At 36.4% G+C, this 72089-nt stretch overlaps 2 protein-coding genes across 2 annotated transcripts; one reads left to right on the top strand and one right to left on the bottom strand.

Moving 5' to 3' along the window:
* The first annotated feature begins 61290 nt into the window (after nt 1-61290).
* On the top strand, nt 61291-64418 carry LOC141683805 (uncharacterized). The gene is made up of 2 exons (XM_074488570.1): nt 61291-62486; nt 64052-64418. Exons 1-2 carry the CDS (start codon nt 62077-62079, stop codon nt 64110-64112), a joined length of 471 nt encoding a protein of 156 aa, XP_074344671.1. The 5' UTR covers nt 61291-62076; the 3' UTR covers nt 64113-64418.
* Nucleotides 64419-65130: 712 nt separating this feature from the next.
* LOC141683804 (receptor-like protein 46) lies at nt 65131-67818 on the bottom strand. The gene has a single exon (XM_074488569.1). It carries the CDS (start codon nt 67743-67745, stop codon nt 65277-65279), a length of 2469 nt encoding a protein of 822 aa, XP_074344670.1. The 5' UTR covers nt 67746-67818; the 3' UTR covers nt 65131-65276.
* Nucleotides 67819-72089: the final 4271 nt, after the last annotated feature.

The following is a 72089-nucleotide window of genomic DNA, read 5'->3' as shown; positions in this document are numbered from 1 at the left end:
GATGTTAGTGCTCAAATTTCCAAGGTCCAAGGAATTGAATCATTCTGTGAGACTGCCTGGGATAAAAACAAAAAGAAACTGGAATTAATTGATGGGCTGTCAACGGATGTGGAATCAACGGATGATGAAAGTTATCCGTTGAAGGAAGAAAAGGAGCATCCGTTGAAGGTTCCTCAATTAAAACAGGCAGATGTTTCTAAAAGTGAAAATCTAAAGAAACTCAACAAAAAGTTTGGTTCAACTTCCAAGAACTTTGTCAAAGAAGAAGCAAGCACATCCAAAGATTTCAGTAAGGTGAATATAGGACACATGACCTTAGAACAGTTATAGAATAGGCTCAAAGTGGTTGAGGATAAAAAGGAAACTAAAAGGAAATCTAATAGAAATGGGAAGGTAGGGGTTAACAAACATAACAATTACACACCTGATAAGTATGCTCCTAGAAAAAGCTGTGTGCATTGTAGTAGTGTTAATCATCTATCTGCTAATTGCAAATCTATTAAGAAAACTCCCATACCTGTGCCCTCTTCCATGCCTAATATGTCTGCATCACCTCTGCATGCTATGCCTGTTATGTCTCAACAGAATCCTTATGCACATTTTGCAAACATGCCATATTTTAACAATCCTTATCTTGCTGCATTTAGTATGCCTCAAATGCCATACAATATGCCAATATGGAATAACATGCTTGCACAATCCATGCCTTATCAAATTCCAAATGTGCTAAATGATTCTGTGACTAACCCTACACCTCAACCAACTACATCTAAGATCAAGGTTGACTCAAAGTTACCTAAGTCTAAAGATGCAGGAGGAATGAAGTCTGGGAGAAAGGCTAACAAGAATGGACCCAAGGAAACTTGGGTACCAAAATCAACTTGATTGATTTTATGGTGTGCAGGGAAAAAGAAGAAATCTATGGTACTTGGACAGTGGCTGTTCAAGACACATGATAGGAGATTTCTCCCTGCTCACTGAGTTTAAGGAGAGAGCTGGCCCTAGCATAACCTTTGGAGATGACAGCAAAGGGTTTACTATGGGATATGGCTTGATTTCAACAGGGAATGTCATCATTGATGAAGTTGCATTAGTTGATGGTCTCAAGCACAACTTACTGAGTATCAGTCAACTATGTGATAGAGGGAATACAATTTCCTTCAATTCAGAAGTCTGTGTTGTCACCAGTAAGAAAGACAACAAAGTGATTCTAACTGGAGTTAGAAAAGGAAATGTGTACTTAGCTGACTTCAACTCTACAGATGCAGAATCTATTACTTGTCTCTTCAGCAAAGCAAGTCCAGTTGAAAGTTGGCTATGGCACAAGAAGCTATCCCATTTGAATTTCAAGACAATGAATGATCTAGTCAAAAAGGACTTAGTCAGAGGAATTCCTCTTGTTGAATTCTCAAGAGATGGTTTGTGTGATGCTTGTCAGAAAGGCAAACAAAGGAAAGCATCATTCAAAAAGAAGCTTGAAACAACAATTGATGAACCATTACAGCTGCTACATATGGATTTGTTTGGACCAGTCAATGTATTGTCAATTGCAAGAAAAAGATATTGCTTAGTGATTGTAGATGATTTCTCAAAGTTTTCATGGGTCTATTTTCTTGGATCAAAGGATGAAGCAAGTGAAATCATTATCAATCACATCAGGCAAGTCAATAATCATCCTGACTTGAAGGTTAGGAATATCAGGAGTGACAACGGAACTGAGTTCAAGAATTTGTCAATAAGGCTGTTCTGTGAAGAAAATGGAATCATGCATGAGTTCTCAGCTCCAAGAACACCTCAGCAAAATGGGGTAGTTGAAAGAAAGAACAGATCTTTGATTGAGGCTGCCAGAACAATGCTTGAAGAATCAAAGTTACCAACATATTTCTGGGCTGAAGCTGTTAATTGTGCCTGCTACACTCAGAATATTTCTTTGATCAATCAAACTAAAGGCATGACTCCTTATCAGTTGTTCAAGAGAAGAAAACCAACTCTAAACTTTCTTCATGTCTTTGGATGTAAATGCTTTATACTGAGAAATCAATCTGACCATAAAAGGAAGTTTGATGCAAAGGCTGATGAAGCGATATTTGTTGGTTACTCAGCTGGAAAATCTTATAGGGTCTACAATCTAAGAACCAACATTGTTATGGAATCTGTGCATGTTGTGTTTGATGATAAAAAGATTGATGGACTAACAGATGAGGGACACAATGAGAGACTCAAATTTGACAACATTGAGATATATTGTGATGATAGTGAAGAGGAGATTGATGGAGATGACACTTCAAAAGGGATTCAAAAAAAATGCCCTTGGATAATGCACAAAATTCTGCATCCGTTGATAGAGGCAATGCAGTATCCGTTGAAAGACATAGTGCATCATCCGGTGAAGTACAAAATAAAGCATCCGTTGATCATAGTTCATCAACGGATAATCGATTTACATCATCAGTTGATAGAACTCCAAATTCCCTGCAAAGAACCAACAACTCAGGGGGAGTTTCAACTAATCAACACTCTGTCTCACATCATGAAAATACTGAGGCCACCTCATCTAGAGCACATCTTCTACCTCAAAGGAAATGGACCAAGAATCATCCCTTTGAACTGATCATTGGTGATGCATCATCTAAAGTGCAAACAAGAAAAGCTACTCAAGATGAATGTCTGTATAGTAGTTTTCTATCTCAGGAGGAACCTAAGAAAGTGGAAGAAGCTTTATTGGATCCAGATTGGATATTAGCTATGCAGGAAGAGCTGAACCAATTTGAGAGAAACAAAGTTTGGAAGCTGGTACCCAAACCAAAGAACAAGAATCCTATTGACACAAAATGGGTATTCAGAAACAAGATGGATGAAAATGGCATTGTTATAAGGAATAAAGCCAGATTGGTTGCTAAAGGCTATTCTCAACAAGAGGGAATAGATTTTGATGAAACATATGCTCCTGTTGCAAGATTTGAAGCCATCAGAATTTTTCTAGCCTATGCAGCCCATGCCAATTTCAAAGTCTATCAAATGGATGTCAAGAGTGCATTTCTAAATGGGAAATTGGAGGAAGAAGTCTATGTAAGTCAACCTCCAGGGTTTGAAGATCCAAATTTTCCAAACTATGTGTATTATCTGTTGAAAGCACTCTATGGACTGAAGCAAGCACCTAGAGCCTGGTATGAAACCCTATCAAAATTCCTTTTAGAGAATCACTTCACTAGAGGTACTGTTGATAAAACTCTCTTCTTTAGGAATGTTAATGGCTCTAGTATACTTGTTCAAATTTATGTAGATGACATAATATTTGGTTCTAAAGATAATAAACTTTGCAAAAAGTTTGCTAAGCTAATGCAAAGTAAGTATGAAATGAGCCTGATGGGAGAACTAACCTATTTTCTTGGTTTACAAGTTAAACAAGTTAGTGATGGAATTTTCATTAGTCAAACTAAATATATTCATGATCTTCTAAAAAGGTTTGACTTAATGGAATGTTCATCTGCAAAAACTCTCATGGCCACTGCCACCAAACTTGAATTGAATAAGACTGAAAGGTCTGTGGACATTACAAGTTATAGAGGCATGGTTGGTTCACTTTTATATTTAACTGCCAGTAGACCAGATATAATGTTTGCTATATGTCTGTGTGCTAGATTTCAAGCTGATCCTAGGGAGTCTCACTTAATTGCTATCAAGAGGATTTTCAGATATCTCAAGGGTACACCAAATTTAGGTATTTGGTATCCTAGAGAATCTGGCTTTGATCTAATTGGTTATTCAGATGCAGACTATGCAGGTTGCAAAATAGACAGGAAAAGTACAACAGGCTCCTGCCAAATCCTGGGAAACAAGCTTGTATCATGGTTTAGCAAAAAGCAAAATTCAGTCTCTACTTCTACAGCTGAGGCTGAATACATTGCTGCTGGAAGTTGCTGCTCTCAAGTGTTATGGATGAGGAATCAACTCCTTGATTATGGACTTCATGTTGATAGAATTCCTATCTTTTGTGACAACACAAGTGCCATAGCCATAACAGAGAATCCTGTGCAGCACTCAAGGACCAAGCATATTGATATCAAGTACCACTTCATCAGAGAGCATGTCATGAATGGTACAGTGGAACTACATTTTGTTCCAAGTGAACAACAAATTGCAGACATATTTACCAAGCCACTTGATGAATCAACATTCACAAGATTGGTAAGTGAGCTAGGTATGCTTAATTACTCATAAAATTTATGTCCTAATTGCAATTTGAATTGAAGCCTGAAATGTATTAGTTGCTAAAACAAATTTGACTTTTTAACACAGATTATTCCATCAACGGGTATTTCCTATCCGTTGAAAGTCAAAATTGTTCCATCAACGGATATTCATTATCCGTTGAAAGACATATACATTTCTGGAATTTTTATCCGTCAACGGATAAAACTGTAGTACTTTTCAACGGATGACAATTTACTTTATCCGTTGAAATGTCACATCAGTCGATTCACGTGTCTTACAGCCGTTGATTCTATTTTCTTAACCGTTGATACTCATACATACAGCTGTATGTATTTGTTTTAAAGGTAGTTTTTAGAATACTTACAGTTTATTCTTAAACGGCTGAAACTCACTTACATATATTTATTATTTAATCTTTTATTTATGCTTTTTAATTTGAGAAAGTATAAAAGTCCTTCTGATTTTTCATTTTTACATTACGCTTTCTTGAAACTTCAAAGCTTTTACCATTTACTCTCTGCAAAACCTTCAAGTTATTCTCTGCAATTTCTACTTACAACAATGGCACCAGTAGTAAAAATTATGTCTCAATCTGGGTTCATCTATGAGAAGAACAATTTCATAGCTTTGGTAGCAAAGAATGAAGCCCACTCAGATTATCACAAAATGATGGACTTCATCAAAAACTGTAAACTTAGCTATACAATGCTGGAAGCCCCAACGATTTACTGTGAAGTAGTTGAGGAGATTTGGACAACTGCTGAGTTCAACTCCATAGATATGACCATCTCTTTCACTCTCAAAGGTAAAAATCACTGTGTTAACTGTGATGATTTACTAGCATGTTTTAAATTGCCTGAGAACAATGCCATGACATCACACACTGATAATGATGTATCCAGCATGTTAGATTCCATAGGTTATTCTCTTAACTCTGCTAGTTTAGGGAGTATTAAAAGAAAATGCCTTAGGAAAGAATGGAGTTTTCTTGGGGATGCCTTTATCAAAGTTTTCTCTGGTAAAATTAGTAATTTTGATGCCATAACTTCATCTCTTGTTAATATGCTCTATATGCTTGTTTCTGATAGGTATTTTAACTTTAGCAATTATGTTATGCTAGAATTGGGTACTAGATTAGGTAACAAAGCTAATAGACCTAATAACATCTATTATGCTAGATTCTTTATGTTATTGGCTAACCATGTTGCTGAAGGTTTGGTCATAACCAATGAGAATAACAAACTCAAGTGCTGGGCACAAGAGAAAAGAGTTCTTGCAGATTTATTGAGAATGGATCTCAACAGCAGTGTACCATTGGTATATTTACCAATCATGGATGCACCTCAGGTAAGTGAGGTAATTGTTTCTACAACTCCTACTTCTTCCAACCCCTCTATTTCTTTATCTTCTAGTGTGCCCATGGAATCTGTGACAATGCCCCAACAGATTCCTACCAAGGTCACCAAAACTAAACTTTCAAAATCAAAGACAAAGAAAACCACCTCTGTTGTTTCTCAAAAGACAATAGTTGTAACACCTACCCTTAACCCTGAGGGGAGTGAACAGGGTGTGAGTGGTGAGGGGAGGAGTGAACATCAAAGAAACCCCCAGGATAAGGAAGGAGAGATAAGTGTTTCCCAAGCTAGCCAAACCACAGTTTCTCAAAAAGCTGTGGTGGTTGAAAAGGTTACTAGCACATCCCTAGTTGCATTCTCCCAAAAGGATGTAACTATTGAAAATAGTTCCCAACCAGGAACACATATCAAACGAGGGAGGGACACAGAAGCCAAACACTCACCAACAAAATCTTTTATTAGAAGAAAGAGGGCTAGAACCCAATCTTCTACACAGGGTGCACACACTGCACAGATACATCCATCTGTATCTATGCCTTCTCAAACTCAGTTTGATGTGGCTCCAACAAATGTGGAGTCACAGCCCCATTCTCTCACAATTAACACACATCAATCACCACACACTTCATCACCATCTCTGGATGTGGATATGTTATTCCCATCAATTCCTGATTCTCCCTCTTTACAACTCAGGGAGGAGCCCCACTCAAATACAGGTGATCATCATCTTTTAGATGATTTGTTGGATAACCCGCAAATTCTTTCAGATGTAATTGAAGGATCTGTGTCACCAAAACTCAAATCAATCCACACAGATTCAACAGTTATATCACTTTCAATTTCTACTTCTTTTCCTTCTTCAACGGATATCACTCATCCGTTGACAAGTGGTTGTTCTTCAATGGATAAGCTTAACAGCAGTTATCTGTTGATACCATCAGTGTCACCTTCAACGGCTATTTTATATCCGTTGATAGTCTCTACACACACAACTGAAACAATTCCAAGTGTAGAAAACATGATTACTGTACAATCACTTTTAGGACTGAGGGAAGGGAGTGACAATTTGAGTGAGAGGCTGGGTTACACCCAGGCAAAAGGAGAGATTGAGAGCTCAAATATGCATGCTATTTCTTCCAGCATGGCAAAAGTAAGTGAGAGGAGTACCACCTTAGTAGGTGAAGGTGAGGAAGTGAGGAGTGTGAGCCAGGGGGAGCCCCTGATGCAAGAATATAGAGAAAAAGAGAGAAAGGCAGGTACAGCAGATATAAGGGTGGATCCAGCCATTGCTAATGAGTCAATGATTGTGGATGATGCTGAAAAGGAAAGACAATTTCAGCAACATTACAAAGCTGTAATTGATAACATTTCCTTGGATGCTGACACTTTTACTCATCCTGTGTCAGCCTATCAGTTGTTGGCTGCTCAGGGCAATGAGGAGGCAGAAAAGACACTACATCTAGTACATACAACAGAATCTCTTCAAAGGGATAAAGCTGCTATTAACAAGATGCCTTCTACAGCTGGTGAGTCATCTGAGGAATTTGGAGTAAATTCTGATGATGATGACTCTGTTTCTTTTGATGGAAGCATGAACTTAGGGGGAGATGAAAGCCCTAGTTCTATTCCAAATTTACCTGAATGGGCCTTGACAAAGGAGTCTACAACAGGGCAATTCAATGTCTCCTTAGTCAAACAAATCAGTACTATCCAACAGGCCATTCAGAAAACTTCACATGCTGGTACCAAGGTAATCCTTACAGCTCACCTGGACTCACTGCATCTCATGAAATTGCAGCAAGTAAGACAGAATCTGAGTGTGGATGAACTCAAGAAGGATATTACTGACTTGAAATCCTACAATTCTGAAAAATTGGATTCAGTCATGCCCTATGGTACAATGAAGGACTTATTGTTGAGATTGAAAAAGGATTCAAATACTGAAAAGAAGCTGGCTAAGTTAGAAGACAGAGTCCAAGTTATTGAAAATTCTGTGGCCAGCATTCTTCACAACCAACAATCTCAAACAAGTCTACTTATGCAGCTGGCAAAGGCACAAGGCTTGACCCCTCTCCTTGATGATAACAAAAAGGGGGAGAGAAAAAGGGAAGGAGAGTCATCTACAAAAATCCAGATATCTAAAGTGCTAGTTCCTGCCATCACTACTTCTCCAATTATGCAAATCAAAGGAAAGCCTGATGGAATTGACCTAATCCAGCTAGCAGCAGCTGAAATTCAAGTGAAAGAGCAAAGGAGGAGAATTGATGAAAGGGTGCAACAAGTGTTTGGCTCAACCCAAGATAAATCAATATCTGTGAAATATAGCACAAAGGTTGAACCAATCATTATGGAGCACAAGCCAGAAAGGAGGAATAAGGTTGGAGAGACTTCTTTCAAGAATCTAAAACCTATAGTTCTCAAGCCCAACACTAGATCCAGCAAGGACTCCACAAAGAACCCCCTAGACTTTGCTCAGATGAAAAAAGTAGACTTTCCTCTTCCAAAGCCTGATGAAGACAAAGTTTTGGGTGCTAACATCAAAAAGCACAAGGAGACCAAGGACATAGTTGAAAGAATGAAAATGGCCATTATCTTTAGAGAGGGAAAGAGTATCTGTGTGATGCAAGGACATCCCAAATTTCCAAAGGCCAAGAGGGAAGAAACCAAAAGGTTGAAGAAAGAAGCTGAAAAACTCAAGGCTGACAAAAGAGCACAAGCAAAGCTTGAACAACAGCTAAAGTCAAGTCAAGTTGAAGGAGAGAAAGGAATTGAAGTCAGGGGTGAAGACAAGATTGCAAACCTAGATGAGGTTTTTGGGAGTATATTTGGTGAGAGTATGGAGGAAAGAGAGGAATGGTAGAAGGGAAACAGAAGAAAGGCCAAGGCACATAGAAGGAGTGAAGATAACACTGAAGAAACTAAATCAATATCTAAACCACTACCTTCCATACCTGAACCTTGTGTTACTGATCCCACTATAAACATCCATGGTGAACTAATCATCCCAAAAGAGGAACCTATTGATTGGGACACCATCAAATTGCCTACCTTTTTAACCACTCTTCCACTACCAAAGAAACAGAAAAGAAAATCCAAATCTACACCTCCCCTAACCTCTAAGAAATTCACTCAAAAACAAAAACCTAAGCCTAAGCCACCCATTTCTAAAGATGATTATGTTCACATCTGTGACATAAAAGAAATTTCAGACATTGAACTCTATCTGGATGAGCTGGAGGATGTAAGGGGAATAGCTGCCTACAGACAGCTACCAGAGAGATTGGTGTTCAGATACAAAGGAGATGGGGAAAGAACATGGCCTCTCTACAGGATTCTGAATGAAGGCTACTCTACCTTGATCAGAGTATTTTCAGCCATACAAAAGGATTCTGGCTTTACCAGGACTGCCAAGACTGAAATTCTCAACAAGATTGCCAACATAAGGAAAACTTGGAGGGAGCCCAATGCTTTGCCCATAACTTTACTCATTCAAGAAAGGGGAATTACAATCCACAAATCACCTCATTGGTTGATGGAATTTAGAGATGATAAAGGAGTCAGAAGATTTTTCAGACTTGAAGACCAACTCAAGATTGCCAACAATGAAACTCTCAAGGAAATGCAATCTAAGTTGGATATCAGTGATGAAGATAAAGCTGAATTCTACAGACAACTCCAACTCCAAATTGAGGAAAATGACAAAGGGCTAGGAAAGAAAACAAGGGAACAAAGAAGAAAAAGATGATTTGTTCAGACTAGAGGAGCACCCTTGGAAATTCTGTAAATCTTCAATTACCTTCTAGTACATACACTTTTGCAGCACTTTTAAATTTCTACTTAGTTTCAATTCATATATCTGTTAAGTGTTTTGTTATCATCAAGTTAACCCTGAATTTATGTCTACAATTCTTATAGACATAAATAGGGGGAGATTGTTAGGAATATATGTGCATTAGTTTGATGATATGTTTAACAAAACACTTAAGTAGAAGTTTAGTGTTTGTAGCCTCAACGGATAAGACCACTTTGGCTATCCGTTGATGGTGCAGCTTTACTTAGAAATAAGTCTAGTGTTGTAGCACATTTCAGTCTCTGTATTTAAGATATAATTCTTAGAAGTTGAGAGAAAATATAAGTCATGTTGACTACTAGAAGATATGCAAATAGGAAGGCCAATTGTAAATATTTCATGCCTTGTAATTTTGTATAAATGAAGTGGTATCAACGGATATCTTAAAGACCTTCAACGGATGAGAAACAAAGCTTCAACGGATGTCTCTAAAGCTTCAACGGATAGAGCTTCAACTGCTAACACATCAACGGATAAAGCCATCAACGGATGAAGGCTTCAACGGATGTTCTGTTAAATAGCAGTTGATAAGTGGTAGTTGTAACAGCAGACAGAGGCACATGGGTTGACAGAGATAACTGAAATGTGGAAGCCTAATTTCAGGAACATCAGAAAAAGCAGCCATTCTACTCTAGTACAAAGAGGCAATAGTCAACAAAGTACTTGAGTGATATGGAGAAGAAACAAGTGGAGAACTTATTTTATTATTGTATTTTTATCTTTGTCTTCACTTGTACACTTGGTGATATAAAAACCAAGTAACAACTAGTAATTAGAGAAGAATTTTTCCAGTGCTGTTTAGAAAAATCTTGAGAGAAAAATTATCTAGTTTGTACTAGGACGCAGCTGTGATCAACATCTAGAATCACAGATTTTCTGAAATACCATCTCTGGTGGAACAACAATCCACCAGAAAAGTTTTTAAGGTCTGTTGTGTTCTTTACATTAGTGCTTGAATATATATCTGTCTGTATTAGCTTAAAGCACTTCACACACTTGTTTATCTTGAACACAAAGCCTTTAAAACTGCTCAAAACTTGAAAAAGTTTTGAGATTTACATTCAACCCCCCTTCTGTAAATCTCATTGTTAGTCCACTAGGAATAACACTAAATTATATAGGACTGTGCCAACCGTAAAGAAAAGCAATAAAACAGAAAGTTCAAACAACTACTTGTAGAATCAGGTAGTTGTATGGAATGTATTGTTCTTGAAAACTGTAATCAAGGATGGGTAGTTGTTGCGAAAAATATCTAGATGGGTATATTGTTCAACTTTACACTAAATTATATAGGATTGTGCCAACTGTAAAGAAATGTATTTGCTAGAAGAACTCACACACAATCCAAAGATGAATCAAGATAATGAGAGCAAGAAAGAAGAAAATTTAAAAAATAAAATCAAGTTTGGGAGCTAACGATTTTGAAATCAAATTTGCTGATAATACTAGAAATTAAGAGCGAATTATCGGAGATAATACTAGAAATTGATAAACATAATTTGCTGATAAATATCAGAGACGCGACAACCTTTTGCAGGTTTAGCAGTTACCCTATTGTCCCTTTTATTTTTTTTAATTTTTTAAATATATAAAATGTGACAAGTTTTACTCGATCCAAAGGTACACAAATTTTCAAGTACCTTTCATGCCAAACATGAGCATGGCCTGCCTCAAATGGTGTGTTTGGGTCCATGTTGCACCACTTGTGGGCCCATTTATCTGTTTGTCCAGAGGAACCATAAAATTCAGACCATTTCTCTTGCCATTCATTCCCTTCACCATTATTTCCCCATTTATCTAGCAGTTTTCTCAAGATGAACACATCCATCTTTCTGCAGAAACCACAACAATAATCCGGATAAGCAAAAACTGTGATATAAAATGAATCAGGCCAAAAAAACAAAACAAAGAACTAATGTTTTAGGCCTTTATGAGTTATGCACTTGAAGTCTAGAAGACCAAAGAAAGCTGCTATATTGCTTGCTCAAGTGTAATGCAAATTTACAAAAATTAAATTATTCATTTAAAAATATTGTTGGGAAAGAATTTGAAATTCAAATAACTTATCCTAGCATATTTACTGGTTATGAACAACAATACTCAATGCTTACATAATTCCTCATAATCCAGCAATTGACCAAATACCATTCCCTGTCACTTATATTTCATGTACAAAAGGCTTATTCATATTGACCTTTATGTCCACATAAATCTCAATTTGTACAAGTGAATGTCAATGCCTGAAAAACGTACACTTTAAGCCTTATACTTCAGCTACTTAAAGATTTTGACTTTTTAAGCGTCACTAGTGAGGCACCTTGAGTTGAGTATTTGGTGACACTTGTGATTTAAATTACTAATATCAAAACTCAAGTCTCAGAGGTTTAGAGTGTGTGTATTAAAATATAAATAAACATGAAAACCAGTAAGGTCCAAAATATCATCATCCCTATGAAAAAAGCATACTACCTTGTACATGGTCTCTTTCCATAATTCACACCAAACATTTCCAGAAGAGTCACGCCCTGATTTCTCTAAACCAAGTTCTTTATAGTCAAAATCTTCAGCAGCCAATACATTTACAAATCACGACTAGAGTGTGATACTAAATTTTACCATTACCACATTCCAGATAATGAAGCCCATTTTATGGTGCTTGACATGTATGTAACAACCAGGTGTATACTAAATGTCATGTAATTATAAAATTTTATATTCTAGGTAAGTAGTGTCTATGCATAATTTACCATGCCTAGCAATCAAATATAAGATGTAACGACCGAGAAACTACGCTTGTATTATATTCCAATAAAGATAATTATGTGTATTATTATGTGATTAAGTGTGTTGAGTCGTAAAACCCTAACTGCTATGTGTTACGTGTTGTCTGTTTTGATCAGAATGTGTTTCGGGTATTTATTGAGTGTTTTATTATAAGTTATAGGTTTTATATCAAAATCCGTACAGCTCAAACAGTGTTTTAAAAGCCCGTATTTCAAACAAAATCATTGGACCTATTTTTGCCAAAAATGACCTATGCCATATCGCTATTCTGAACCCCTACACGTTTTACAATTTACCTCTTTCGCGAAAAATGACTTTTCCGGGCCCATTCGGGAGTCAAAAACCCCACAAAAATCTATTTTTATTTTTATATGATCATGAAATTATCAAACATCATTTTTCTTTGTATTTTTGTAATATTCATAATTTTTTTGGAATTTTTTGGCATTTATTTGTATTTATTGGATAATTAAAAATTCATAATTGATACCCAAAAATTATAAAAATTGGGGCCAAATATTTTTATTAGATGTGTATTTAGCCCCTTAATTTTATTGAGCAGTATTATTTTCATTAGTATAAATACTTGTTTTATTATTAATTATTCATTAATTAATTAGTAAAAATCAGAAAATAATCAAAAAAATGAGTTTGTTGGTGAAGAACAGGGCAGGAATTAAATCTCAGATTTCAAGGTAATTATGTTAACCAAATCGATCATGTGAGTAACCAAAATGATCCTCTTGATCTCTACTCTCTATTCATATCATCAATTTTATGTGTTGTTGATTTGATTTTCAATTTGTTTTTTTTAGGGTTCATGTTCGATCTAGGGGTTTTTAATTTAAGAATCGTTTGATTGTTTTGAGGAGTTGTATAGCTTTATATTGAGTTTAAGAATGATTTTACATGCTTAATTTGTTTGTATAACCCCTGAAAGTAGTATTCAAGTTCTTGGTTTTCTTAATATTTTAGCTTCGTTTTTGATAATCTGTAGATGTTTTTGATTGTTGTTGGTTATTGGAATTGATTCTGGAACTTGAGAGCTTTATTTTAAGATATTATTGGTGATTTTTCATGTACGATATTGTTAGTTCGGATATTAGGCGGAAATTAGTATGGATTGGTCGGAGAATGCGTTGCTAGGGTTATTAGATTATGATATTGGTATGGTTGAATTCCTGATGAAATTCTGAATGAAATTGGTACTGGAATCGATCCAAACGGTTCGTGGATCGTCCGTAAAAGCCTCGCCGGAGTTGCGATTGAAGCTCGCCGGCGTTCGTGGTGATTCTAGCCGAAGAAGGCGATCTAAGCGACGGGGATGGAGGAGGATGGTGGAGTTGCATTCCCGGAAGGCTGGGGAATGAAAACCCCCAGTTAATCTTGTCGTTGCATCGCCGTATTAGCCGGATTGATTCGCCGGAAAACCCACCGGCGTCGTTGCCGGTGGGGTTGTTCATCCAGACCCGAAAACCCGAGCTTCAACCCGTTTTTCTGTAATTGTTGACCAGGGTTGGATCCAATAAAACTCAACCTGTTTTCCAGATTTCTGTTTCTGCAATTTTACTATTTAATTATATTTTTATAAAATCAAAATCAGTTTTTAATAATTCCAAAAATTAATTAAAATTATTTTTGAAATCTAAAAAATATTATTAATAATTTCTAAATTATTTTATTAATTTAGAAAATTCGAAATTAATTATTTATTTAAATATTTAATTATTTATCTAATTATTTATTTAATTATCTATTATTTAATTATTAAGTAATTAATTAATAAATAAGATTAAATGTATCGAATAATATGATTAATAATTCGATAGTCGAGTGAATAACGCGAGTAACTCGTATTTATACGAGTAGTAGTTTGATAAGTCAGGTTTATTATTCGAGTGTTGTTTATTTATTCGAGTGAAATTGTAATAATTATTCGTATCGAATAATTATTTGTAAATAGTCGATTTAATCGTATAATTGGTAATAATTTGTAATTAATTGTAATAATTTGTAATTAATTCTAAAAATTAGGGATTAATTATTTTAAAATACAATAATTCTTAAATAATTATTTAAAAATATAATCAAGGTTTATTTAATTATGATTAATTAATTATAATTGATTTATAATTAATTAAATCTTGTTTATTGCGTAGTTTTTAAACCGTTAGTCCGATTTAAGTTAAACGAAGACTCTTACACTCAGAAAAATGACCCGATTCCATTAAAAATAATTATAAATCATAATTTCTTTCAGAAGTGAGTCGGTTTGTGATGATTAATTGTTTATAGGCCTTATTAGGGGTAGAATCGAGTCAAATAAATCCCGAAAAAAATAGTAATCAAACCAGATAGTGTTAGTTAATGCGAGTTCAAGTCTAGTATCGATTCAAAAAATAATTATGAGTCTAAAATCAATTATATACCTTATGTGCTATGTGTTTTACGTGATTATGTGAACTTTATGTGTTATATACTTATATATGCGAGTCAGATAGAATCGTATGGGTAGACAATTAGGGATTCGTGGTATCAATTCGAGATATGCGTATGAGATAAGTTATTTAAACGAATATCTTTCCATGATGGATTACATATCCTCAAGGCGAATCAAGCAAGAGGCAGAAGGCAGTGAATCGCATGAGGTGAAGTGCATACCAGGCAAGTTTTCCCCTATTCTAAATTCAGAATAGTGAAATATACCCCACTTTCCATGTCAATTACACCTTGATAATTCTTGTTCACGTATACTGATACACAATTATTGATTCTTGTTTCTAGTTCATTTCGATTCTTGATTTCTCCCAAATTTTTGAATACGCTATTCATATTCCAATATTGATACCCTTATTACATATACTCTGATATATCCTGGTATTGGAATACATCAAAAGCATATCGATTGTTCCGAATGCTATGCTATGGACTGGATGGTTACGATGCGGGTCGGGTATTAACCGGACCCTTTATTATGAGGCCATAGTTGCCTAGGTACCCCATATGTTGGTTGGGTCTATGCAGTTGGGTATAGATCTGCACTGTATCCTGACTGATCAGCAGGTTATAGTGCATATATTGGTTCTTGTTTCCAGTCTTGTTCATTTGGCCCTCGCCTGTAATGGCAAGTTATTATTCTTTACCGAAATAGATAGTTGTTCAAACCAGCGGATTACGATTCATATATTCTTCTCTCTCTATACTATATACATTGATGCAGGCTTGTTGAGCAATTTTAGCTCACCACTTTTTATTATTGTTCACCTTGTTTTTCAGTTAAGGTAGAGAATGAAACCCATCAGAACCCGAGTAGTCAAGAAGCGAGTCAAGCAGCGGGACCCTCTTATACCAAGGGTGTTTGTCCCTATCCCAGAAGAGAGCTTTGAGTTTCCAGATCAGGAGTAGCAGGAAGAATAATAGTTGTAGTTTGAATAAAAGATGTTTAGTTTAAAATTGTGAATAGAATAAATTTTTGTAATAAAGAAAGTTCTTGAGACAGATTGTTTAAACTGGTTTGTAATAAAGTTGGTTTATCATTCTTGTTTTCAATTCTTAACCTTGAAAAGATCCTGAGCAGTAGTTCGGGGTAATTATTTTATTTATATCTTGCTTGTACAGGTTTAGTGAGTAGATAGTGTTAATAATGCCCCAAATCTATACCCCGAATTTGGAGGGTGTTATATCAGAACATGTCTAGCACAAGGAATAACTATACTTCTATTTATTACCTCCAAAAAGTTATCATGTCTAAGGTATTTGTATGTTATTGCTTTCCCCAACATACAAGCTTTCGTTCCAATGGCACGCTTGACCATCCAATATCCCTGTCAATAAAATACACAATTTGCATAACAGAATACATAATACTTGAGCATAGAAACAAACAGAACTGGTAATCCTCAAAACTAATAATATAATGTCAAACTAATATGATATGTTTAAATAGCATAAGGAGATGAGAAATTTATTTTATTGTTCATTGTTCTTTGGTCAAGAAGTATGATACTTTCATCATGATTTCATAAATATTACAGATTTTGATCCCAAGTTAAACCTTTATGTGTTTCGCAAGCCCAATTGATCATATGTGCAAAAGATTAGTCATGGTTTAAAATGTTCATCCTACCTCTTATATACTTGGAATGAGTTTAAATCTTGAATCACGAAACAAGTCAGTCCCGTCCACAAATTGATTGCAGATGTGTGTGTATCCAAATTTTAATGAAGAAAGCTTATGGAAAAGATTTGTAACTTCAATGTATTGGTCCCTTGTTACACTAACTACAACTGGATACGACTTGTATGCCGAAAACACAGGGGAGATACTATGTGATATCGTCTACATGTATTTAACTTGGGACTGACAACATACCTCATAGGAAACATGACAAACCTTGTTGTTGACTGGACCAGCCGCACTAGAGACTTTGTATGTCCTCCTTCCATATTCTTTTACTGGTTTTTAGCAGTCTCATGATCTGTCCAAGTAAAACAAATGAGATTATTCATTTCAATCAATAAATTTGAGATGGATTAGGCAAAAAATGGTTAAAAAATCAGAAAAGGTATCGGTAAAGTTCCGAAAAATTATTTCTTTAGTAAATAATAATATATGTAAACATACATTTACACACTTATAAAGAGATTTCTCCGCATGTATTTCTCCAACTATAAATTTCAGGTATACACTTGTCATCAAGATTACTTGATCGACTATAGGAATCATATCAGAAGTGATTACACCACCTGAACACATGGGAGAAAACATAGAGATAGCAGCCATTTGACATTTTTCCCTCGGTGTCTGCTGGATAGTTATAGGTCATGGAAAAATCATGTATTTTTTTCGAAGGGTTGCAATGATGTGTATCAGATCATGTATATTAGTCGTACCCTTATTCGGTAAAATATAGACAAACCTTCTTTTCTGTGTGGAGTAAAATAACAGAAATCTTACCTGATATGTCAGGCTTTTCCCCCTCCAATAGGCATTAGAATAAATACATTATGTTTTGACACGAACACCATTCATTGTGTTTGTAAATGTACAATCTCTGAAAAAACTCCCATGATAGGTTGTTCATCATGGTAATTTCCTAATCTTCCTATACTAATGCCATAGCCAGGTCCACATTTCACCTTTTCTATAGTCATTTGCTGACTTCCATCACCCATGGAGATATAATCATCTCCTGTTTTAATGTCGGAATCCGTGATTTTTATCCCGGTCGATCGACCAATATGAATGCCATTAGTGTTAAGGCTCTCTCCTGGCGCATTTATGGTTATATGGCTAAGAGTCAAGTTCTGGCATTGTAGTATGTTCATGTGGAACAAATTGTTGTCCACTGAAATTATGCCATGCACCAATGAATTGGTCACCTTGTTGAACTGTATATTCTAAGAATAACAAATAGACAAAACATGCATATAGTCAATTTTCAAGTATCTAATATGATAGTATCGCGTAAAATCTAACTATAGCATTGAATAAAAATATTAAAGCATTATCCTTTTTCATTTAGGCAGATAAATATGATTTCTGGAAAAGCTCATACATATATATTCGACAAAGTGTTGTATTTACCTCTCTCAGTACAGGAAACTGGAAATTTCTAACAAGCTCCGGACCTTTACAAACTTCGTAAAATTCAGACAGACCAGATGCTTGTTGTGACGGCCTCAACCCCGGGGTCAGGAGTTGACGTCATCAACCACAACCATCAGATAAACAATTCAATAACAGGATATAACTACGACCCCTTTTCCAAGATATTTTTCAGGTTTAAGTATGACTTAGGTTATTCAACTAACACAACCCAAATTACCTTACACAATCCTGACCACTAATTTAATGCAGCAATTCAACAGACCTCATCTGGTCTGAACACAACTACCTCAGAGGAGTCTGAAACGAAAGGAGCTGGAACTCTGCCCTGACTACCCCGCAAGAATCTCTTAGGCATCTGCAATACATATAAAATATTCTGCAAGGGTGAGCAATTGCTTGCTCAGCAGCACCACTATATGAATAACAAATAAAACAGTTTAAAGTAAAACAGTTATAGGAACATAATTCATACTCACCAGAAACATGTGAAACAGATATAAACTGGATATCAAAACTAGCATGCTCTGTAAAACAAGATTAACAGTCGTGTGTTGTGCATAAACAAAACCATAGTTCAATTTTTAGCATGCTATTTCCATTTTCAAACCTTCCGTTCCATTACAGGAACCATAAAAAACCATATGTCCTGTTACGGGGACCCAAAAACATTTGTTCCGTTACGGAAACCATAAAACTGGTCCCATCACAGGACCAGTAAAACTTGTTCCTCTCCGGGAACCTCAAAATCACTTGTTCCATTACTGGAACCACAACATCATTTATCTCAAACACGTTGATTTTTTAAACAATTTCAAAACTGAATCAATTAAATCTATTGGACGTTCAACGGGTGAAGATAACTGATCAGTCTACCCTCACCGGACAGCGACTAGCGGCCATCCAGAAATAGAATGTGTTCCGGAACTTGGGAAAAGACTAGCTAGGTCTTTCCCCCACGCTGGACTAATCGGTTAAACAGAATGCACAACCCAATTAGCCACTTACGCAACCACATGTTGGGCCGTTACCGAATAACGGGCCTCTTACGTAACTCCAATAGATCAACTAAATTCCCTTTTTGTCTCTTTTCAAAGTTCCATGACATAGGTGGATCAAAACCTTCCACGACATAGGTGGATTAAAACTGTCTCTTTATCCAGTTTTCAAAATCACTGTCACATATCTCTTTTTAAAATCATTCTATCACAGCACACTATTCAAAACTCTTTTTATTTAATTCACGTTTCGAGATAGGTATTTTCAGAAGTTACTTTTCCCCCAAAGCATAATTTTAAACAACATTTTCAAATACAGGGGATACGTAACTTAAAACGTTTATGTTCCATTATGAGACTAAAACATTAGATATTCACATATACTGCAATAAAAGAATGGTCAGGGGTACTTGCCTTGCAGAGCTTTACCACTATTACCGATCAACCTTGGACTAACTTGGACACTTGACTATATCGCCTTACTATCAGACTATCCTGGATCCGACTTCAACGTTCAGGTCCTTCACTCGGAACCTCGCTACGCTGGTCGACTGATCACTAGGTCATCCTTAGTTCGACTTCACCTCTCGAGTCCTTCAACTAGAACCTACAGAGCCGAAATACCCTACGTTAGACGTCTAGGTATGCTTGACATATCCTCGATACCAATTCTACCCAACGATATTAAAACCCGACTCGTAATTATATACATTATTACAATACAATAACACATCCAATAGTTAGGGTTCACGTTTTCGAGAAATCGGTTTGATGTTCATTTTCAGAAAATACGTATACTCGTCATTTTACGAAATTAGAGTTACTGGATTTTGACAAAACATTCACCACAACATACAATCAGGTTTTGCACAAGGTATATGTATATACTTATTTATACTTGCTCGACGTTCCGATAATTACAGGGTACGTCCCGCATTTTCAAATTTAATTTCCAAACATTCGGGCAGAACCTCCTCTGTTTATCGGCCTACCCGTCGAACAACTCGACATCCCAACAACCAATAAACCAACAATCCAATCATTACAGTTTCACAATCCACAATTACAACTTACAATCCGAACCAAGTTCATAACCCGAACGCCAATAAAATTTCCAAGATAATTAAATATGTTTCAATTCAAATATTAATATACGAACTAAATTTGTTTATTTTATAAAGATAGGACTCAGTTTAAAATCATCACTGTCCACCGTCGGCTCGCCGAGGCTCATCGCCGACGGCGGCAAAAATTCATCGGTACTCGATAAATTTCGGGTTTCCACACGAAATTTCACCGATTATTCTAAATATTCCCCGCACGAAATATTTTATATCACTAAATTCACTCATTAATTTCCTGCAGAAAATATATAATATAATAAAACCTCAACCAAACAGGCACACGCGCACAACACGCGCACCTAATCAGAAAAAAAAACACAGCCGGAAACAGAAGGCATCAAACAGATGATAACCCAACTGACCCAACTACTATACACACCTATATACTCGTGTATATATATATGCATATATGTTCATCCAACAAAATGAACAGAGATGGACCACCGGAAAAATGAACCGGAAATAACCAAAGGGAACGACGGCGGTAACAGTCGCCGGAAAAAGTAAGACACGGCGAACAGGGGAACACAGCAGCATACACGGAGATATACAACACACACGCGAATACACACCCGCAGACCAGGCCACCACCACCTCGCCGGAAAACCGAGGAAGGGCGGCGTTACCTGGCCCACAACCGGATTACACAATACACGCACACAAGATTGTATATGTATGTATAGATAATTCGAAAAATCAAACAAAACCAGGACAACAATCAGACATGAATGGCCGGAAGAAAAGACAGCGGTGAACTCACCGAAGCAGAGAACAGATCATGGAAAGAAAAGAAAGAGAGGAGGAGTGTTATCGAATGAAAGAGGGAGGATAGGGATGTACATCCTTATCTGATTACTGATATACTACCACACAATATTCCCGTAAAATTAATTCGGACTCGTGATTAATAACTTAGAAAATAATTTACGGGAAAAAAATAACTCGTAAATTTATGAGAATAGCTTTGAAATTCTCGAAATAATTTAAAGTTAATAATATAAGACTTTTGAAATTTTTAAATCATTTTTGGAACGCGACTAATACCCTCATTTAACGATTTAACGAACAAACGTGCGGGTGAAATTAATCCTGGAAATTCCCAAAATAATTTTAAAATTACCGGAATATTTCAAACTTAAATGAATACGAGTTTCATAATTTTTGAAGATTTCCATAATTAAATATGGATTTTACCATTAAACACACTCAGAAAATCATTTAAAAATAAGTAATTAATGAAATATTGATTTCTCAATTTTATAAAGTCCTAAAAATAATTATTGAAATTATAAAGTCATAAAAACAATTTTAGAAACAATCCACAATTACACAAATAAACTTGTATTAAATCCACTTTTACAAGTGAAAATAATTTAATACAAGTTCATAATTAATTACGAGGACAACCCAGTACATCAAAGATCACACATACATAGTAATAAAATAACACATAGCTGACAGAAGCTATACACATATTTTGCTTATTTAATAATTCCATAATTACGTATTTAAATAAAATAGAAATACACGGGTCGTTATATCCTTCCCCCCTTAAAAAGATTCTGTCCCCAGAATCTGATCTAATTATACATGAGGATATTTGTCAAGCAATTCCGACTCTAACTTCCAGGTATACTCTTCGACTCAAGGATTTATTCAAGGTATACTCACCATAGACAGAAATTTATTCCTAGGGATTCGCTTTTTAACGAACTAAAATTCGAATCAATCGTTCCACGCAAAACAAATCCAGATGAGATCCCCTTGACTCTCAATCAGCGACTTAGTTCAAATCAGGTACATATCGCCTTATCATTGACACGCATAATATATTATTTATATATACTGTGACTGCGGCGGTGATACTAACTTATAGACAACTTTACCTATATTATTTATACCTCGAATAGTTCAATACAATTAGGACTTTACATGCCCCTTCTATTCAAACTTAACCAATCTCTTCCAAGGTAAAACTTTTGCCTATACCAGGATCCTCATTCTATATGTTCATTTCTTCTCTTCTATTTAAGACATCGGTCTCTAAATGGATCTTGCTTGGTTGGTAGTTACTCAAATAACCAGGCTCCTGACCAGCACCTCATACCTTTAAGGTTTAATATACAATTTCTATTGTTCAACCCTTCGCGGCATTTCTTTCAGTTTTCAACTTGACCTTCCTTAGCCCTTAGATGGCGAGGATGTTATCAATAAATACGATTATACCATGCAAGCACTCCTGATACACCATATTCCTTATTTCCTTACAGACAATTAATACACTCGTTACTCTGCCTATTATTACCAAAACTTACAGCACTCATAACCCATTCTATGCAGGGTTACTTATTCCTATTCGTCGACTTTTCTAACTTCTGATAATCATCATGTAACTTCATACATCCATCCTTCTTTCCTATAAATCACCTCAGTACACAACACGGAATGCACCTTTTCTCGTTATTCTGTCATCCCACAATTCTGAAGTTTCCTTCTTAATATCCCTTATATGCACTAGTTACGCCTTATCTTCTTACTTATGTCCTTGAATACTTATTCCCATATTAGCTTCCGTAGAGATTATCGTTTGCTTCTTCCGGTAATCAATTATTTCCCTGGTTCCTTATCAGGGTTTTGAGCAGCTAAACTTTCAATCATATTACAAGTCTTAGACTTGGCTGTACTGGACGTCAAACCTTTTGATGCACTACCTCCAATGCTATCTCGGGAGGTACATCTACAATTCTTGGCAACATGCCCTACCTTACCACAGTTATAACAGACGACTCCTGGATTTTCCACCTTACATTCTTACGCATAATGTCCCTTCTGACTACATCTAAAACATTCAGTATTTGCCTTACACCTTCCATCATGCCTCTTACCGTATTGCTTACACTCCAATATAGACGACTTAACCGAATTAGCCTGATTAGAGCTGGCTGAGGCGTTACTAATTCTTTTTAAAGAAATAATTTTCTCTCTAAATTCTTTATTCTTACTCCTTCCGACCTTTTTATGAGACTTCTGACTGGATCCCTCTTGACCTGATGCTTCTTCCATATCATCAATCTTTCGCTTCTTATCTTCTTTTTCTCTAGCAGCTAACTTCTGATCAAATTCAATTACAAAAGCAGCCTGAACTACGGAAGGATACGTCTTGAGTTGCAATGCCACCATTCTACTACGAATTTCAGGCTTCAATCCTTGTTGAAACCTCCTTGCCTTCTGAGCTTCGGAGCACACATAATCTGGTACAAATCTAGCCAACTCTGTAAACTTAGTCTCATACTCAGCTACACTTCTGTCACCTTGCTTCAGTTCTAGAAACTCAATCTCCATTTGATTCCTCACACAGTCAGGAAAATACTTTTCCAAAAATAACTTAGTAAACCTAGCCCATAGAACAGGGCCTTCTCCTTCTAACGCCCTGGTTGACTCCCACCAATAATTCGCTTCATTTTTTAAGAAATAGCTTGCATAATCAGTCTTAAGATTCTCACTTACTTGAACGAGATTGAAAGCTTTCTCCAGCTCTTTTAACCATGCTCCAGCAGCTATTGGATTAGGTTCACCTCTAAACTCAGGAAGGTTAACATTCTGAAAGGATTTGAAACTAGCACTTTGGTTCACTCCTTGTTGTTGTTGCTGCAACAGTAGTTGCTGCTGCTGAACCTGTTGGATTAACTACAACTGTTGTTGCTGCTGCTGGCGCAATAAGTCTAGAATTTCGTTTATAGCTGGACCCTCCGTAAAACTACTACTGTTTCCTTTAGACTGGGTAGCTTTCTTGGGTGGCATCTTCCTGAAATATATAAATGAGTTTATTCAATAACAAAAATATTTGACAAAAGGTATCATCGTTTAAACGGTGCACTTGTATCAGGAAAATGCTGCCCAATCACAGTACCCATGTCTTTAATATCGGGGTCCATTTACAAAAGAAATTTAGATTAGCAGCATTAGCAACAATAGCAACAATGACAGTAGCAGAATCAACAACAGTACAGAAAAATGAAAATATAAACTAATCACCATAGCACGGTTCCTCAATATAACAGCAACTGCCCAACTTCACATCCCTACTCAGGTACAACAACTAAAGTTATCCAACATGCCACAAAAGTTGGCTGAATATATTAGTCACACACTATGTAGAACAAGCCGATAAATCGAGTCAAGCTTAAGGGACACTGACTCTACTAAGCACCATCATTCATGTTTCAACCAACCCTTCTTCTAAGGATGATTTCTTATCACCCGCAAGTAACCCATCAACCATCGATTTACTTTTCCTGAGACTATAATTCCATCCTTAGGTCCTGAACTCTCACGGTTACCATTATTCTTAAATGATATCCTGATATAGGACTCTTGTTCCTCCCAACAGTCGCTCTTACTTGCTTTCCATAATGAGGACCATCTAATCGCAGAAATTTATTACCATAAAAATCCAATAAAATTTCCGGCTCGAGGGAATCGAATAAGAAGAAATAGTGAGGAAGATGTAGTTATGACTGGGAGCAACCATACAAGTACATAAGATGGCCAGTCTTAGTACCATACGGTCACAACACATAACTCGATGGCATCCCACCAGACCCTTTTGCCACACAGACAAATGGACAATTCATATGCATTGTTTTTCCCAATCAACCAATAAAACTTCCGAGAGAAGAAACAAGGTTCGAAAGAAAATTCTCAAATAGGAAGGGGGTGAATCTGATTGGTAATAAGATCAACAAAGCCCTAAGTAGCTTACTTTGGGTTCACAACTTTCTCCCAGGAAAATAAGTAACTTATGGAATAGGAAACAATTATTCTGGAAACAAAATACGTCTCAAGAAAGAAGTATAAGGGTTCAGAGATACAAACCACAGTTCTGATCCACCGAATTCATGAAACTTGGTTATCATAATAGCCACCGGCTATTATCATACTATCCGAACTCACCGAGATCACACACTCGGTCTAGTAACATTCCTTGACATAGGAAATGCGATATTTAGAAATAACGTTGGCGTCTCTTCAGCTGACACATCAAAGGTCTGTTTAGAAGCTGAATTCTCTCAATCAGAATCGAATTCCCGAGAGGGAAACTAGAAATCTCTATCGAACATTTCTAATAATACATATACGAAGGGAACGTACTCTAGGTTAGGGCAGTTCCAGTCAATCCTCAACAAACGTTAGGGTTACGCTTCTGAAACCCTTAACTAAACTCATAGACTTGCTCCTCTGATTGAGTTGCTGACTCACACCTATATACATACCTTTCTACACTCTTTTGACTCCGCTCCTAACCTAAATCAGGGACTCAAACCTGTAGCTCTGATACCAACTGTGACAGCCTAAAGCCCGGGGTCAGGAGTTGACGTCATCAACCACAACCATCAGATAAACAATTCAATAACAGGATATAACTACGACCCCTTTTCCAAGATCTTTTCCATGTTTAAGTATGACTTAGGTTATTCAACTCACAACCCAAATTACCTTACACAATCCTGACCACTAATTTAATGCAGCAACTCAACAGACCTCATCTGGTCTGAACACAACTACCTCAGAGGAGTCTGACACGAAAGGAGCTGGAACTCTGCCCTGACTACCCCGCAAGAATCTCTTAGGCATCTGCAATACATATAAAATATTCTGCAAAGGTGAGCAATTGCTTGCTCAGCAACACCACTATATGAATAACAAATAAAATAGTTTAAAGTAAAACAGTTATAGGAACAGAATTCATACTCGCCAGAAACATGTGAAATAGATATAAACTGGATATCAAAACTAGCATGCTCTGTAAAACAAGATTAACAGTTGTGTGCTGTGCATAAACCAAACCATAGTTCAATTTTTAGCATGCTGTTTCAATTTTCAAACCTTCCGTTCCATTACAGGAACCATAAAAAACCATATGTCCCGTTACGGGGACCCAAAATCATTTGTTCCGTTACGGAAACCATAAAACTGGTCCCATCACAAGACCTATAAAACTTGTTCCTCTCCGGGAACCTCAAAATCACTTGTTCCATTACTGGAACCACAACATCATTTATCTCAAACACGTTGATTTGTTAAACAATTTCAAAACTGAATCAATCAAATCTATTGGACGTTCAACGGGTGAAGATAGCTGATCAGTCTACCCTCACCGGACAGCAACTAGCGGCCATCCAGAAATAGAATGTGTTCCGGAACTTGGGAAAAGACTAGCAAGGTCTTTCCCCCATGCTGGACTAATCGGTTAAACAGAATGCACAACCCAATTAGCCACTTACGCAACCACATGCTGGGCCGTTACCGAATAACGGGCCTCTTACGCAACTCCAATAGATCAACTGAATTCCCTTTTTGTCTCTTTCCAAAGTTCCATGACATAGGTGGATCAAAACCTTCCACGATATAGGTGGATTAAAACTGTCTCTTTATCCAGTTTTCAAAATCACTGTCACCTATCTCTTTTTAAAATCATTCTATCACAGCACACTATTCAAAACTCTTTTTATTTAAATCATGTTTAAAGATAGGTGTTTTCAGAAGTTACTTTTCCCCCAAAGCATAATTTTAAACAACATTTTTAAATACAGGGGATAAGTAACTTAAAACGTTTCTGTTCCATTACGAGATTAAAACATTAGCTATTCACATATATTGAACCATAAAAGAATGGTCAGGGGTACTTGCCTTGCAGAGCTTTACCACTATTACCGATCAACCTTGGACTAACTTGGACACTTGGCTATATCGCCTTACTATCAGACTATCCTGGATCCGACTTCAACATTCAGGTCCTTCGCTCGGAACCTCGCTACGCTGGTCGACTGATCACTAGGTCATTCTTAGTTCGACTTCACCTCTGGAGTCCTTCAACTAGAAGCTACAGAGCCGAAATATCCTACGTTAGACGTCTATTTTATAAAGATAGGACTCAGATTAAAATCTTCACTGTCCACTGTCGGCTCGCTGAGGCTCATCGCCGACGGCGGCAAAAATTCATCGGTACCCAATAAATTTCGGGTTTCCACACGAAATTTCACTGATTATTCTAAATATTCCCTGCACGAAATATTTTATATCACTAAATTCACTCATTAATTTCCTGCAGAATATATATAAAATAATAAAACCTCAACCAAATAGGCACACGCGCACAACACGCGCACCTAATCAGAAAAAAAAACACAGCCGGAAACAGAAGGCATCAAACTGACGATAACCCAACTGACCCAAGTACTATACACACATATATACTCGTGTATATATATATATAAATATATATGTTCATCCAACAAAACGAACAAAGATGGACCACCCAAAAAATGAACCGGAAATAACCAAAGGGAACGACGGCGGTAACAGTCGCCGGAAAAAGCAAGACACGGTGAACAGGGGAACACAGCAGCATACACGGAGATATACAACACACACGCGAATACACACCCGCAGACCAGACCACCACCACCTCGCAGGAAAACCGAGGAAGGGCGGCGTTACCTGGCCCACAACCGGATTACATAATACACACACAAGATTGTATATGTATGTATAGATAATTCGAAAAATCAAACAAAACCAGGACAACAATCAGACATGAATGGCCGGAAGAAAAGACAGCGGTGAACTCACCGAAGCAGAGAACAGATCGGGGCAAGAAAAGAAAGAGAGGAGGAGTGTTATCGAATGAAAGAGGGAGGATAGGGATGTACATCCTTATCTGATTACTGATATACTACCACACAATATTCCCGTAAAATTAATTCGGACTCGTGATTAATAACTTAGAAAATAATTTACGGGAAAAAAATAACTCGTAAATATATGAGAATAGATTTAAAATTCTCAAAATAATTTAAAGTTAATAATATAAGACTTTTGAAATTTTTAAATCATTTTTGGAATGCGACTAATACCCTCATTTAACGATTTAACGAACAAACGCGCGGGTAAAATTAATCCTGGAAATTCCCAAAATAATTTTAAAATTACCGGAATATTTCAAACTTAAATGAATATGAGTTTCATAATTTTTAAAAATTTCCATAATTAAATATGGATTTTACCATTAAACACACTCAGAAATTCATTTAAAAATAAGTAATTAATGAAATATTGATTTCTCAATTTTATAAAGTCCTAAAAATAATTATTGAAATTATAAAGTCATAAAAACAATTTTAGAAACAATCCACAATTACACAAATAAACTTGTATTAAATCCACTTTTACAAGTAAAAATAATTCAATACAAGTTCATAATTAATTACGAGGACAACCCAGTACATCAAAGATCACACATATATAGTAATAAAACAACACATAGCTGACAGAAGCTATACACATATTTTGCCTATTTAATAATTCCATAATTACGTATTTAAAAATACATATTTTGCTAATATCGAAAATGATACAAGAATCACAACAGCAAATACAGATCCAGAGGCTCTTTTCCTCTATATTACTTTCTTATTCGCCATCAACGTCACGAAAACCTTGCAAAATCAACAATATCGAAATCAAATACACTCACGTACAAACATATAAACATTAATATAACATCAAGAGAGAGAGAAATTGTAATTACAAAAGACTAGAGATGGACAATATCGTTGCGATGTCTAATTAGGATACGTCGGCAAGAAAATCCAAATGAACATTGTACTGAAATTCCAGCGAGAGAAATTACGATACAGATTAGGGGAGTGAAACTCGGTAGAGATTGACGAAATTACTGCGGGTGTTCTTCAGGGAGAGGAGAGAGTGAAGAGAGATAGCGTAATCGAGATTCGAGAGAAAAGAGGTGTTGTGGCTGTTCTTCAGAGAGAGGATAGAGTGAAGAGAGATGTTTTTGAGTTTTTTGTTTTTGATTTTGTTTTTTAATGTTTTATGTTTTATTTTTAATTGAAAAGAGAGGGAAATGTGTGTGAAAAAAGGGGGGAGAATTTGGCTAAGATAAAAAATAGAGGGTGGGAAGCATGGAGGGAGTGAAATATTTTCTAAAGGGGGAAACGGGGAAGGCGCGCAGATTAATTTTTTTAAAACAAATATATAACATCGGTTCAGCTAAAATACTGATGTTTATAAAACCAAAAGACATCGGTTGCTCAAAATTGATGTCTAAAACACCTTTTACATCGGCGCAAAAAACAACCGATGTCTTTGAGGCGATGTCTATTCTACTTTTTCTAGTAGCGATATATATGTTAAGTGTTGGGAAAGTCAATAAGAAGTGAAGGCCTAAAAGATGAATGGATAGGATAGTTGAATCTTTATGTTTTGTGCAGAATGGTTGTAATTCTAGACTAAGTAACTTGTCAAAAAGAATCAAGTGTGTCATAGGTTAGTCCTAAGTGTACTTTAGCTTAATTTAAGTTAAAGGAGGTATAATAAGGATAATGTCGCAGTAAAGAACAAGGAATTGAGATATAACTTGTAGTATTATGATAATCAAGTTGGTTAAAGGAGGATGATCATCGTATGAAATACTTATGTGATTACTTGCATTAAAATGGTATATTTCTATAAGAATAACTATGATGAGATATTTCAGAATTATATAAGTAATATATGTCAATCATTATGGATTCTTATAAGATAATCAAGTGTAAAGGTCGCATATATGTTGCATTTAAGTCGAACAGGTGCATAAGTAAGGCTACAAAGTCATTCGAGAGTTTGAGTAAATTACCCTTAGTAATGAGGTTATATTATATATGTAGGTTCAAGTGGACAAGGAGGAAAGAACCTTGCCATCAAAGTCGAGTAGGGAAGCTCCAAGTCACTTTTGTTGTTAGGATCTTGTGAAAGGAAAGTTTACTTGCTTCTAACTTATCCCAACGTTTTACCTTCTAATTGAATATGCTTGTGTCAATAGCCTTATATATATATTGAACCTTGTGAGAATATTTTCAAGCTTTTTTTAGTCAAACTTATCTCCGAATTGTCTATGCCATGCTTTGTTGATTAATTTTCTCAAATACCTTGTACTTGATTCTTAGCATACTTCGATAATTCCCTATATTGACATTTTCTTATAATTCGAATCCCTTGAACTATATTTGTTAGATAAATACCCTTTATTATCATACCCAAACTTTGTAACTGGATATACGTCATGAACTACATTCGATACTAGACACCCTTACCTTAGTTAATTATCGTTATAACTCTTTTTCAATACTTTCTTCCTTGGTTGATGAATCCTTGCTACTCATCGTTAATTATAATTATATTGCTTAGAATCCTTGTAATTTCTCTCTAGCATCAGTTTTATAAAAGATAATTGATTTTCAAACAAAAAAATGTTTTCTTGAGAATTACTGAATTGGACTAAGACGCAAGTCCCTTTCACACTTATAATAGGCTTACAGGTAGCCTCGGATCCATTAAAATTTGTTTTAACCCGGCGAGGTTCGGGATTACTTCGCGGCTGATCATTGGCTGTAATCCGTAGCGTCATAAAATGAGTGTTTGATTGAAAGTTGCTTTTTTAATGTTTTTACAATATAATGATGCAATTCCTATTCCCGTTAAATATGAAATGATATACCTTGATGCTTATTTCTTTTAGTATTGATACTTTCTGAGCATTTGGCTCACTGCTTGCTTTTCTACCCATGATATTACAGCTAGCGAGTATGGTTAAGACGAAGCATACAGTGCGTAAGTCAACCAGTGGACTTTTCGAGAAGTATTTTATGTACCATATGCGAGCTCAAGTAGTTTAGTGACCCCATAGTGGGAGGAACGATGTAATATTTTGTTTTGATTGTAATAGTAAGTAGTTGGGCTGTTCAAACATTAAATCGAAGCGATCTTGGATTTGAGTATAATTTAACTCTATTTAAATTATGCATGTTAATGACAAGTTTTTATTTAAACTAGTTAATTTGGGTCGTGACATTGATGCTCGATTTGACTGCTCTCGTGTTTCGTGACTCAATCTTCCTTTCACAAGATACCTACGTACCTTGTTGCTTGCCAAGGATCAAGTCCAAAAAGTAGTTCTGATTTGTGGGGTGAGACCCCTTGAATGGGATGCCTTTGAATTAAGTTAGGGTTAGGAGACTTGGTGGACAAGTCTCGGATTTAGAGTGGACTTCGGAGTCCTATAATGCAGGAAATTGATTCTTTGTCCCATGGGATTTCTTGGAGGTCAATCTATAAGGAGTTATATCTCCATTTGGATTCTACTTGTCAGCTGATTTTACCCATATTAATTAATTATGAAATTAATTAATATTCAGGGTTTTGAGCCCTTTAAAATGGGCTTTATTGTCATCCCAATCTGGGCATAATTAATGCGATATTAATTGTGCAACCAGGGTTTAATTTCCTCCCTATCATTTTCCCCCCAACTTCTGGAAAATCGTAAAAGATTTCAGAGAAGTTAAGTTCTTTTAATCTCTTACAAGGTATCATTTTCTGCGTAAAGTGTAGAGCCTACACATTTATAACGATTTACCTTGTACGTGGCTTTAGGGTATTTTTAAAAACTCCATATCATTTTTCTTACCTTATTCTTATCTTTTAGGAGTTTTCTGGTATTTTCCAAGAATTTTCCATTAATTTCTAGGAATTTTCCTTATTTTTCTAGAATTTTCCCTTAATTTTTAGGAATTTTTCTTATTTTTCTGGAATTTTCCTTTTTTCCTGGAATTTTCCCTTAATTTTTAGGAATTTTCCTTATTGTTCTGGAATTTTCCCTTAATTTCTGGAATTTTCCTTTTATTTCTGGAATTTTCGACCAAGATTCTAGTTAATTTTTGGCCAACTTTGCCACTCTGATCGATGAGAATTTTGACCAGATTTCTCCCTTAATCGACCAGGAATCCTGGTAGATTTCGACCAGGATTCTAGTCGACTTTTGGCCAATTTTGCTCCTCTGATCAATGAGAATTTCGACCAGGACTCTGGCTTAATCGACCAGGATTTCTGGTCGATTTCAACTAGGATTCTAGTCGATTTTTGACCAACTTTGCCACTCCGATCGATGAGAATTTCGACCAGAGTTCTCCTTTAATCGACCAGGCAGGAATAAAACTTTCATTCCCGGGGGCTATTTTTTCTTTCCCTTTTCGTTTCTGCAATCGACCAGTTTTCTAGTCAACTTTTGGCCTATTTTGCTCCTCTGATCGATGAGAATTTCGACCAGGATTCTAGTCAATTTTTGGCCAACTTTGCCACTCCGATCAATGAGAATTTTGACCAGAGTTCTCCCTTAATCGACCAGGAATCATGGTCGATTTCGACCAGGATTCTGGTCGACTTTTGGCCGATTTTGCTCCTCTGATCGACGAGAATTTCGACCAGGATTCCTCCTCTAATCGATCAGGACTCTGATCGATCTTTGGGTTTTTTCACCATCCACATTGAATGAAAATTCGACCAGGATTCTCCTCTAATCGATTGGGACTCTGATCGATCTTTGGGATTTTTTACCATCCACGTCGAATGAAAATTCGACCAGGATTCTCCTCTAATCGGTTAGACTCTGATTGATATTTGGGATTTTTCACAATCCACGTCGAATGAAAATTTGACTAGGATTCTTCTCTAGTCGATCAGGACTCTGATCGATTTTTCACCATCCATGTCGAATGAAAATTCGACCAGGATTCTCCTCTAGTCGATCAGGACTCTGGTCGATTTTAGTCTCTTCGACTTCCCTCGAACCTTCTAGATTATTCCAGATTCTTCCTTCTCCTGGAATTTCCCTTATTTGGGCCTTATTTTTATGGGCTTCAGTCGATTCGTCTCCCTTTTTTGTGCTATATAAGAGTAGAGTGAGGTGACTTTCTCACTTCACTCTTCACTCAAAAACCCTCTCTCATTTCTCTCTTTTAGAAAGGCGATTTCCGGCAAGCCTCCTCCTAGTTTTCCGATCTTCTCCGGCGTCTTCAAGCCTTTTCAGCATTTTCAAGCCTTCTTCCCAAGTATTTCAATGGTGGATCGCGACATTGCCAGACTTGCAAAGATGAATACTTCCAAACGAGGTGCCCTCATTTAGATTCATTCTCCATACACATCTTTAATTGACATGATTAATACTAGGGGCATGAATATCATTTCCTTGTTGATTTAGATTCTTATAATCACGGTATCATATTCCATGAACTAGATGGTAGAAAAGCTAGTTTTAATATCCTGTACAAACTTCCTCCCTATCTTAGGATTACTCTGACCACCCCAGGAGATAAAACTTGCAATTGGGAAGGGGATACTCTTTTTATTTATCGAGGAGCCTTAGTTGCCGACCATAGGTTCCCCTTCCATGAATTTATTCCCCGCCTCCTTGCGGATGTTCAAATAAACCCCTGCCAATTCCCTCTAAATGCATGAAGGAATATTATGTGTTTTATGGTTTAGTGCCTTTGGAATAACTTTCCCCTTTCAGTTTCCCTTTTTAGGAAAAATTTTCAACTTTATAATAGTCCTTTTACTCAACCGGGCGCGGTTTTTATCGGTCAAAGGCCCAAATGCCCACATATTTTTTATAGTAACTCCATTGTCGAGAACAACCCAAAATGGAGAAATGTGTTCGTTAGCCTAACTTGGGCCGGAGGCGATTGGGACGGTTTATTTCATAGGCTCATTTTCAAGGTAGTTGATGGGAATAGATGGGCTTTCTATAGGACCCATATTAGCCCAACTAGCATTAGGCTAACTGGCGAGGAGGAGGCCGCTTATCAAGCCCTAATTGTGAATAACGGCCAAACAGACACTTGGACCCTCTTAGAGGAGTTTTCTCTCAAGAAAGTTGGCCTTTCTCAGGCCTCTGATAAGGGTAATTTTACTTGCATTTTCATTTATTTTTTATTTATATTCTGTTATGCCGTAATTACTCATGGGCTTCAATGTTCATTTTTCAGCTTGTGAGGCCATTAACAACATCAACAAGCCCAAGGATGGCGAATCGGGTCGCCAAAAGAGGGCTAAGCTCAGCAAGGACCCAGGGAGCAAGCTTAACGGGCCTTCTTTTCTAAATCCTCATGTTTCTGAGGTTTCTCTGGGAGACGACATGGATCTCCCAATTAAGGGGCACGCTTACAGGCCCAATTGGGGCTTTAGAAGAGGCGACACGGTGGTTGGGTCCACCAAACATGTGAAAGATTGGTCTTTCCACTCTATCACTCCCCAGGTCTACACAGAAATTGTTATGGGGAGTGATATTAAGTCAATTGAACACTTGGGTTCCCAAGCCCAAGCTTCTGGAAATATTATTTCCTTTTCTCTTTCCTTTATATTTCCTTTCTTGCTATTGCTCGATATTGAATTTTCCTTCCTCTTTTACAGAGTAATGCCTTCTTCGAAGCAGCAATCCACAAGGCCAAGTCCTAGAAAGATAACTCTGATGAGTTTGAGAGAGAGATGAAGAAATGGAAGGAGAGGGCTGAGACTCTTGATAAGAAACTGAAGAACAAGGGCGAGGAACTGTCCAAGGCCCATGCTGAGCTGGTCAAGCTCCGGAGTGATAAGGAGACTCTCATCGACGATTACATGGACTCTCAGAAGTTTAAAGAATTAATGGAGATACATGATGAGAGTCTCTATCCTATCCACTTCACGCAAGGATGGGATGCTGCGGTGAAGGAAATGATAGAGAAGCATCATGGCTTAATAGAGGCCAAGGATTTTATCAGTCCTAAGTAGCCAGAGCCTGAAGTCAGTTTGGATGCCCTCTTTGACTCTCCCATACAGGATGACCGCATCCTCGATCCCAGCACTACTTCTCCTCCATCTTATCTAGCAAAAAACGATGAGACTTATGTTAATGCAGAGGAGGGACATACTGAAGGGGAGAAGGATAAGGATGATTCTACTAGGGACGAGTAGAGTTTTTATTTTGCTATTTCCAGATTTCTATATTAATTTATTGTACTCTGAACTTATTACCCTTCGGGGTTTGTTTATGTTATTTTCCTTGCTTTTTCATAGCCTTCCCTTTAAGTTTTTAAGCACTTTTGAAGTTCTGCACTTTTAAGGAGGTTGATTATCAACCTGAACCACACAGTTCTAAGAGTTATGCATTGAATAATGAAATAAGACTGAAAAATAGATGGATATGCTAGACTTGCAAATGATACTCATGGCATTCCTATAGTAGAAGAATTCCTGAACTTCCCTTCATTTATTATTATAACTTGGTTTTTCAAAACCTTATAAAAATGGGTTCAACCCTGATAACCACAAACTAGAATGTAAATCCTACTAAAACTGAGATATAAAACCTTAAGCAATCAAAGTTTCATGGTGCTTTTGAACCTTGCTACCACCATAATAAGTACAAACTATATGTAGTAAACCTTCAGGTTTTGAGCCTGCCAAGTCCGGGGTACTTATTCTCCATCCATGGTCTCCAATTTGTAAGATCCTCTTCCTTGAACGCTCTTAACCTTGTATGGCCCTTCCCAATTTGGGGCAAGCTTTCCTTTCTACCCTACTCCAGATGTTTCCACCTTTCTTAGGACCAAATATCCTTGCTTAAAGAATCTCTCTTTTACCCTCATGTTGTAGTAAAAAGAGGCTTTTTTCTGATATTCTACAATCTTTGCGTGCGCCGCATCTCGTACTTCATCTATTAAATCCAGGGATAACATTTTCCCCTCCTCATTTTCCTTAGTGTTGAATGCTTGGATCCTTGGGGATGAATGTGATATTTCTACTGGTACAACTACTTCTGCTCCATATACTAACATGAAGGGCGTTGCTCCAGTTGTGACTCTACATGTAGTTCTGTAAGCCCAAAGTATTGGCAATATTTCGTCCACCCAATTATTTCTGGACCTTTCAATTCTCTTCTTTAACCCATCTAGAATGATCCGATTTGCAACCTCTGCTTGCCCATTAGCTTGAGGGTGAGTAACAGAAGTGAATCTCAAGTCAATTTTGTTCTCTTCACAATACTTCCTGAACGCTTCATTATTGAATTATGTTCTATTATCAGTCACCAAGATTCGGGGAATTCTGTACCTGCACATAATATTCTCCCACAAGAACTGAGAGACTTGCTTAGTCGTAATCTTTGCTAGGGGTTTAGCTTCAATCCACTTGGTAAAGTAATCAATTGCTACAATAAAGAATTTCCATTAAGCAGTGGCCATTGGGAAAGGCCCGAGAATATTCATTCCCCACATAGCAAATGGGATCGGGGAGTTTATAGAAGTGAGCATTTCGGGAGGTTGCCTTACTACTGGGGCATGTTTCTGACAATGATCACATCTCTTCACATATAGTTTGGCGTCAGCCATCATTTATGGCCAATAGAAGCCTAAGCGGGTGATTTTGTGGGCTAAGGCCCTGCCCCCCAAGTGTTGGCCATATATACCTTCATGTACTTCTTCCAAAGCAAGTTCAGCCTCATCTGGCCTGAGACATCTTAAATAAGGAATTATGAAAGAGCTTTTTTAAAGAATCTCATCGATGAAAGACTATCTTAAGGCTCTTACAGACAACTTTCTTGCTTCCACGACATCACTAGGAAGCCATCCAGTTTGTAGATGAGCCTTAATAGGATCTATCCATGAGCCTCCAAGCCCTATAGGGGAAACCAGCTTGACATCTATGCTGTGTGTTTCCAAAACACGAAAATATGCGCTCCCAGAACTTTCTTCTACTTCTGAAGAAGTGAACTTGGACAATGCATCAGCCTTAGCATTTTTTTTCCTTGGAATGTGCTCGACATGGCGTTCATCGAATTGAGTCATCACGGCCCTTACTAGGCGCACATACTTTGCCATGGTTTCATCCCTTGCTTCAAACTCTCCCTTGACCTGGGATACCACCAATTTCGAGTCTCCACAAACTTTCAAAGTTCTTAACTCTCAATGTCTAGTCCAAGGCCAAGGCAAGCTATAAGAGCTTCATATTCAACTTCATTATTTGTGGTTGGAAAGTCTAACTCCATATCATATTCAATCAAGAAACCATCAGGGCTTTACAAAACTAGCCTTACTCCATTTGAGTTTGTTTTTGATGCTCCATTAAAATAGAGAACCCATAATTCATTGTCCTTGTTATCCTATTTTCTTGTATTATCTTATTTTTCCTCCTCTTGAGGTTCGGTATCTCCTTGCCCCCGACTTCTTGGTTGGGGATGGTACATTCAACCACGAAGTCAGCCAAGGCCTGGGCTTTTATCGCCGTTTATGGCTTATACATTATGTCCAACTCTCCCAGCTCAATAGCCCATTAAATCAGCCTTCCACTAGCTTTAGGACTTTGGATGATGTTTCTCAAAGGTTGATTCGTTAGCACCTCAATTTTATGAGCTTAGAAGTAAGGACACAACTTCCTTGAGGCCATCACTAGGGCTAAAGCAAACTTGTCAATAATCGAATAATTTAATTCAGCTCCGTGCAGAATCTTACTGATATAGTATATGGGTTTATGGACTCTAAGTTCATCCTTAATCAATACAACGCTCAAGGCATTTTCTGAAACGGCCAAATACAAGTACAAAATTTCATTCAGGTCTGGTTTGGCCAGTAACGGGGCTTGGACCATGTATTTCTTCAACCCTTCAAATGCTTCTTGACTTTCCTCAGTCCATATGAAGTCTTTTATTTTCTTCAAGGATTTGAAGAATGGCAGGTACTTGTCTCCAGATTTGGAGATAATTCGTCCTAAGGCAGCAACCCTTCCAATGAGCTTTTGAACATCTTTGACAGTCTTTGGAGGCTCCATGTCCAAAATGGCCTTTATATTATCAGGATTTGCCTCGATTCCCCCTTGGAGACCAACAATCCTAAAAACTTTCCTGATCCTACTCCGAAAGCACACTTTGAAGGATTTAACATCATTTTTTGGTATCTCAAGACCTCAAAGGCTTCCCTCAAATGGGTTATGTGGTCAGTCTTCACAAGGCTCTTGACTAACATGTCATCTACATATACTTCCATTGTTTTCCCAATAAGATCTTTAAAAATTTTATTTACCAACCTTTGATAGGTAGATCCTGCATTATTGAGACCAAACGCCATAACAAGATAACAAAAAATACCAAAGTCAGTGATGAATGATACCTTTGGGATGTTATCCTTATGCATCTTAATCTAATTGTATCCACTGAATCTATCCATAAGCTCAGCATCTCGTGACCAGCGGTTGCATCTATCAATGTATATATCCTTAGTATCGGGAAGCAATCCTTTGAGTATGCATCGTTCAGATCAGTGAAATCCTTGCACATTCTCCACTTTCCATTAGCCTTCTTCACCATTACAGGATTCACTAACCATTTCAGAAATTGTATCCATTCAATAAAACCAGCCTCTAAGAGCTTCTCTACTTCTTGCTTGATTGCCTCCTGCCTCTCAGGGGCAAAACTCTTTTTCTTTTGTTTCACGGTCTTTTAGTTTGGGTCTATGTAATAACCCCAAAAATTTTGGACTTTTTGTAACCCTTATGAATAGTGATTTTGCTGATTATGCTGATTAAGAAAACTTTTCATGCCACACTATGTAGCAGTTTTTTTTATTGATATTCTGAGATCTTATTAGTACTCTATATGGTATATAAGTGTATGTAAAGATCATCAGAATCCAAATTCGAACACTTTGATTTTTCCCGAAAATCCACCAGATACCGAAAGAATTAAGTATAAGGTAACATGATTTAAATTCAAGGATTATAAGAGAAGATCATAAAAAGGAATATAAAATATTGAGAAATGTTTAGTAGAAACCGAGCAATAAGATCCCGGATATGATCCCTCAAACAATAAACGAGAATAAAAGTTAGGCGAACCGTATAACAGATAAGCGGTCATTATCCAAGTAATTAAGGGTTAATCAAAGAGGTTAGTGGATGATGATGTCATCACACCAACAAGGAGATGATATGTGTTAACAAGATGACTTAAGCATGGTGACATAAGCATGACAAGTGGAAGGAATGGTTGGTTGATTGTGAGCCATGCATTTTTCACCATGGTAAAAATTAATTAACAACAAAAGAGTATCAACCAAGCCAAGGAAAATCATAACACAAATTGGAAGTTGACTTTTCATTTCAAGAAGAGAAGCTCTCGGCTTCTTCATCTTTTCAAGGAGAAAAAAATCAAAAACCAAGATCCAAGCCTTGTTAATTTGTACGGTAATTATCCAAGGTCCCTTATACTTAGATATGGCTATCCTAGGAATCTAAGCTCCCATTTCCTTCACAATCTCTTTCAATAAATCATTGAAGAAGAGAGTGAATAGTGTTTTCAAGAACTTGAAATTTTTGATCTTGTGTTTTTGTTTAGATATAGCTTTTGTAAGGATTTTCAAAGGTTGTTTCAAACTCCTTAGTTACTTCTACTCACCAAGGAAGGTATAATCTCTTACCCTATCCTTACTTTTGAATATTTAGAGTTTGTTATGATTGGTATAGTTAATGGGAATCATGATTCATGTATATTTAGAGTTTGGTTGGATTTGTAATGAGTTTGAGTTGTAAATCTTGGTTATAGGTTAATGAACTTAAGTATAGCTAGTAGTTCATGTTTCGGGTAGTATAAATTGGAAATCTTGAGATGTTGGGACTGATGTAGTGAGGTTTGGATGGAGTTTGGTTGTAATGTTATTTTTGAGTTGGTTTGTGATTGATTTGAAGTGGTTAAAACTTGGTAATCGCGTAAATATAGTCGTCGTAATGCCCGTTTTTATACAACTGCTTGTTCTTAGTATTCGGGACATAAAGCTAACTGTTGAATCTGTAACATTGCCATGTTTAGCTATATTATGTCGTAAGCTTCATTTTGATATGTGGTTCGCTTGAATCCGATGTACGGTTTAGGAGAAACGACTGTTTTAATTCCAACTTATATGTTGTTTATAGGTTATCAGACTCGTCCCAGGCCTTTTACCACCCCCAGTCGCTCAGGCAAGTTTTCCACCTGTTATACTGTTGTTGTGATGTAATTTATTGATGCATTATCTTGAGATAAGTGCATGGTTATTATTAGCAAAGTCTTGCGATATATTGGAGCATATGATATGATATTTATATGCATGCCTGTTTCGTAATCTTGAGATTCTATTGTCAATTCAAATGCTTATAAGTTGCATAATACCTATGCTAGAGATAAGCAGTAGTTTCGTATACCCTTAGTATAGGGGACCCAAAGGTGAACATCGAAAACTTATTATACTTTGAGCAGTGGTAGTTCAAGTAGTTTTCTAAAATGATATAAGTATAGTGAAGTAATTGGTAACTTCATCTCCCTTTAAGCTTATATCCAGTAAGTAATTATCTTACACTTAATAAGAATTTCCAGTAAGTTATCTAGTTAGATACTTGCATTATTGATTACACTATATATTATCTTGCGAGTTATAATGCTCACTCTTGCTTCATTTCTTCATCACACAATATTGTTAGGAAGGATGGCCAGACTCAAGCAGACCCAGCGCAAGAGCGTGGAAAGCGTCCCGCGTCTTCCCGTTGATATCATAGCTGCAGAGCTAGATCTATCTGTAGATCATGCATTCTACTTTTGGGAATCAATTATGTATGATTATAACTTGTGGCAGATAATGAAAATTAACTGTAAACTTATCAAGTAATCATTTTGGGTTGTAATAACTTTTAAATTGTGGATTGAAGGACTTGTACTTATTTCAATTTCATCTCTGAGACTATAATGTGTTATGGTGTGTGTTAGTGTGGGGTCACAGCATGAGGTTATTTATTATTAATTAAGTTAAGTGATATTTTGGAAAGAAAGACCGTGACGACCCGGATCCCCGACCCCGGATCTAGGGGTGTTATAGTCTACGTTATATTTGTGGGTGATCAGTTCTGGGTCTATGCCAAGCATATCAGCTGCTGACCATGCAAATACATCACTATTTTCTTGTAAAAACCTCACCAACTTCCCTCTAAGGGGCTCTTCCAGTGATGCTCCAATGAAAGTCACTTTCTCAGGATCCTCAGGAGCCAAAGGGATTTGAATCAAGTCTTCTGCTGGCTTCCCTTTTTTCTCGTCATTCTCGCGAATATCTAGGTCTTCAATAGGCAAAAGCTGCCCCCCAACTCCATCAGCCCTAAGGGAGGCTACATAACAACTCCTTGCCATCTTTTGATCTACTCTCTCTTCTCCGATCCCGTTCTGGGTGGGAAACTTCATCACTGAATGGTAAGAAGAGGGGACTGCCTTGAAAGCATATTCCCGTTCTTCCCATGATTGCATTATAAGTTGATCCATCCTTTACTACCATAAAGTTCAACATATGTGTTGCATGACTTGGTTCTTGACCTATAGTCAAAGACAGCTTAATTATCCCTTCCACGGGGCACTCGACTCGAGCGAAACTATTCCCTATTATTAGTGTTATCACTAGGGGATCATCATGCGGAAAGTTGACCCCTTCCAAGTCAAAATCATCAAACATCATTGCTACTCTGGTCCTGGCTCTTTTCAGAGCTTCCCCCACTATGTGCATGACTTCTATGGTATAGGGTTTCCTTGAGTTCTTCAACAATCCAACATCAGTTGGTCCTCCAAAGATTGTGTTTATTACTGGCCCCCGGGGCTAAGGTCCTCCTAAGATTGTGTTTATCACCGGTCCCCGAGGTTGGGGTTTTCTCCCCTGATCATCTTGATCCTTTCTACGATCATCAAAGTTCCTTCTTGCACTGTTATTCCTATCTCCTCCATCTCCAGTACACTTGCTCAACCTTCCTTTTTGAATAAGGAATTCAATTTCATCCTTTAGTTGTCTACACTCATCGGTGTCATGACCAACATCCTTGTGAAATCTACAATACTTGCTCTTATCCAACTTAGTAGGATCAGCCTTCAAGGGTTTGGGCCAACGAACATCCCTATCTCTCTCGATTTCCATTAAGATCTGGCTTCTAGGGGCATTCAACTTAGCATATTCGGTGAACTTTTGTTCAGGTCCTCCTTTCTTTGGGGTTGAATCAACGTCTTTCTCAGTTCTAGGATACTTGTCCTTAGCATTAAATTCCAGATCAGTTATTCGCTTCTTACCACCAGCGGGCTCGTTGTTCACTACTGTCTTCCTCATGCTTTCCTCCACCTTGATATACTCCCCTGCCCTATCTTAGAGCTGTTGTAACGCCCCCAAATCCGGGGTCAGGAATCTGGGTCATCACGCAATCCTTCAATCATGTGCAACCTGCATTAACTCAATAATCCAATAATTTTATATAACAGACCCCCAATCTCACACACTTACAAGTTATAGCCTTAGAAACGATGTACAACAAGTATCATCTGTTATTAACACTCCAATGTACTTTACAGGATCTCAAACAATTATTCATAACCTCTACATAAAGTTACAACAATTACGACTAATATCTTATACCTATTTGATACTCTGGCCCACCCGAGACAAAGCTGCTAGGGATTCTCCCCATGACTGCAAGCGACTATATCCCACACCGGCATACTAGTTATATGTTGTGTTGTGTCATTTAAAAGAAAGAAAGAGTGAGCTATAATGCCCAGCATAATAATGTGCAGTATGAAAATGACTATATGATAAACTCACGTAAAACATCATATATGATAATTACGTTTTATTCAAAAATAGTTTTCATTGGTGATACACACCTTCTTATGAAAACAATCCTTTAGTGGTTTTTATTATCCTGCGAATACCTTAATAATAAACCCAGCCCCTAAGCTTGGGTTAAGGTATTGCATTACAATTCCAATTGGAAGAATAGGACACTCGTTGGAGCCACCGCATACGATGATCAGTCGTATAATGATAATAGTAACCTTTTCTACTAGTAGAAGGACGACACCTTCGTATCCCGGTTATCACCCTTGCCGCATATGGGCTATGTGTACTCATTTCGGGTATACACACACTTCGCAGGTCCTTAGGTATATATAGTATCGTCTCCTATAGTACATGTAGTCTATCCAATACACGAAGTACTTAATCCTACCCCTCCCTTGTCCTTAAGGAATACCTATCATATACTTGGAATCATCAAACTATATCGAAGTTCCCCAAGTGTTTTGCTTGTTGATAGGCGCAACTTTACCTCATATATATATATATATATATTTATATGTACTTCCGAAAGTTCTCGGAGGAAGTACAAAGGATGTGAGTTGACCGTTGTCAACAGATAAGTAAATAAGGGGGAGTTCCTTTTGAAAGTATACTCAAAATATTTAGGATAAGTCGGGATAATATTCCTCGACGATCTGAAATTATTCGAATGATTTTTCGAAAATCAGAAAGTATTTTGAATCAGGTTCTATGATTTTTAAATCATAATTAAACCATTTAAATAAATAATTCTTAATAATCAAATATTAATCGTTGAATAATTAAACCTCGAATAATTATACTTTTAAGAGAATATTTGAAATAATATTTCTCAACTAATTAATGTTTAAGTAATATAATAATCTTTGATATTTAATCGAGTCTGAAATAAATATTCACTGGAGAATACTTCTCCCATATTAAATGAATAGTAAATATATATTTATTATTCGAACGATAAAGTATAGTTGAGGGAATACGATCTTTGGAAATCGTTTTAATAAAAGTTCGAGGTGTTTAGTATTTTGTAAGTGGACGTTGAGTCCTTTAAAAACGTACTACTATGGACTTTTAATCGTCCTATAATATCACCGGGATGATTTTCAGGTTTATATTTTATAAAACAAAACTGACCGACTCTCGGTCTTACGACTTATACATCATGCTCTACTATAACGTTAATATTATTAATTAAAACACCTTCGGAATACTTCCGGGTTTTCATCAATTTGTACCGATCGATCCTTGGTCTAAATTATATACGCACCACGCTACTCGCTAGCGTTAATGTTCTCAATTATAAACTTCTCCGGGATTACTTCCGGGTTTTTATAACTTACTCCGACCGACTCTCGGTCTAAATATAACATTTGAACTCGATATGAACATATACCAAAAATTATCAATAATTGAGCAATGTAATATATCTCAATTTTGTAAAACAGTTTAAAGCAATCTCATACATATATCGCGGTTTGTAAAATATTCACAACACAACAGTTCTCAAAAGGTAGGGTTTGAAAACTTGCCTGGGTACCTTGAGGTGGAGGATGCTCTAGGTTCCGCTCGGAAATCTATAATAATAAACACAAGTCGTTTCGTTAGGTCCCGTTCTAATTTACGGTTACCCGCACTCATGCGCTAATCATTATGCACCCTCTCAACTTATATTACCCTTATTATTTCTTTAGGTCCTTATTCACATTATGGTCGCTTCCTTTTTCAAAGTATCTTAAGTCCATTTTCATTTTCGTCATCGGCTCCGCTTATGGATTCTACGGTTTCTAATCGCGCGGTCTCGGCTCTGATATTTTTATTAATTGAAAAATCATTATTTTTACTTGAAATTTTTATGACAGTTAGGAAACTTAATTTACTACTCTCTGTAAAAATTTCATTTTTTATGAACACTTTTAAGTCGATCCTTTTTATTTTCAAAGTTCGTAATTCGTAGCAGTTTTTGTCGCGTGAATCACTTTTAGTAACACGGTCATAACTTTTGATCCGTAAATCGGAATCAAGCGATTCAAGCGCCTAAAAGATCCTTATAACATTGTCTATTATAATAAAAGGTTATTTATCAAGAAACTACAGTTTACATCTTCGGGACTTTCTGCAAAACCTTAAAGTTATGTTTTGTTCGTTTTAACGAGATTACGATTACGATCGGAGTTTCGTTTATGCCTTAAATCTTTATACTACCACCAACAATAAACATATCATCATCATCACACTAACTCCTCTCAAGAACATCATGTTCTTGAGTCAACAACAATCAACCTTAAATCTACTTAGCTAAACATCAAGATTACAACAATACTCCCACCAAAACTAGGTTTACAACTATATACTAAAAGGATCTTGAACTTAAATATTAAATACGGTTGGGTCAAAGATTTATATGTTAGGTCACACACACACTGTAGAGGGAGTGAATACAGTGTATAGTACAATCAAATCGAACTTTAATAACTCAAGTAACATAAAACAAACTTTATTAAAACAATAAACTCTGTTACAATATGGAACTGTTACCTCTCAGTGATGAACAAATATCACGAGAGCTGCTAGGGTTACAATAAATAATCTTCTCGAATATGATAACACTTATAGTGTAAACCCTATGTCTGTATTTATATACTACACAGTTACAAGATAATCGCTAATTGATATGGAATATAATTCTGCTTCCTAAAATATATCAATCAGATATCTTTTCTTCCAAGTATTCTATTCTTCATAGAATTCCTTCTTCATGCATATCTCTTCTTATGTTTGTCTCAATCTTCTTTCCTTTAATCAGCTGATGTCCTTATCTGAACATCCTTCAGTACTTAAGTTCTGATATCCATCTTTTGATAATTATCTCCTGATAATATAAATATTGATATCCTTAAGTCCTGACTTCCAGTAAGTACTGATTTATCCTATTTAATTAAGATCTGAAAACTAAACATAAATCATATTAGCCATGACATTATCAAATATATCTAACAATCTCACCCAACTTATAAATTAGCATAATATACAAGTTTAACAGATATTTGATGATGTCAAAAACATTAAGTACAAATGCATGAGAATTAGACTAGATAACTACAACTTACAGTCCTTAAAGCTTTACCAACTTTAACTTCTGATAAAAACTTCAGTCTGTATTCATATCAGAATTTAAGCAGTTGTAGATCTTGACTTGGCTTCATCTTCTGATCTCTCTGATGTCAGGAGTTGTTCTGAGATAGTTCTTCAACAAACATCTCTCAGCATATTTGAGTTCATCAATCATCCTCCTTTTAGCATCTTTAAGTTTTGCAGTATCTTCACCAATTTGAAAGATTGCAGCCCTAAGATCATTAATTCTAGCTTTTCTTATATCCTGATCCAGTCTGATCAAATATGTCTTATCAGACTCAAGATTGAATTCCACAGCCCTATAACCCAGAAAGGTAGTTATAATCTTGGCAGTGTTGGGCTTCATTTCAACTATATTTCCCTTGTGATCTCTATACTTTGGAAGATATGTGCTGTCAGACTTAACAGAATAAAGCCTTTTCTATCTCTGAATCTGATTCTTCAAATAGTTTGCAGCACTTTCTGTTATTTTGTAATTCACTTGAAGTAAGAATAATACATGCTCCAGTTCTTCAAAATACTTCAATGGAATGGCATTTTCCCTTATATGATAAACCCTACCATCTGTCATGAAGTACAACAAGATGTGTTCTTTCAAGTAGATATGGTAAACCATTTGTACAGATTCCAGTTGATTCAATCTCTCAGGAGTTGCTCCAATATCTGGTTCACTCAAGGAAGTTGGATCATTGGTAGTATTTTGTATTATTCTTTCATCAGCACTTCCCAGTCCATTTTTATCTCTTGCTTCCTTTCCAGTATCCACTCTTGCTTCAAAACCACTTGCAGCAGTCTTCAAAGGTTGAGTCTGTTTTGCTTTAGTGAATCCTGGTAGGAGTGTCTTTGATTTATCTTCTGATATCAAGTTAACTTGAGCTATGTCAGAGGTTACTTGCTTCTTTGAAATATCAGAACTTACTATCTCTTGACTCTGAACAACTTGAGCCATGTCAGAGGTTGTCTTAAAAACTTTTCTTGAAGTCAGAGCAAGATCATCATCTTCATCAGTAATTTCTTCATTCACAGGAGGCACATAAACCTTGATAGGTTCACCAACTTTCTCTTTGCCCTTGGACCTTGGATCTATCTGCAGTTGTGATTTAACCATGGTTACTTCAGGATTTATCCTTTCTTTTATCACAATGCCTTTAAGTTTTAGAAGTGTCTTTTTACCAGAAGCTTCAGATTTAGATTTGACTTTTCCTGATTTAAGTCTGGCTTCTTCTTCCATTAAACTCTCCAAGTCCATTCCTGGATTTTCTTGAAGAAATAACTGTCTTGACATTTCTTCATCAAGATCTAAAAGTTCATCAGAACTTATCCTTTTACAAGTAGCAGAACTAATTCTTTTGCCAGCATCAGAACTTGTCCTGTGACTTGTGATTTCAGCTTTTCTTGATGAGAAACCTCTACCTTGACTATGACCTTTACCCATTTCAGAGTTTCCATGGTCATCTTTTTCATCATCATTCCCCTTCAGTGTCTTATCAGTTTTGTATTTGGACTTAATTACTTTCTCCCCCTTTTTGGCATCAGCAGGTAAGAGAAGAGAGACAAGTAATTCCACTGAGGCTTGGATTTCATTAAGTTGAGATTGCTGAGAAGCTTGATTTTTCAAAATATCATCAATTTGAGATTGTTGTTTCTCTTGAGTCTTCTCAATATAAGCAACTCTGTCAAAGGTAGGTTGGAAGAATTTTTTCTTATCAATCTTCTGAACTTGTTCTTGCTTCATTAATTCTTCCTGAATTTTATGTATCTCTGCATGAGTAGTTGAATGAAGACCTTGTAAATGTTTAGTACTCAATGCAGTGACTCTAAGCTGTGTTTTGAAATCATCAGTAATTAACATCTCATCAGCTTTTGTCAAGTGCTCAGCAAGATTCTTTCCAGATGGAACACAGGTAACTGAGTTCCATTCCTTAGTCCACTCCTGTCCTGCAGGAGTTTCACTCCAAGGCACTGGTGCTTCTCTGGTAACAAACTTCTTAACGAGTTCAGATTTAAGAATAGTTTGTTGAGGTGCATGTCCTGAAGGACCTGCTTCATCAACATCTGTATTTGGAGCAGCATCACCAGTATCTCCAGCATTTGCAGCATCAGAACTTTCAGAATCAGCATCTTCTGATAAAACAACAGTATGAGAAGCAATTGAGGCTTCAGCATCATCCTCTAAGTGCTGATATGGATCCAAGTTCTGATCAATAGCCATATCCTGATGTTCACCTTTATTCTGATCATCATCTAGATGCAGAGAAGGTGTAGTAGATAACTATGGAGTTTGAGCAGCATCAGTAACAGGTGTTGTTGATGGATTAGTTGCTGTTGGAGCTTCTAAGTAAAGTACCTCAGGCACAACCAGGTTCTGAATATCAAATTCAGCACTTGTGCCTGGATCAACAGGAGATACAGTCTTGTGAATAGGAGACACAGATGGTGTGTTAGCCATTTCAGTAGCTGCTTCATTAGTTGGAGTTAATGGTGAAGCAGGGGCTTGAGCAGATTCCTTTTCTTGTGAGATCAGAGATTCCTGATCTCCTTCCTTAGGTGCTGCTTCCTCATCATCTGAAACTGGCCTTTTTGCTCTCTGTTTCTTGTATCTCTTTGAAGATGGGGATTCCTTGGGAGGTTCAACAGAAGTCATTCTTCTAAGCCTTTTGAGAAGCTTAGATTCCCCAATTCCAGAATCCTTCTGAGAAGAAACTTTCTAAGCTACTTGGACAACAGGTTCTGATGTAGAAACTTGTTCCTCACTATCAGACTCATCTCTCAAAACAATCCTTCTTCTCTTCTGAGGTGTTTGAGGAACAGTCTTTGTCCTCTTGGGCTTGGAAGATAAAGGCTTCACGGTAGGTCCTGAGGATGAAGGTTGGGTTGTATGTGAAGTTGAGAGATATGATTTGAGATATGTTCTGAGGGTAGGTTGAGTAGTATGAGTGGTATGTTCTGATGGTTGCTGTGGTGTTTGGGAGGTGGTGGTTGGTTGGATATCAGAATAAACAGATCAATAGGTTTCAGGATCAGCATTTACCAAGATCTGTTTTACAGACTGGGGAATCTGTAAAGGTCTAACCACCTTTTTCTTAGTGTCAGCATTTACCAGGTCATTAAAGTCTCGTTTTGCAATTTTGAAAGGTGGAGTGAAGGTACTGGCAGGTTGGGGTTCATCAGCACAACAGAAACTATATATAAGCTGACAGAATCTAGCAAAGTAAACTACATTCCTATCATCTGTCATCCTATCCCAAATAAAACCTATCACAACATTTGCAAAATCGAAATGAGTTTGGTTAATGATAGCATACCCGATGTGCTGACTCATTATAGGGATGGCATCAAAGTTAGAACACTTATTCCCAAAACCTTTAGTGATGCAGTCGAAGAAGAAGCTCCATTCCTTTTTGATATGAGCCCGTTTCAACTACCCAAGCTTAGCCAAACTCTGCTCATACCCCAAACTGGCCATTAACTCTTGAAGAGATGATTCCTCCGGGGTTGAAAAAGTACATCCTTCTAGTAAATGTAGGGCCTTGCGAATTGTACCAGGAGTTACCAGATGTGTAGAATCATCCACTTTGAAAATAATACTGGGAGTACCATTTGTACCACCATTATCAAAGTGCCCAGTCCGCCAAAATGTCAGAACTTGTTGGCTCGAAAAGACTGAAGGCTGGGTCAATGCATACCCAATTTCACTGTGTGCAAGAAGATCTTGCATAAAATGCAACTCAGACGGAGCTTCAGCATTATCAAGAATTGCAGCAGAGTTATTTGGAACAAATTTAGCTCCATCAATGATCAAATCCTTAGGTGCCATGAGAATAATTGAGATTTAAGAGTGCCTATTAGGTGTTTGATAAATTGTCTGTATGAACAACCAACGTCAGGAGATGAGAGAGAGTAAAAGCAAAGAAAGAGAGATAAAGTGTAAAAGTAAATAAAAGATTCTATAATCTTCTTTCTCTCTTACTTTTACTTGGTAAAAAAATATAACCGTTGGACACCTGTCAGACATGCAACAATAATGAATAGTTAATGGGCACGGGAAAACAGTAATCATGACTTACCCACTTGCAGTTTTTTAAGGAAAAACCGTTCCACTTACCCAGCAATTCCATTAATCGAGGTAAATCAGTTTTAATTCAAAATTTAAACTGTTCCCACTTATTCAATTATTTTTCACTGCAACACCAATATTCTGAAAAAAAATCGAGTGAGAATGACCAAAATAAATCAAGTAAACAAGTACTGATATTGTAAGATCAGAACTTAATTTAAATCAAAATTGAAATGGTCATCAGAATATGAATATTTATCAGGATTTATCATTGCATTACAAAACATCTCAGAGACAAGAACTTGCAAAAAAAATAGAAATTTCATTAATATATTAAGAGAATACATTCATGAAATTTAAATTGCATCAGAACTTTACAAGATTGTCCTAAGCTGCTAAACCTAACATCAACAGCCTTTGTCCTAGCTCAAGAAGCAGGGCAAGGCTGACGATGAAGAAAAACAGGAAGAAAAAAATAAGTTATTTATTCTTCCTACTCTCGATGAACAGAATAGCGAGTCTGATGATTCGCTCTTGCTGGCGGAGAGCTTCCAGCCTTTCCTCCTCCAATCGCTCCAGATGGCGATGGTAGTCCATGTAGAAGAACAGGAGGTGGGTGAGTACCTCCTAGGGAACTGAGTCCCATATCTCATCAGGAATGGCAGTAACGTGCCATTCCTGCTGCAAGGCTTCACAGCTTAACTCCATGTTGAAGGTCTCATAGTTTAAAAACATATTGTAGTTAACCATGATGTTGTGTATATGAGGGAAAAGAGAGTAAGTGTTTGAGGAAGGAATTGATGTATAGGCTGATGTGAAGTGTTTGTTTATATAGGCAAGAGAATGCCAGGAGACGCAAAGAAATTTAATGCTGACAGGTAGAATTAATTCTACCTCGTCTCCCTAGACTTGGGAAGACGAAAAACTGTCATTGGAAGTGTAAGTCAGGGTTTAATGCGCACAAGTAACAAGTAAAAAAAATTACTGTGCATTACGTGTACCACTATCCCTAATGATATTGACTGTTAATATTCTACCTAAACATATTCTGATTTAAAATGAGACTGTTTTTAAATTTTATCCATAAAGAAGTCAAGTAAAGGATCACAGTTTAATATCAGAACTTAAACTTATATCAGAACTTAACAGTCATCAGAACATAATTTCTTAACTCGAAAAATGAATGTCTGTCTTTGTAATTCCTCACACAAATTCTGATATAGATTCTACAGAACTTAATCATCAGAACGTTCAATCAGAACTTGTCCTCAGAATATATGCAATTTGATACATAAATTGTTCATCTAAAATAACATAGATCACCACAGGAATTTTCATCATTTATATGGAGTGTTTATTATGTGTATTAAGCTAAATATCAGACAAAGAGTAAAGTCTGATTCACTTCAGTACATCATAGAAATAAGGCATAACTAAAACTTTACTAAAAACCTGTCATTATTCTGAGGCCTACTATTGAATGAGTTCATACTTGAGTCCACCTCACTTGTTTTGTGTTAATTTTGTCCATCATTTTAAATTCCATTGTACGGTGGCTTCTCAGTGTAAGTGAGTTACGACTGCTTATCAGAATTTATGCCATTATCATAGTATTTCTCCAGTAATCATAGAGTGTGAAAAGTCACCAAGAAAATATTTTACTTTTCTGATGCATATTTACTTAATACCAACAATGCACTTGGGTCGTCCCTTCCACATTTTTACTCTAGATCTCAAAGGAGTACCTGATCTTAATCCTTGATTCCTTTTCTTTTTCTTTTGATAAGTGAGGTTTATCAGCACTTAGTACATTCAACAGATTTACTAGCATCAGAACTTAACAGATGAGAAGCATTATTATAGTTTGTGACTTAGTAATAAGATAGACAAAGTAAACTCAACTAAGCTCAATATCAGAATTTTCTTGTGTTAATTGATTTCCACATAAATAATTACTTCTAACATGGGATCTTTAGTATATTGAAGATTACTAGGTCAGCATCTAGCACATGTATCCTCATAGGATTGAATAGTTACATAAACAGACATATCGTTATCAGAGTTTAGAGAGTCACATCAAACAACAGTCAGTACTTAAGCAATTTTCATTTAAGCACAGAATACACAAGGAGAGTAATTTCTGTAAATACTGATCATAAAGTCTGATGCATCAGAACAAAACTAAGCAGATTTAGAGAAAGAACCTGAAACCATTCCAAGTTCATTTACCAATCTTGTAAAAGTAGCTTCACACAGTGCCTTTGTAAAGATATCTGCTAGTTGTTGATCTGTTGGAACAAAGTGCAATTCCACTGTACCTTCATCCACATGTTCCCTTATGAAGTGGTACCTAATGCTGATGTGCTTTGTCATTGAGTGTTGAACTGGATTACCTGTCATAGCAATAGCACTTTGATTATCACAGTAAATAGGGATTTTGAAATATGTTAACCCATAATCCAGTAACTGATTCTTCATCCAAAGAATCTGTGAACAACAGCTTCCTGTAGCAATGTACTCTGCTTCTATAGTTGATGTGGAAATTAACTTTTGTTTCTTACTAAACCAAGAAACCAATCTGCCTCCAAGAAATTGGCAGCTTCCACTTGTGCTTTTCCTATCAATTTTGCAACCTGCAAAATCTGCATCTGAGTAACCTATTAGTTTAAAGTCTGATTCTCTGGGATACCACAATCCCAGATCAGCTGTTCCTTTAAGATACTTGAATATTCTTTTCACAGCTGTTAAGTGAGGTTCTCTTGGATCTGCTTGAAATCTTGTACAAAGACAGGTAGCATACATGATATCAAGTCTACTAGGAGTTAGATAGAGTAGAGAGCCAATCATACCTCTGTAATCAGTAATATTTACTGATTTACCAGTATCCTTGTCCAGTTTTGTTGCAGTGGCCATGGGAGTGGATGCACTTGAACAATCTTGCATTCCAAATTTCTTCAGCAAGTTTCTGGTGTACTTAGTTTGACAAATAAAAGTGCCTTCTTCATTCTGCTTGACTTGAAGGCCCAGAAAATAGCTAAGTTCCCCCATCATACTCATTTGATATCTTGACTGCATCAGTTTGGCAAACTTCTTGCAAAGTCTGTAATTTATAGAACCAAAAATGATATCATCAACATAAATCTGGACCAGAAGTAAGTCCTTTCCATGGTTGAGATAGAACAGTGTTTTGTCTATAGTTCCTCTGTTAAATCCACTTTCCAGAAGAAACTGAGCTAAAGTCTCATACCATGCTCTTGGAGCTTGCTTAAGTCCATAAAGTGCTTTATCAAGCCTGTAGACATAATCTGGATATTTTGAATCTACAAAGCCTGGAGGTTGTTCAACATATACTTCTTCCTCTAATTCTCCATTGAGAAAATCACTTTTCACATCCATTTGAAAGACAGTAAACTTTTTGTGAGCAGCATAAGCCAAAAATATCCTTATGGCTTCTAATCTTGCAACTGGTGCAAATGTTTCATCATAATCAATTCCCTCCTGTTGAGAATATCCTTTTGCAACCAGCCTTGCCTTATTCCTTGTAATTATGCCATCACTATCAGTTTTGTTTCTGAATACCCATTTTGTACCAACAACAGATCTGTTCTTTGGTCTTGGTACTAGGGTCCAGACTTTATTTCTTTCAAATTTATTTAACTCTTCCTGCATTACTTGCACCCAATCGGCATCTTGAAGAGCTTCTTCCACTTTCTTTAGCTCAGTCTGAGAAAGAAAAGAATTGTTAAGACAATCATTTGAAGTACCTGTTCTAGTTCTGACACCTGCATCAGGATTTCCAATTATCAAATCAGGTGTATGTGATTTAGTCCACTTCCTTGCAGATGGAAAGTTTTCTCTAGAACTGGATGCTCCCCCATGATCCATGCTGTCTTCATTTTCATTTTTTGATCCTCCCCCTGAAACTATGCTCTCTGAGTTGGATTCTTCAGAATTTAGATTTTCAGACCTATCAGAACTTGGCTTATCAGAACTTGACGAATCAGAACTTGAAGAGCCAGATGTATGTTCTGATGCTTCTTGAGATGTGGTAAGATCTTGAGTATGTTCCCCCTGCATAGGTGCATCTTCCTTTGACGTAGTCACCACAGTTTCAATAACATCAGAGTTTAATCCATCAGAGTTTGCAGTATCAGAACTTAGATTGTCAGGATTATCAGTATCAGAATTTGAGTCTTCATTTTCAAATCTCAGCTGATCATGATCAATAAAATCTTCAAGTCCAGTAATCTATCAAAAGAGACATTGATAGATTCCATGACCACTCTTGTTCTCAAGTTATAGACTCTGAAGGCTTTTGTGGAAAGTAGATATCCAACAAAAATTCCTTCATCAGCTTTTAAATCAAATTTAGATAGCTGTTCAGGATGAGTCTTAAGAACAAAACACTTGCATCCAAATACATGAAAATATTTCAGATTTGGCTTCTTTTTCTTCACCATCTCATATGGTGTCTTTCCTTGCTTGTTAATGAGTGTTGCATTTTGAGTAAAACAAGCAGTCTGCACAGCTTCAGCCCAGAAATAGGTTGGAAGCTTTGCTTCATCAAGCATTGTACGTGCAGCTTCAATGAGAGTTCTATTCTTCCTTTCAACAACTCCATTTTGCTGTGGAGTTCCAGGAGCAGAAAATTCCTGCTTGATTCCATGGTTTGTGCAGAACTCTTCCATTATCAAATTCTTGAACTCAGGACCATTATCACTCCTTATTATCTTTACTGAATCTTTGACCAATTTATCCAGTTGCCTGACATGATCAATCAAGATAGATGCAGTTTCACTTTTTGTGTGCAAGTAATACACCATTGTGTATCTGGTGAACTCATCCACTATGAACAAAGCATATTTCTTCTTTGCAATAGACATGACATTTACTAGACCAAATAGATCAACATGTAGTAGGTGATAAGGCTCAAGAATTGATGATTCAGTCTTGCTCTTGAATGAGGATTTTCTTTGTTTAGCCTTCTGACAAGAATCACAAAGGCCATCAGGAGCAAATACTGACTTTGGCAGTCCTCTCACAAGATCTTTCTTGACTAGTTCATTTATATTGTTGAAATTTAAATGAGAGAGTTTCTTGTGCCAATTCCAGCTTTTTTCAATTGATGCTCTACTCATCAGACAGATTGCAGAACCATCGGTACTTGTTAAAAGCTTAACTTCATAAATGTTACCACGCCTAAATCCTTTCAGAACAACTTTCCTTGTAGATTTACTTACAATTTCACAGTGTTCTTCAAAGAAATCAACATGATAACCTCTATCACAGATTTGACTTATACTTAGCAGATTGTGTTTAAGTCCTGAGACCAGAGCTACTTCCTTAATGATGACATTCCCAAGATTGATATTGCCATATCCCAATGTTTTTCCAATGTTGCCATCTCCATAAGAAACACTTGGGCCAGCTTTCTCCACAAAGTCTGATAGCAGTGCTTTATTTCCAGTCATATGTCCTGAACATCCACTGTCCAGAACTAGGATGTTTTTCCTGTTGCCCTGCAATCACAAAGACCACTAATGATTAGTTTTAAGGACCCAGACTTGCTTGGATCCTTTGGCCTTATTAAGTTTGTTAACATTTGCAGCGGATTTAGCATCAGAATTTATGTTAACATTTTTCTTATCAGAATTTACACTATCAGACTTTGAATCAGAACTTACACTAGAAGGAACAATGGAAACTTTCTTTAAAGAAGGTTTTATTTGATAATAATCATAATAGTACAAACTATGATATTCCTTACAAGTATAAATGGAATGCCATAAACTACCACAATGAAAACAAGGATTTTGTGGCTTATATCTAACAGACTGACTCTTAACTCCTGACTTTGAAGGTAAGGAGTTTATGTTCTTATTCTTCCTGCAAAAAGAAGCCAGATGGTTAGAACTTCCACAGTTATGACATGTTTTCCTAGGAGCTTCAGGAACAGGCTTATAATCATTGCTTTTATTCACTCCTTCCTTTCCATTCCTATTTTTCCTAGGTGATTTTACCTTGTTTGCATTCTTAACATCTTTCAGCTTATGCTTAAGCTGCTTTTTAGTCATTAAGCCTATGTTTACTTCAGCTGTCTTTTCCTGTTTTAGTTTGTCAGAAGTTAATTCCTTTTTAACTTCTGATTTCTTATTAGCAGACTTTACAGCTACAAACTTGACAGGTTTTAACTTTGGCTTTTGTTTAACAACTACAGGCTTAATACCTTCAGTTCCTTTATCATTCTTATCCTCTCCATAACCTAAGCCCTCTTTCCAGTTTTCACTACTTAACAAATTCTGAGTTGTTCTGCCAGAGTTAGTCCAAGTCCTGATAACCTCTCTTTCCTTTTCTAACTCAGTTTTTAGAGATTCATTCATTTTAACCACTTCATCCCTAACATAAAAAGCATCATCTCTATCTTTCTGAGTTTGATGGAACATAACTAACTTCTTTTCTAAGAAATCATTTCTTTTCTTAAAAGCAAGATTTTCAGAAGTTAATCTTTCACATATTAAAGTTTGATCTCTATAACTAACAAACATGGATTTAAGATATCTTCTCAACTCATTTATATCATCAGTATGAAAGGCATAAGTAGTTTGAGGTACCTTTGATTCAGCAGCTTCAGAACTGTTTTCAGCACTTGCCTTATCAGCATTTGCCATCAAGGCATAATTCTCCTCACTTTCAGAATCTGAGGTGTCTGTCCAGCTTTTCTTCTTTGTGACAAGAGCCTTGCCTTTGTCACTCTTCACTTTCTTGCAATCAGGAGATATGTGGCCTTTCTCACCACAGTTGTAGCATTTGACATTTGTATAATCTCCTCTGTCAGACTTTCCTCCTCTGCTCTCAGATCTTCTGAAATTCTTCTGATCAGAACTTGTGCCTTTCCTGGAAAACTTCTTTCCCTTCCTGAACTTCCTGTATGCAATCTTTGTGATCCCTTTCCCCATAAGAGCACACAGCTTCATCATCTCCTCATCAGCATCCGTCTCAGGCAAACTTTCAGATTCTGAGTCATCATCACTTTCAGAACTTGATGACTCAGTATCAGACTTTGTGAAGAGAGCTTTACCCTTGTCTTTCCTTGAGGTAGCTGCCTTGGGGGATTCTTCTTCAACCTTAAGAGCAACTGTCCTTGACTTTCCACCTTTCCTCTTGCTTCTTTGTTCCATCTCAAGTTCATGAGTCTTGAGCATTCCATAAATTTCATCAAGAGTGGTTTCATCAAGATTGTAGTTGTCTCTTATTGTTGTTGCCTTCAAATCCCAGCATTCAGGAAGAGCTAACAGGAATTTAAGGTTTGAATCTTCAAGATCATACTCCTTATCAACCAGTGACAAATCATTCAAGAGTTTAACAAATCTATCATATAAATCAGTCAATGACTCATTAGTCTTTGAGTCAAAGTGTTCATACTCTTGAGTGAGTATTGTCTTCCTGTTCTTCTTAATCGTATCAGTTCCCTGACACCTTATTTCCAGAGCATCCCATATCTCCTTTGCAGTCTTGCAGTTTATTACCCTGTTTGACATTACATTATCAATGGCACTATGCAGTAAGTGTCGTACCTTAGCATCCTTAGCAATTGATGCGATATCTTCAGCAGTGTAATCACTCTTCTCCTTTGGTACAGTCTTTGCTGCTTCACCTGCAACTGTAAAAGCGAGCTTGGTTGGTTTGTGAGGCCCTTCCTTGATTCTATCAAGATATTCTGGATCTGTAGCTTCCAGAAACATGGTCATCCTCACCTTCCATATGGCATATTCAGATGGTCTCAATATAGGAACTCTGATAGTCTCATATCGGCTTTGAATTTGTGTCTTTGGAGGTTCTTCAGTTTGGTGGGCTTAGTTGGAGTTTTTGTTTCAGACATGATTGTGTTTGGATCTTAAACTGTTTGTGCGTTAACAGATAGGCTCTGATACAACTTGTTAGGTGACACACACACTGTAGAGGGGGTGAATACAGTGTATAGTACAATCAAATCGAACTTTATAACTCAAGTAACAGAAAACAAACTTTATTGAAACAATAAACTCTGTTACAATATGGAATTGTTACCTCTTAGTGATGAACAAATATCACGAGAGCTGCTAGGGTTACAATGAATAATCTTCTCGAATATGATAACACTTATAGTGTAAACCCTATGTCTGTGTTTATATACTACACAGTTACAAGATAATCGCTAGTTGATATGGAATATAATTCTGCTTCCTAAAATATATCAATCAGATATCTTTTCTTCCAAGTATTCTATTCTTCATAAAATTCCTTCTTCATGCATATCTCTTCTTATGTTTGTCTCGATCTTCTTTCCTTTAATCATCTGTTGTCCTTATCTGAACGTCCTTCAGTACTTAAGTTCTGATATCCATCTTCTGATGATTATCTCCTGATAATATAAGTACTGATATTCTTAAGTCCTGACTTCCAGTAAGTACTAATTTATCCTGTTTAAGTAAGATCTGAAAACTAAACATAAATCATATTAGCCATGACATTATCAAATATATCTAACATTATACCTTTTTTGAGAGCTTGAGATGTGTTTTTGATGATGGTGAAGTCTTGGGAGAACTTAGTATAGTTTTTGGAACCTAAAATAACCATTAAAATCAAGAAACCAAAGAAGAGTTACTATTCATACTATTCATTATCAACTTTCTTGATTTTATTTCACCCATCAAACATTGATAAAAAGAGCTCAAAAATTTATCTTACCTTAGTTTGGTTGGTAGGAATCTTGAGAATTAATGGGAGGATTTATCCATGGCTAGAGCTTGAAGGTTTAAATTTGATTTCTTGGTTTCTTGAAAATGGACGAATGGAAGAAGGTTGGGAGAGAAAGAGAGAGTTTTGTGGTGCTTCCTTGGTTGATTCTTGGAAATGAGGCTTGTGATATATTTTATTTGATTGTTATTCCTTAGTATCTATCCTAGGATTTGATCTTGGTTGTCAAATCTTGAGACAAAACTAGCTAGCATTGGTAGATTACAAGCTAAGCCACTTGGTTAGCTCTTTAGCTTACTATTTGATAGCCTTGGTTGATCATCCTACACCTTAGCTCGCTATTTGATAAAATAACCATGGTTACTTTTCTACCATGGTTAGTTAGTGCGTTACGTTTATTTAATCGTTTACGCGTTCGCTCGGTCGCTTAAATGTTTTCGCAATACTTTCTCGTAAATGGTTCGCGACGTAAATCTTTTCGTATTTATTCCTTGTGTTTTGAATTATCATGCTTGAATATAAATCCCTAGGGTTTTAAATTTGTAATTATATTGTGATTCCCGTAATTCTCGATGATTCGTAAATATGGTCGTTTTTCAAAGTTCATTTTCTTCGAAAACTAATAGCGTTTATATACACTCATTTGGTACGTATAATCATAATATCAACTCTGAAACTCATTTTCTCATACACTGCATAGTGTGGGCTAAAAAGTTTTCCCCGTCCATCAGGATTACTATTCATTAAATGTTTTTACAAAGTCTAATCGAGTTATCACAGCTGTAGCATAGTTTCAGGGGGACGCTTATCTAAGGACATCTTAAAGAACTCATCTATAGTTCCCTGCTGCAGTGCTATTATAGCCACCTTGTTGTCAAGGTACGGGACCTTTAAGGATTCCTTTGTGAAACAATTCAAATAATCCCTCAGAGTCTCCTTTGCTCCTTGTACAATGCTCATGAGAGATGCCGAACTTTTCTCATGGACTCTTCCACTGATGAGTTGCTTAATGAAAGCTTGACTTAAGTCTCTAAAGGACCCAATTGAATTTGAAGGCAAATGGCTTTACCACATTTGTGCCATTCCCGACAGGGTTTGAGGAAAGGTCAGACACTTAATAGCATCGTTCGCGGGCTGCAACAACAATGCGTTAGAGAACGTTCTGACATGATTAACGGGATCTCCAGTACCATCATATGCTTTGATGGTGGGCATCTTAAACTTCCTTGAGGTGCGGGCATTCATTATTTCTTCAGTGAATGGTGGAGTTGGATCATCATGATCTCCTAGAGGCATAAGATCGCTTGGGTCAGCCCTTGGGCAGCCATTCTTGGTATTGGACCGTCCAGGTCTATGATTGGAGGAGGATCTCTTCGCCTCGGAGGAGGTGGGGGTCTTGGGGTCAGGTGCGCCTTCAGGTCGCGCTTCAATCTTTGGATCTCAGCTTCATGATCCCTGATCCTCTTCTGTACTTCTTGGGGATTCGTCCCTCGGGTGCTCCTGGGACGCTGATTAGCATCAGGCATCGATTTTTTACCAGCACGCCTCCTTCTTGGAGCCACATCATCATCCAAAAATTCGGAGTCTCTCTCAATATAAGGTCCAGAGAATTTTTGATCCTCCAGAATATGAGCCAAACCACATATGTAATGGGGCGTCTAGCCTTGTGCTTTATTCCGATTGGAGTGCCCACTCCCTCCAACCTATAGGTATAGGGGCATCCTGTAAGGGGGTTAATGGTCACAATTGTTGAATACTCATACCCAACGGGTTGAGGATTCACAGGTGCTTGTAGCTGCTGAAATTGAGGATTCGTCCCTTGAGGTTGTGCCTCGGTTGTTCCTACCAGAGTTCCTCCTTGGGTGGAGGCGTAGGTTGAATCCGGGGGTATCTCCACCACCGACGAAATTGGTTGAGTTGTCCCAGCCGGTGTTCCTTCATGGGCATTTATGCTTTCCTACAGACGGCGCCAAATGTTTTGGATTAAAAACTAGGACATATTTATTTCTAGGGTTCGTGAGCTTCGAGACTCGATTTGACTGCTCTCGTGTTTCGTGACTCAATCTGTCTTTCAGAAGATGCCTACGTACCTTGCTACTTGCCAATAATCAAGTAAAAAAACGTAGTTTTGATTTGTGGGGTGAGACCCCTTGCATGGGATGCCTTTGAATTAGGTTAGGGTTAGGAGAATTGGTGGACAAGTCTCAGATTTAGAGTGGACTTTGGACTCCTATAATGCAGGAAATTGATTCCTTGTCCCATGGGGTTTCTTGGAGGTCAATCTATAAGGAGTTATATCTCCATTTGGATTCCACTTGTCAGCTGATTTTACCCATATTATTAATTACGAAATTAATTAATATTTAGGGTTTTGGTTCCTTTAAAATGGGCTTTATTGTCATCCCAATCCGAGAATAATTAATGCGATATTAATTGCACAACCAGAGTTTATTTTCCTCCCTATCAGTGTTAAATTAATATTAGTCACCACAAAAAATTTAAATGAATCTGGAGGTCCGATCCGATAATCTGAAATTCCAATAGATTTGGATATGGATTATGTTATTAAAAATCCAAAAACGATCTGATCCGACTCCGATCGACTACATTCAATTGAATATGGATATGGACTTAGTCAAATCCGACCCAAATCCGACCCGTGGACAAGTCTAATCCATATCATGTCCTGCAATTAAAGAATAGCTTTACAATTTTTTTTTAAAGCAATTTTTTTTAGAATATGTTGGTTGGTGGAAAAGCAACTTTGTATATGAAAAAAAGGTGAATGAACGATAGGACAATAGGCCAATAAGGTATACATACATACGGTACCAAATTACCAATGATACCATACGAATACGATACATATAATATAAAGGGATGGTAGTTACTATTACAAGAACACCTGTAGAACTACAAGTACAAGGTGTTAGCAGTTAGCATGTTATAGAATGTTGGGTTTGTAGTATTTATTTATCAGATCTCCTCTCTTTATTCTTCTCTCTACCTCCACTTTACAGCTAGCTTCTTCCTCCTTCCTCCCCTTTTTCTTCTTTCTAATCTCATAACTATTTATTTACTTCATTTCTTGTCTACTTAGAATTTTAGTTTGATCATCCCTTGATATTTTGATATAGGGTATATTGGTCATTTCCCCTCTCTCCCTCTCTCTCTCTTTAGAAGATTACAAAATGTGTCTTGTCTGGTGTCTTGAATAAAACACTAGTATAATTCAGCAGGCTAGAGTTTCCTTGATTACATATATCATATATGTATATGTATATGTATTTCAGATTTCTTTGGGTTTGAGAGATTCCCATTTCTCTTTAGATTTGGAATTCATCAAAAACACAGTACAATCCAAGAACTTGAGTTTTTTTGTTGCTGTTGCTGTATTCCATTTTTTATCTGAGATATATATACACACACTTATAAATATTCTTGATTTTGGTTCTGTTTCTATATATAAATATATTTGTATGTATGTAATTTTCACAACATAGGTTCTCTATCAATCCTTGAATCCATCTGGGTTAATTAGTTTCTCACTTGTTGAGACAATCTTGAACAGTTATAGTGTTGAAATCAGGCACACATTCTTTAAAACTCAAGTCAAAGTTGAGATTTTTATTATTGTTAATTGGTGAATGGAATGAATTAAGGGTTGGAAATGAAGTAGTGTTTGTTAATGAGAAGCATTTTCATGAGGGTTTTATTTTGCAAGATCCATTGTCCTTCATTCATTTGCTTCTGCAAGCCTTCTGCTGCTGCTCATCTTTACACTTCTGGACCTTTAAAATTGGATAATTCCCCACATGTCCTTCCTTTAGGAGCTGTGCCTGTTAATACTGCTACTGATAATCATAGTATTATTATTAATAATTGCACTGATCAGCTGACTGGCGAGACAATTGAGGTGAAGGATGCGAGTTGTTTAGATGATGCCAAGTTGGAACAAGCATCACAAGTTCATGCTCTCAGGAGCTGTATTAGAAAAAAGGAGGCTGCTTCCGTTCCCGGTGAAGTCGAAAAGAAGAAAGTGCAATGGCTGGATAATGTAGGCAAAGAACTTGCCGATATCAAAGAGTTTGAATCCAGGTGTGTACTCCCTTTAATGTTTTTTCTTATGATTCCTTGTTATATAGGTTTAGTTTCTGTGGCTTTGTATTTGCATTTGCAGCTTAGATTTTAAGATGTGGTTGAACTTTATGACTAAAAATTAGTATTGAAAAGGAAATGCAGTATTGGAAAAAATATGTATTAATTTATGGGAAGAATTCGTTTGAGAAAAAGGTTAATGTAAGGGATTCACAAGTTAATATAGTTGCATATTAAGATAAGAAGAACATCCATTGAAATGGGTGCTAATCTGTAAACGTACTAATAGAGTATAGAAAAGCAGGAGTGATAAAAAGGGGGGTGCATAGAAACGCTTATTGCTCTTACAATTTAATGCAAAAATTCGGGACGATAAGTCCATTGAAAAGGAACAAGGCTATGTTTCTTGTGGAAGGTGCAATGAGATACTTCCTAGATGTAATTTTCGATCTCTTTTTAATGAAGTCATTGTAAATTCAAAATAAGTACGTATTTTTACTTCTCGTTCATCAACTTATAAGTCACTTTGTTGATGCAAACGGCAAGTTAAAAGATGAATTACAAGTTTGTTTTTCTTGTCATGTTTGCTGTAAAGATTTGAGGAAGGTCACTTTTCATGATTAAACTTCTGAAAAACTTGGATCATAGCCTATAGATCTAGACGTTTTTTAAGCTATGACTTAATGTTGTGTTGAGCTACCTAATATGTCTAACTATATGAATGTGAACAAGGACGAGCTTTGAATAAGCATATTATTGTACAAATCAAGGAAATTACCAAAGACCTTCATTTTGAATAAATAATTAACGGAATGAGGTATAAAAATTCATAGTTTTTACTAAATTTTGAAAAATACTAGAGAAAGCTAGAAAAGAGTTAAAACAGCTGATTCTCCCTTTTATGTCGTAGCACGAAATTATCATATATTGGAGTTGCAGCTGCTATGAAACACATTAACGTACATGTTCTAACACCAATTGTCAACTCACAAGATGAAAAACTTAGGAGAAGTGTGAATAAACATAGAAGAGTTAAGAATACTTTTTTCCATATGAACTTGCAACAAATATTAAACTTTAGATTAGAGTCATTAATCACACTTTGATGGGCTCAGAAAATTTGGTGGAGCAGAACACAAGTTCTGCGTAAACTGTACAATTAAAGTTGTGAATCTTTCAGGCTGATATTTTGGTTCGATGATGAAATTAAGTAGCAAGGAAAACAAGTGTTATGGTACCCGTTTATTTATCTGGAAGATATTAGATGTGCCCGGGGAGAAACTGCTTTCTTGATAGTATGTGACCTGGGAGCTTGTGTCCAATGTCGTCAAAAATCAAGATTAATGATAATTGTTAAAAGTTTCAGAGGAAATGAGAATGACTAATATCCCAGTTGACTCATAATACTGATGTAGTTTCTGACGTTATGGTTAACATAAAAATTGTAGCAAAATGCAATAAATATTAGCTCTCTTGCTATTGTTTAGAACTCTTAAGAATTGTCGTTTTTTTCTCTCTCTTTTTCATAAGCTAATTTTGATCATTTACCGTGTATTTGCAAACAGTGAAATATGGGATATTGATTATGATGAAGACAGCAGAGGTTGTGTTTGTGTCATTCTTTGATGCTGCTTCATCAGCCTATTCTTCTATTTTTTCTATTACAATTACAATATGCCTGGAGATGCAAATCGTAACGAAAGGAGACCTGTCAGTTACACGGAATATAACTGGGGGTGCATCAAAGCTGAAATCTGTCATTACATTATCCTTTAATTTATTGCTTTGCTGCTGCTGGCTGGCATATATAATAATTTCTGGGGAGAATAGGCTTTAGGTACTCCTTTGCCTTCATAAGCATATGGACATATTGTATCCTGCTAGTCTCGTGTTTTATTCTTTCACGTATAATGAATCACAGTTAAGCTGATCCTCTCCCTTGTTTCGGGCCTTTGGGCACAATGTTTTACAGTTCTCATGAAACAACCACTCTGAAGCTTGATTTAGTTTAGCTTTGTTGTAGCTCATACTCAGTTGTCAGATCATCTCATTCCTTGCAACATAAACCATGAAAATATCCAAATATTCTGTATGCTAAAGAGCTCAGACTCATTTTTGGGATTGTATAACTAAAATAATCTCGATCTTCAACCTTAGATAACTTTACATACATATCTTGCAACATAGCCGTTAAAATTCCAGTGTACATTTGTAGCAATTTTTTTTTTTTGCCAAGTCACATTTGTAGCAATTAAAATCGAACATGTAAAAACTGGTGTTTACTTCTCTTGGGATATGCTTGAGTGTCCACAATGAACCCTTCCTCCCTTCACATTCTTTTTCCTGTAACCTCTAATACTCATATATTCGACTTCATGTGGCTACAGAAAATTAAAGAAAATCATCACCATCAGCTGCTTCTGGATTTTCTGGAGTTTTGGAGTTATTGGAAGTAAGTAAAATTGTGTGTTGGTTTATCTCTGTCCTCTGAAAGTAATATTAGTATGTTATGTAGTGGTTTTTGTTCACATGAGCTAAACAAAAAAGTGGGGGAAAGAATAGTCCGGAAATGAGCAAAGTCTAATGGTACAGGAGGTTTAAATGGCCAGGATCTCAAATGAAAGAGTGATTGTTTAAAGGAGGCTGCAACCTTTAATTGTGGCCATTGTACATTTTATTTGATATTGATTTTAGTTACAACTTAAGTAGTGCTAAAGATCTATTAAGCCCTAATGATCTAAGGGCTCTGACGGCTAAACACACTGGTTCCTCAACTGATAACACTCTTCTTTAGTTTATCCTATACCGAATTGAGTGGTACTTTGGTCTTGATGGTGGTGGCAAAACAAAGTAGCCACTAACGAATGCTATCAAAACTGATAACACCAAGCCAAGTGGAAATCCGATCAACGCTCCTACCCACAAGAACCACGGCTCTTGGTCAGCATTATCGCCCTCTGCTTCTGGATCGGGTGTTGGCTGATCATCCGGACATTTTACTCCAATTTGCAACCCACATAATCCACTATTATTAGCAAAATAAGTCATTGTGTCCATTTGTCCACCCTGTGGGATTCTCCCACTTAGCTTGTTGTTGCTCACATCCAATACAGACAGTTGTTTCAGCCTTGTAAATGATCGTGGAATCGAACCAGAGATATTGTTGTTTGATAGGTCCAACGTCTCGACATTCTCCAAGTCGCCAAAGCTTTGCGGTATATTTCCCGAGAGTCTATTGTTGGAGATGCTAAGTAGCTTTAGTCCCTTAAGATTTCCTAACGAAGCTGGAATTTCACCCACAAACTTGTTATGTGACAAGTCCAGCAAAGAGTAGATATCAAGGCGATGACTTGAGAGACCTTGTACAGCCTTCTTCCAATTCACTAACAAGTCATTAAACTCAATTGAGAAGGTGAACATATCAGTTGCTAATGAAGATGTACTGGGGGTTGTAATCATTCCCATTAGGTTTCCTAACTCTGAAGGAAGACTCTCACCAAGATTATTGTTTGAGAGATCAAGAATTCGAAGTTTACTCTGGTTGGAGAATAAATTGAATGGTAATGGGCCATGTAAACAGTTGTTCCGTAGATTCAGAACTTGAAGAGTGGATATTTGGGAAAGGAACTCCGGGATTTCGCCAGAAATGTTGTTGTCATGGAGATCAAGGTGTTCAAGCTGATTCATATTTGTGAGGTTCCTCGGCAAATTCCCTGAGAAGTTATTATCTCCCAGTGCAAGAATTTTAGTTTCTGTACAAAATGAAACAGGAATGTTACCCGATAGTTCATTAGAGGAGAGATCAACATAAGCAAGTAAGCCCTCTGGATCGAAAACTGGGAATGTGTCGCCAGAAAATCTGTTTCTTGACAAGTCCAGTAGCAAGAGTCGGTAAATATCTCCAATGGATTTCGGAATGGGTCCTGAAAAATTGTTTCCAGAAAGCATAAGTAGCATGATTCCATTTGCATCACCTATATTTACAGGCAACTCTCCTGAGAAGTTGTTTCTTGACAGAGCCAGAATTGATAGACTCAAAGATTGAAAAAGGCGAGAAGGTATTGGACCGGAAAGTTTGTTATCCGAGAGTAGAATACTTCCAACTTCCATCTCAGCAAGCCAAATAGGGAATGTTCCTGTGAGCTGATTATCACTCAGTTCAAGAAAATCAAGATTCTTTTGAGTAGAAATCCATTCTGGAATGTCTTGAGTAATTTGACATGATCTGAGAGAGAGTTGAGACAGCATGCACTTGGGAACAATTGTGACATTATTATTCCAAATCATCCTGTTTCCTCCAAGATACAAATTCTTCATACTCTCCATGCCAAATAACCAGGTGGGAATTTCTCCAACAATCATATTATCTTCAAGCCGAAGTGTTTCTAATTTGCTCAACTTGCGTATAGAAAGCGGTATGACGCCTGTGAAACTGTTCTTGCTCAATGCCAAAGTAGAAATGTTGGACAAACTTCCAATCTCACTAGGAATTTGCATCGAAAATTGATTGTTTCTCAAATCAATTACTTGCAATTGCTTCAATTTTAGAATTGAATTTGGGATCCCCCCCGAAAATTTATTTTGGCGGATTGAAAAATGCTGCAACCTTGTCAGATTACCAATTTGTACAGAAATATTTCCTTCAAGAAAATTCTCATCCAAGTTCAATGTCCTTAAATTTTCAAGCTTGCCAACTTCACTGCTTAATCCACCTGTTAGTGAATTGGAACTTAAATCAAGAAACTGCAGAAACCTCAAGTGAAAAAGTTCTGCTGGAATTGAGCCATTGAAGCCATTCTCTCTCATGTCAAGGTGAACTAGTTTAGTGAGGTTTGCCAACCCTTTTCCCGAAATTTCTCCTTGTATGCCATTCGAGGAAATATCAAGGAGCATTAAGGATCTAATGCGAAAAACAGGGTCCAAGATTCTTGAATCCACTAAAGCGGGTGCCATGGGATCTTGAGTAGTCATGAGAAGCAAAGAGCTGAGATATAGAGCTGTTATGTCACGAGAACGCGAACTACAAGCAACTCCATCCCATTTACAACAATCAGAACTAGAGTTCCACGACTCTAAGCCAAAAAACGATGTTTGGGATGATGAGTTTAAGGAATTATAGATATCGAGTACAGATGATTTGAGCTGGAGAAGGGATTGTTTTTGATAAGCAGGACAGGATAAGCATGGCATGAACATAAGCATAAGCATGAATATGGAAGGCACAAGTGATATGATCAAGCTGAGTAGTGGCTTGGCCATTGTTGTGCTTGTGCTTTACCACTGGCGTTTGAGAATGTAGAGTTGGATAATATATATAGAAAAGAAACATAGAGCAGACCGAATTAGGATAGTTTTGAAGTCAATGAGCTGCAGTAGCCTGTGGAAAATGTGCATGAAAATCATGATCTTGCGAGAAATTCAAAATTATTGGCCGAGTCTGTGTGTGATGAGTGATGATAGATAGTTTACTTTATAATACAAAGAGTTGACATTGACTTGTTAGATTCTAGTCTTTTCCTCTAAATTTTCAAATATAATCATTGTCCATATTTTTGCCGCAAACATAAACTAATTTGTTTTCCAAGAAAATTAACTTCCAGGATAAAGTAATTTAATTTGATTTTCCTTGCATCTCTCTTTCATTTTCACATTCGTAGTATCTTCTCCCCCTCTTCGGTGAAAGTGAGAAAATATTATAGTTATAGACAATACTAAAGCGATATCATTTCTCCATTTACTTGCATGAAAATATTTTTTTTGTTTTCACTACAGAAAATATTCTTCAGAAAATAAACCGAAATTTGGAAAAAAACATTACCATATTTCTTTGATCTCGAAAATAAATTATTGCTCAATCGAAGGGGTATTTACAATTTCAGTAAACAGCACATTAACATGATGAAATGTGTTGGGCCTAGGCCCATTTAAATCAGGGGCGGAATCAGGAATCTAACACAGGGATCAATTTGATAAAAGTAGAAAATATATTGGTCTATTTGAGATACGCGCGCCTTTTTTTGATTAAATAAAATGAATTAATGATCTCGTCAATAAAAATGGTTTCCGCAATCTCCTTTTCAATATATAATAACAAATAATCACTGAGAAAATCATCTTCCATTTTCGAAGGCATGTTTTTAAAATTTTCATAGCTGAAAAATCTCGTTCAGATGTTGCAGTAAGAGAAGTTTTAATAGTCTATCAACTAATGGACAAATGTCAGTTTTTCCCGTGATTACCAATCCATGACATAAATTACCAAGGGTAGACAGATTCTTCAAATATGGATGAACAGGAACATCTAAGCCGTAATGTTTTAGTTCACACTTTAAATGAATTTTTTCATCTCCCAAAAAAACTCCTGGATAAAAAAATTCAACTAGCTTGCAAATGTTCTCTATATTGAAAGACTTGTAAACATCAATAAGATTTAGTGATGCCCTTAAAATAAGAAGTTATGTCGTTTCCTCGTTGAAGCTATTGTTTAACTCCTGCAATTGTTGGTTTATGGCAGCTGTAAAGATTTCTACTTTCTAATGATGTTCCATTGTCACCATTTGCTTTTGTTTTCCTTTCCGACGAAGAGATTTAAGCACATCAAAATAGAGAACATTTATGTCTGGAATCAAGATAGTATACCTCTCACATAATGATTTTACACTCTCTAGAAGACTCTTATAACCGTCACTTCTCAATTTTTGAATCAACAACTGTTATTCCCTAACAATACAACAAGAATTACAGAAGGGGGGTTGAATGTAATTCTGCCTACTTTTTCAAGATTTTAAAACAGTCCTAACTCGACAAATATATATGTGTTTGATTTACAGATTGCGGAATGAAGTAGTTATATAAATCAAAACACAAAATAATAAAAACACAAGTTTTTAAAACTTTCTGGTTGATTTGAAAGTATCCACCATATATATATATATATATATATATATATATATATATATATATATATATATATATATATATCGAATCAGAACTCTGTGAAGTTTGAATAGCTCACAGCTGCTTACAAGTAGAACAAACAAACTACAGAGAAATTCTTGACAAGTATAGCTTTTTCTATCTCTCTTTGAAATGTGTTTGCTGAGTTGAATGTTCTACTAGCTACACTTGGTTTATATATCACCAAGTTTACATGACAATAAGACAAGATAATAAAACAAATCATATCTAGTCTAACTCCATGCTACTTCACTACTGAAAGGAATATGTCCTAAGTCCAATCATGTATTAGGATTTAGGAATAACTTCCTGTGTAATCTGTTTTGATTTCATTGATATTAATAAAAGACTTGTTTTGTTTTTTATAACGGGCTTTATCTATTTAAGTGTTTAAATAAGATATACCATAGTTTATAGTAAAGCTTTTTATGGATTATGATGAGATCATAATAGTGAGACCTAAAAGATGATAACTCTAAACTTAAATAGTTCCTGGTCGTAGGATTACTAACTGGTAATTAATAATCCGCAGAGATCGGTACATACTATGCTTGCTTCATTATGAAGGATGTCTGTTCTCATAGACATTTGTGTGGTGACACTATAGCTAGTATGTAGGTGCTTATTATGGAATAAGTTCACTGAACATGACTCGCACAGCTGAACAACTGATGGAGTTCACTCACGTGTCAGCAGTTGTTCACATAGTGATAGTTGTACAAGTATCCTTAGACTTGAGGTCATCATAGTCATCTTGTGTACACTGAACTATGCTTTGGTTTAGTTCTTAGTCTTCAGGGACAATTATTAGGGCTCTACTGGGTATAGGAATTTGTACACGAAGATAGTGTATGATCAATAAAGGATCTACCCCTTCCAGTGAAGGAAACGAATATTCAAGGCTGATCCACTTATGCTAGTTCAGGAATCTCTGGCCAGAGTAAATGAAATTAGAAAGGAGTTTCTAATTTGCATAAAACTACGCATAGTAAATGGTAAGCAAGTGATTGAATTAGATAGGCTTGACACGAGATCCATGCCTTGTATTTAATCGGGACATTGTAGGGTAGAAGGAGTTTATTGTACGGTAACTATTCACTGAATAGGTTCTTGGTATTCTAAGCAGTGAATTCATATTATCCGGATAGTCGCGATATACTGAGAAGTATCCCTCACGATGTAGAATAAATGTGATTAATTAATTAATCATATTTAATAAATTAGAGAATTTATATAAATAATGATAAAATAGTTTTATTATTATTTATTTCTACTACCGGCTTAATATTGAACCTACAGGGTCACACCATAAAAAGAGAATGATTTAATGGTGGAGGAATTAATTAATAATGGCTAAATAATTATTTATTTGTGAAATAAATAATTAATTGGCAAATTTAATAATTGACTAAATGAGATTTAATTGATTATAAATTAATTAAGAAAAGTTCTTAATATTATTAATTAAGGATTTAATTTTTGAAAATTAAATCGAGAGAGAGAATTATTTCTAAAGTGTTTAGAAAAAGAATTAATAATTAAAAGGTGTTTTAATTATTAATGAGAATAATAAATGGGATAATAATAATAATATTTATGGGAAAATTTCAGCTGAAAATTTTGCCTATAAATACACTATTATAGACCCTATTTTTATTCGAACCACAAAAACCCAAAAAGTTTGGAAAACCCAATTCTCTCCACCTCCTTCCTCCTCCTTAACATCGTTTTCTTGGTGGATACCGGTGGAGTGCTTCACACTTGAGGAGCAACTGCTAAGGATCTCTGATCGTTGTCTCCGAATTATTTTAAAGGTTAGATTCGATCCCTCGAATTTTTATTCAAGATCTGTATGCTTTTATTTAGATTTTATATGTGCGAAAGTATTTTCCCATGCCCCCGCTGCGATTAAAATCAAATAATGGTATCAGAGCATAGGTTGTATGCATATAGATCTGTGGTAAAAATTTCAGAATTTTATGTGCTTGTATGAATGAATTATGATTTTTACAAGTTATATCATGGATTAATTTTGTCTGATGAGAAATCGTTTTTCAGAATAATTTTGAATGTTGATATGGGTTTTACAAGTGTTGTAGATCGTCTGGATATTTTTTTCATAATTTTATGATGTATAGATATTTTATTATGAATTTTTGAAGTTCTTGTAATTAAAATTCGTAATTAAATAATCATATATGTATATATATAAATTGTAAGTATATATATAAGTGCTTCTGTTGGCTGTCTGTTTGCTGTTGTACGGGGAAGAAGAAGACACAGAACAGGTACGGCTGTCAGAACTGTCACGCACGGAATTTCATGACGGCTGCTGCAGAAAAACAAAAAAAAAAAGGGGTGTCACGCATTCCGGGAATGCGTTACACACCTGTGGCGCATTCACGGAATGCGTTACACCTTTTAATTGGTTAAAAGGGTTGTAACACATCACCGGAAGGCGTTACAGGGCTTGTAACGCGTTCCTGTAATGCGTTACAGCCCGACTGTTTATATTAAAATTGATTTTCTGGGAGTTTCGTAACTCCGTTTTAGGCGTGCAATATACCGTTGGATTCGTTTTTCCGAGACGGATCTAATGGAGTGATCAATTTTAGTTTATATAAAAGTTTTGAACTGTTTATATTT

This window comes from Apium graveolens, chromosome 9, assembly GCF_009905375.1.
Source record: "Apium graveolens cultivar Ventura chromosome 9, ASM990537v1, whole genome shotgun sequence".
NCBI classification, from domain to species: domain Eukaryota; kingdom Viridiplantae; phylum Streptophyta; class Magnoliopsida; order Apiales; family Apiaceae; genus Apium; species Apium graveolens.
This window is presented reverse-complemented; position numbering and strand designations above follow the sequence as displayed.

Excerpts from the sequence above, each read along its gene's own strand:
- LOC141683805 (XM_074488570.1), top strand. The coding sequence starts at position 62,077 with ATGAGAAGCATTTTCATGAGGGTTTTATTTTGCAAGATCCATTGTCCT. Across the intron at positions 62,487-64,051 it reads ATCAAAGAGTTTGAATCCAG|TGAAATATGGGATATTGATT; the intron begins GTGTGTACTCCC and ends ATTTGCAAACAG.
- LOC141683804 (XM_074488569.1), bottom strand. The coding sequence starts at position 67,745 with ATGGCCAAGCCACTACTCAGCTTGATCATATCACTTGTGCCTTCCATA.